Here is a 58,099-nt window from a genome sequence, read left to right as displayed (position 1 = left end):
ATAATCAATATAAATTGTTGTTGTTAGATCAAATATAGAAACTAAACAATTGTTCTGCTTCAACTACTAATTTTGGTATCAAATCAACATGTATACCCTTATTGTTTCCAGTGCATGTCAACGGTTTCGGACTAGCCGCAGGTTTTTTGGGCCTTAACTTCAGCCTGAGCTCTCTTTCTTGGCCCGCTCTCTCCTGGCGGCTTTCGTGCAATGCATTTCTATTGTTCTTGGCCAAAGAGAGCAAAACTGCCAACGGGATAAAGAAATTACAAAGGCAAAAACAATGGGAGGAGATGAAGGGGATCTGGGGGGTTCTCTCTTCGAGGCTTTTGGCCAAAACAATAGCCGCACTCCTGTTGGCCACTCCTCGAAAACGTAACGAAGTCGCCGCTGTCGTCGTCGCTGCACATTTGCTGTTGTTGCCACAAAATGAGCGCTTTATACCTACTTAGATCGCTATAAATTTGGCTTAAGGCAAGAAAAGTGTTGCCGCTGCATTGTGGCACAGTGGGCCAAGCGGGCGAGATGAGATGTCAACGCGGATTAGCGCTGCCCCACTGCGCATCTAGTTTTCATATTTTCCAAAATCACTGAGCTGACTGCATAAATTAGGGTCTTAATGTTGTGGCTTATAGCCATGTAAAGCGTTATGCATCAATGGGACTACATCGGCAGATAGCTTTTCAAAATAATGCAAAACAAGCTTATCAACAAAATTCTGAGAGTATATGTGGGCAATATAAATATAAATACAAATCTAATCAAATTACATCTAAATTGTACAAAGAAATAATTAAAAATACTCATAAATTCTAAGTCATCACTAGTTTATATGCATTTCCAGCTCTAAAATGCCATAAATTCAGCATGTTAGCTTTAGGCAATAAAAAGATTATGTACTGCAATAATAGTTTTATCTACAATCCAATCGCTTTTTGGCCACTGTGCCGTTCAAACTCCTTCCAGAGGTACGGAGTTTTAGCCTCGTTGCCGTTAGTGGAGTTTAGACGCCGCCGCGAGTCCGCATGATTTATGCGATTATTCTTTGCGCAGCGCCCAACTTTATTGTTTTATGCTTTTGTGGCCAGCAAACCCGTCCGTCGGCTTGTCCGTCCGTCCGTCCGTCCGTCCGTCCGTCGCTCTGACGTTCTGGCAATCCGCTGGATCGCCGCAGCTCCAACTTGCAACTGCAACTGCACTCGTATCTGGCCAAATCGCCACAGGCTCTGACTCCAGCTTCCCTTGCCGCTCGCCAAAGATTGTGTGCAACTGCACTCGGCAAATATGACCGGAATTTGTTGTAAGATATTGATAACTAACCGCATTGGGTTTTCCAGAAAAAGATCTAGCATAATTTGTAGTCACAAACATTCCTAGCATAATTCTGTACAAAGTTAATAATGCTTATTTCTATTTCTGATAAAATTAAAGCTTAAATTAAATATTAAGTTGTTATTCCTTATATTTTTTAATCTTTACTTTTCTAAAGATTTTGGTTAGGTAGCCCTAAATTTGGTTGAGTGCAAGGAGGGAAGCAGATTTCAGGCTGGCAATTATTGGGCGATGGAGCATATGCGGCCAGAACGCATTGCAGCTGGGGCACCAACATTGGGGCAGCTGAGGCATTGCTGCATCGGGGTATCAGAGGTATCGCAGGCATCGGAGGCAAAGAGCCATCGGAGGTATCGAGGCATGCGCCGCGACTGGCTGCTTCGGGTTAATGTCTTGTTGGTTATTGCCACGTCTGTTTTGCACTTGGCTGCCACAGGCCCATTTGTAATTTGGCACTAACGGGTCTGTTGATCCCATAAATTGCACTGCCACATGCGGCCGCGATTCGCGATTTCCTACCCACCTACCCAACTACCAACCCAGTCCATCCAAACGGCTTATCAGTATCCGGCTGACCATGTGGCACAGCCCTAGTGCTTCGTCCTAGAACGGGTTCATTATGGGGCGTGGCACGTTGCAATAACTGTCAGGTCCGCTTAACGAACCGGCATTCGGAAACGCATAAACCCGCAATTTGATGCACCGCCCAGCGGATTTCTTTGCCTGCAATTAGAGGCGTCAACCTTGGGCATGCAAATTATCGCCAAACGCATTCGAACTACATTTTCAATTATCGGTGCCTTTCGGTCCGGTTTTTTCCATCACCGTAAACGTCCAAAGCGAATTGCACTCCAGCTATTTTCTATATATGTGTAGGAATTACTCTCGACCGTAAAACCACAGCAATTATCGGCAGTTTCCGACTAACCACTAACTTGTTCATAACATTTTCTTCATCTTGGCTGCAAAACCATTTCAGTTGGCTTTGCCTTTTGGCTCGACTCCACCGGCTTTGGTCTATTTTTGGTAACTTGTCCAAGCGGGCGGCTATTGTTTTTGTTTTAGCCAATGCTTTTGGGGCGTGTACCGCGACAAAAACTATAAAGATCCATAACTGAACGCGGACAGAGATCGGATTCAATCGACCAACTTGGTTCCGTGGATGTAGATAAAACAAGGCTTAATTGTGCTACAAAAGGTGATACAATTACAATAAAGTTAGGGACGATATAATCAAACGTGAAATTATGAAACAATATAAGAAATGATTGCTGAATTGGAGCTAGTTTGAAATCCTTCCTTTCTTTAATGATTGTTATAATAGCCGAGATTTGCCTTCAAGGAAATAGCTGCTTACTAAATAGTTAAAAAATGCTGTTAACTTTATGAACGCACTCGATATCATAGTTATCTTGACCTCCCAACGATATCACTTGGTCTATTATACCCGATTTGATACCCGCCAAGTTATTAGCGTGCCTCATACAAAGTTGTGACTTGCCTTCATTGCTGCAGCTGCGCTAAAATTGCTGCATTTGCCGCAGTTGGTGTTGCAGTCTTGCTGTTGCAGTTGCAGGCTGTGTTGTTGTTAATGTGAATTTGATTAAAACGAACAGCCTGCAAATGCAGCCCAAATGGGGGCGACGACTGTCGGGAGGCTCGCGCCCGTGTCTTTTATATTTTTCCTTCATTTTTTTTGGGATCAGAGAGCAGATATCGTTGCGCTCGTACCACTCACTCACTTACAGCTTGCAACGCCACTCCAGCGCCAATTCAATTGCTTATTTACAATGTGCTAAAACTGTGTGCCCCGACAATTGTTCATTAAAAACTCGGCACGAAGTGATATTGATTTTGGTTGCCGTTCGCTTTTTGCTGTCCGGTTTGTGGCATAATTAAATGTGGGCACAGCCGCAAAAACACGCCAACTTATCAAAATAATAACATTTATTTCAAACCAATCCGGCCACGTCACTGCGATCTCCATTCCCCGCTGGACTCCACGCCCAAGTCCAGTTTTCCGTTCGACATCAAGCTCGATTTTCGAATCGAGTTGCAACTGCAGTTCCAGCTGCATGGGGCACTTAAAATTTGCATTTCATTTGGTTTTCGTTTGGTGGGGTTGGAATGCAGCTGCGGCAATGTCTTGCCGCTACAATGATGACCCGACATTACTCATACGCCCCGCTAACCGAGAAAGTATCTGTTCTGGGAGTTTGCCAAGTACACGGGGCAGAAACACTTAAAAAAAAGTTTCTTAGTTTTGCCAATATGGATGTTCTTTACTTTTTAAGATTATTGCTATTGGAGGATCAAAACCATTTGTACCATAACATATAATTCTATAAATATTTGTCATATGTCCTATTAAAATTCCAATTGCTTGGATACTTTTCGATAACTTTGCTTGCAATGGCGCGTATACCAATCCAAGTTTCTTCAACGAGTTCCCCAATAAGATTCGTTGGGGGATGGAACTCGAAATTTAGTGTGCCTCTTGTGTCCGTAAGCTCCATAACGAGTGATAAAGGAAATCCAACTTCATAAGCATAATCACTTGAGGTGCCACCAGTAGGGTAGAGGCCATATAAGGGACCTTGCTTGTATATGGAGGGGAACTGAAAGTTTGCCTTGGCCATGGCATCTATGCCTGCTTGCACCACTTCCTCGTGCTCTTTGTAGTTTTCAGCCTTGATTCTGAAACAGATTCGATTTAGATCTCTTCTGGAAAACATATTTTCAAGTGCTTACGCTTCCGCTCCCCATGGATAAAAAATTTCGCCAACAGGGGAATGAATCGAAAGGTATAATACGCCTCGTCCGGAGCTTGCCAGATCGAGAAGAACTCTTCTCACTGCTTGAGATTCCGATGCCGAAAATTTGGAGTGACCCTTATATGTAATTTCGCATGGATTACTCGAGGCGTCTCCTTTGCCCCATCCATGTCCGAAGTTCCGGTTGAGATCGGTTCCAGTGCATCCCTGTTTGTTGGGTTCGCGATTCTTTCGCCAACATTTAATTTCAAGATCCCCGGCACAAGGGCATGAGCATGTGATAGTTTCATTGGTGAACTTCTTTCCCGACCGGGAATATGTGTAGCCATCTGCGTTCACCAATGGTAAAATAACCCAGTCATAGTCCTGCAGGAGTTGCTTGTTCTCTTCGTAGCTCACAACCAACTTATCGATGATATTTAGGGCTGCCGTATGAGTTAGCCATTCCCTGGCATGAAATCCGGCATCTATAAAGATGACGTTCTTGTGTTTCCGCCCATCTCCGTTTGATATTGTAATGGTGGTGAGGTTCCGGTTCTCGTAGGTTTTCCCAACGTTCGTCAATTTCACGTGCCTGGTATAGCTTTTGGCCAGTCCTTTTAGGTAGTCCTGTATCTCTTCGTGAGTGTAATAATCATCCGTCTGATATTGAGGTCGAGAACGAACTGGAGTTCCTAGCCCTCCACTTATGAGAATAGTTACTAGGAAGAGTGGCAAAAGCATTTTGGTGGGATTACCAACGAAGGTAGCTCCTTATAAGGGCTTCGGAATCTACTTGCCAGCAATTAATATTATCGTAAAATTAATTATAATTTTTCACAAAAGTAGATAGAATATCAACACAATATCGAGGAAAAATATTTGTTTATTTTTCGGAATGTACCTACAGTACTAAAATAACAACATACTCAGAAATGCCACGACATTGACTGATTTATTTAGCCCATAAAGATAGCTCCTATACAACATAGTAACACAAACTAATCGATTTTAGCTCTACTTGGTTTGGCCCTAAAATATTAATGGGCTATACAATAAGTAGATACTTAAGGTTCTATTTAAGATTAAGATTTAAGTTACTGTGATATTCGTAAGGGAATGGATTGAAATAAATTGGCTTAAGTTTAATTCCACGTCTTGTATTTGCAGATTACGTAAAGATACTACCTCTACTTCGCTCAGTGCATGACATTGGTAACTCAAAACTCGCAACTGCCAACCGTCCGCTGGCGATTGTCGCATTCGTAATGAGTGTTCTTTGATCCGAGTTCAGATCGCCCTGGTCGCCATGCAAATTGTCGCCTGTCAGCGTCGCCTGTCGAGTGATAAGACCAGTCGAGTGCTGAGTCTTCGCCACCGGCGTTGGCCATCCGCCTGTGCCTGTACAGCATATAAACCAGATACCGATACCATTGGCCAGCTATCCGGATGCCGGAATGGGGATTGCGAACTGCGGATAGCCGGCTGTCAGGCGATATCTGCGCTGCCTGGGTGTGGCATGCAACAGTCGACACGAGAAGTCAATTTGGCGGCCGCACTGTTTCACTCCAATTCGAGTTTCAATTGGAGTTGAAGCCCAGTTTAGTTCCCACCAAAATGAGCCCTTCGCTGACACAGAGACCTAAAAAAGCATCATAAATGGATGTGTGTATGTGTATGTGTATATTTCCACTTTCCACGCTCACTTTCCTTTGGCGGTAGCTGCTGATACGCCCAAACAAAGATCACATTTTATGGAAATGCAACAATTAAGCAGAGCTTATGGAGGCAGCCAATCAACTGGGAGCCAGAAAAGCCGAGAATTTGGTTGATTTGCATATCTAAGGCATTAGATAAATGGCCGTTTCGTCTTTTGATGTCGCTTTGCATAGATTTTCGAGAACTCAACTATTTATTTCCAGCTGCTCCGCAGTGGTATTTTTTCATTTTGGCAGTGCATTGTTCAAGCATTCATCTACCGTTAAGACGAACTTAGGGACATGGTCAAAAGAGATGGATTAGAACACGCACTGTAAATACCCTACACTATATACTAGGTAATCTCAAATGATGTGTTTAGTAATTTATGGATTAAAAGTCGTAATTGTTTCGCTATATATGTATATTTTAGAATATTTGAAATTGGTAATATAAACTAGGAAAATATTTATTAATAATGAGTTTTGTTCTTAAGAATTCTTCCTGTGTATATAAATTAATTTTAATTTATTTTTAAATAACTAATTTTAGAAAATATAGAATTATAATGTTAATTGCAGTTGTTGCAGAACAATTCACACCAAATTTTTAATATGTTTAAACTTAAAAAATAGTATGTACAGTATTAAGTTTATGTTGCTTTTGTTTAGAGAAGCTTCTTTAAAAAACCGCTCTATTGAAAATGCTAATTAGCCCCAAGTTTTCTTCGGGTATGAAGGAAGACAATGTATTCAGTCTTTGCAGTTTGCTGAAAATTAATTAGACTCAATTTGTTGCTCAACCATCAAGACGGACAACAATGGCAAGAGCAACAACAGCCAGCTGCATCTCGTTTTTGCCGGACAAATTCTACACTCATACTGTGTTGTTTTTTGGGGTAAAAGAGGAAAAGATACAAAAAAATCCAAAATGTTTGCGCTTACAATTCTCATGTAAATGCCAAAAGTTTCCACATTGTTAAAACGCGATTCGGGTGAGAGGGGCGGGGTGTTTTACCAAGTTAAACAGAGGCAAACGGTAAACATGTTGCTGTCAACATTTACATGCCAACATCTTGCTGGCCACCATTTGACATCGATTAGAAAGCGCCGCCTAATTCAAAAGGGGCAGGTCCAGCGGTGCAGCATTGGGGCAAGTCACACAGTGACACTTTCTCGGAGAGTCTCTACCAGAAGAATCTTCTTAAAAGGAGGAATTCAGGCAGATCATGTGTATATCTATAAATTATATTTATTTTTCTAAAAAAATTGTACGTTTAGTAGCAAATTACTATTTTGGCGACTGTTCTCCAACAGTTTATCTTGACTAATTTATTAACCGGAACACCCAACTTCTATCTAATTTTTTTCCTTTCTTAGAATAATATAGAAGACTTAAAAATATATCTTTTAAATGAGTTGATTTCGCGTACATGGATTTTTCAAAGCTGCAAGGTTCCATATAAACTAACATTCTTTGGTAATATAGATGCACATATATGGTTTTTTCTCACTATGTGAGTCTGCATCAGTTTAGGTATAATTTATCAGAGTTGAAATTCAATCGGAGTGCAGGTGAAAAATGGACAGACAGACCTGCTGGCAGACAACGACAAACTCGCGGACAGCACAACTTGGCCACTTGTTATCCAGTGCTCCTCCGACTCCTCCGATTCCTCCTGCTCAAATGGCAGTCTTATACAGATGTCAATTATTTTTGCCCGGAGCGGGAAGCTGACTAGCTCTTCTATTTCGATTTCGATTTAGTTGCGCGCTAGCAATTTTGGATCGCCGCGGATTGGATTCGATTCGATTGGGGGACGAAATTGCTGGTCGAACTCGTTAGCTAGCCAAGTTGCAAGTTGCTAGTTGCCAGTTGCAACAATCCGTGGAGCTACGTGGCAAGTCATCCAATTGTTGGCTACGAAATCGCTATTATTTGCGGAGTGACTTCGCAGTAGACCTCGCGCCTCGTTCACTGGTTGCAAATTATAATTGAATGATTGCATGGCAGCCAAGTGATTTGCTCGTCATTTTCCCCAAGTAGAAAGAAGGGGATCAATTGATATTGAGTAGTAAGTGGGGGCCCATTTAAAGGTAAAGGTGTCAAAACTATTGGCCACTAAAGGCGAATGAAATGTAAAGCAATTTGGCCGGGCCAAGTTCATTAAATTGGTAACCAACTGCGATGGCTGTATGTTGGGATCAACATTTATTTATAAAAGACAACTTGCAACAAATAAACAAAGCCAGATGCCAGATGCCCGATATCCACATATCCACATATCCCGGCTTTGGCGGATGTGGAATGCTGCTGACTGTGGAGGAGACTCTGTCCACGTCGTTGTCCTGCTCCTTTGACGTCCAGTAATGCTGGAATGGCTTGTTGAAATTCATTCATCAATGTAATCGATCAGACATGTCGATGGTCGTCGGGCTTTGACATGCCACGTAACATGCTCCGCGTATGTAAATGGAGCCTGGGAGAGATACGCTTGCCCACAATGCAACATAAAATTTAATCAATTTATTGGAAACGAGCTATTGTCTTTGTGCCTTTTGACTTTTCAGCTTTGAGTCGACTCGACTTTGGGGCTTATCCCCAGCTTTGCATCTACACTTTCTCCACTCTCAGGTTGATATGCTATTTTCTTGGCACGAATGCAGCAAAGGCCAAGATAAATCTTACAGATTCGTGTGGGGAGTTGCGTTTTTCTCTCTATTGGGGCGGGACCATCGCACCCACATCCACCTAGTTGGCCAAGTTGCGGCCAAAGTTTGGCATTAGATTATGGGATTTTTCAGTTTCTGGATCTCAGCCAGAGGAGAAAATCTTTAAATTTGTTTGCATGAGCGTTTTTTACTTTACACAGGAACATAGAATATGTATTTAAAACGAATTAAGTCACTTAAAGTTAAAGTTTTATATTTTTAAATACATTATTGTCTATTTAATTCGTATATTTATATTTTATATTTTCGCTAAAAATGATCCTATTATGAATGGAACAAGTAGGCAAGGAGTAGCTACTATGAGTAAATAACTTTTGCCAAAATCAGTAGGTCCCAACTTTTCTCACACGACCAATTTAACAGAACAATATTACAATGGTACAAAGAAAAAGTACTGGCACGGCCAAGTCCGTTGCAGAACCGATTCTCAGATATCCTCTGATATCTGAAAATGAGGTAATGGACCGAGAAGCGAAGTACATGAGCCGCCTTAATGATTTCACTGTTAGTGCGGAATTAGTCAAGGGTGAGTAGCGATTACTGGGCTAACAACTAAATGTATGCAGTATAAAACCTACAGGTGCCCAACGCGACTTCTATAATCAGGAGGTGGACAGAATGTTCCGGGAACACTGGGAGCATCATTTGCGATGTGATGGCCTGCCACGTCCCTATCTTCCCGTCGAAGTACGAACCTTTATGTCCAAAATGCGGTTTTACGACCAGGTTGAAACGAATAATTCGATGGACTGGACCTTGTCGGTGGACGAACGCTCTATATTGACTCAGAATATCTTTAGGGTGGACAAAACGCGACGTATGATGATGGTCAACAAAGACAATCCGGGCGAACACTATGACCAGAACGTTCAGATGTGTTTGAATGCATTGAAGCAAATGGATGCAATGCTGGACAACGAGGCCGAAATGGTTCGGATGTCAGAAAAAAGGCAGCAGGATGTTATTGAAGTAGGTCAATGAAGTTAAGATCAGTCAGATAAATTAAACGCCCATTCACTATAGGTTTACACCGAAGTCGAGACGGAAATTGGTGATCTCTTTGATCGCCTAACTTATCGAGTATTGAGCATGCAAGATGCTTATATGGAGTCTGTATAAATCCATCTAATGACTATCCGATTATCTGACCACCTCTGTATGCCCTAGATCCAAGGATGGTCGAGTAGCTGTGTGGAGCTACACGTGTAACCCTTGGAGAATGGATTTGTGGGGACTGCGAAATGTGCCAATTATTTTTGATCAATTGGAGTAAGTAACATCCAGACGAATGCACTTTCTGAATTACTAAGAACACCGAACAAATCTTAGATTGCCGGTAATGTTGGCGGAATTTAATGCGACGAGTGTTGAGGTCCAGATACCAAAGAGTGTTCTTAAAGACTGCGTAACTATTCGCAGCTTACACATGGATTTTGATAACATTTCCCAAAACGCCAAGAGCTTCGAAACTGCCGTTAAGGCATCGGTCAATTATCCCAACGCTGGTATAGTGGACATAGAGAATTCGGTGGTCAACGAATGGCACATGCAACTCGAAATACAGGAGGAGACATTGAATCTGATGTTAAGCAGGAGGCGAGAGTACGAGGACATGATGGAGCTCATCGCCGAGAAAACGGAGCAGGCAGCTAAGGCCGCTAAACAAACTGACCCCGATAAGGCGGTCAAAATCATAATTCCCAAGGCCCCGAAGGAACCACCATTTGTTGCGACTGGCATGTTTCCCGACACCTATGACGATTTTCTCAGAATAGAGGAGAGCCAGTACTCTGGCTACCTCGATGAGGTATGCCATCCGAGGCACTTAGATATGCAGCCGTTCGAAGTGAGTGAAATAAGTTGATAATTCATGGCATTATCTTAAAACCGAAATAGTGTATTTAAAATAATTATAAAATATTCTGCACCGCCTCAAATCTATAAAATCGAACGAATCTACCAAATGTGAATTTCTTAAAATATTCAATTATCAATAATCGACCATCATGCCAACTCCTTTAGATAAATCTTAGGGACTACATCATGCTTGGTGGTATCTACAGCATTATGTTCATCCGACGTCCTGACCAAACCCAGTTCGAGAAGTTCAACATCGTATTGCACGAGGATGGACGGGTGGTTCACATACTGACAGAAATGAAGGCCGATATACCGGTAGAGGCTGTACGGAAGTCGAATATAGGCAGGAAAACCAGGGAGACCTACCGGGGCACTAAAATCAAGCTGGAAGACGACGAGCTTCCATATTTCATTGTAACCCTACAAGTGGCCGCGGATCTCTGCAAATGGAGTGAGCCCCTGGTTTGCCATTTTCTAACGGAACAGGATTTTATTCCGACGGATTACAAGCGCGAATCCTACTGGGCGCCGACCATGCAAAGTGTTATAAGGCATTCGGAATTTGCCGGTAGGAAGGGGAGTACGCTCAATTTAGGCAGTCAGATTTCAGGTGATTCTGCAAATATATTTCGGCCCAGTCTTCGGTCATTACTGAGACAGAGTAAGATCGGAACGGCTCCGAAGCCCGGAGTTCCCATAGAGGACTTCAAGCTGGAAAAAAAACTGAGCCAACTGGAAATTAGAACATTGGAAAGGTATTGTCTACCCCGGATCATATCATCGTTTAAGTTTCCCGCAGACTTTCGAGATGAAAAACGAGAATTTGTCAAACAGGGCCCAAGGGCTTTGGTCAAGCGTCCAGAGGCCGAGGAAGTCGTTAGTCAAGTTAAGATTTTAGACTTTAACTATAATTCCCAGGTGCTGAGTCCGGAGCGAATGTACCCCTACTTTCCACAGATGGATCCCATAAAGTATACCATTCCCTTCGATGATTCGGAACCAGGTCCAGTAAACCCAACGAGTGCGCTGGAACTTCTAAAAACATTTGACAACATTAAATCTAAGTATCAGGAAAAGCATATCGAGTTATTAAGTCAGCCCGACGAGCAGGACAAGAAATCGAAGCAAAAAAAACTGGGCTTAAAGGATGAGGATGATGCACCTGAAGGACAGATAGCAAAACGAAAATTGTCCAAGTCTGGTGACAAAGGACGCCAGTCTGTTAAGACGGACAGGGATCGAGTTACTGTCGGCTCAGACAAATCCTCAGTAAGGACTGATCTGATGAACGAAGAACAAGTAACACACTGGACAACTAAGTACGTCAAGGACACCGTAATCGATAGAGAAACCAATAGGATTACGTTCAAGACAGATCGTCTGGGACTTTTGGGATTGGCCTTTAAGCGGTACGAGCATTTTCCATTTCGCAATTGGTCACTGCAGCCAAATGAGGAAAAGTGCGTTAATAAAAATCCAAGGGCGATCCGGAATCCCTCACATCCTTTTTTATTTTCAGTCCTGATGAGATCATACTATCCGTCGACACATTCCATGTCCGTATCTTTTTCTATATCACATGCAAGGGAGTTAGGGGCTATGTGACTGATCTGAGCAAGGGTTACACGGCGAAGCCGATTAAATATCTGGAGATTGTGGAACCAATATCAGACTTTCGGCAAATGCGTCAGGTAAGCCTCCAATCAAGGGGGTTATTGGTTCCCCATCTATTCCCATCTAAACGGCTCCCTTCTGCAGATATTTATTAGCAAAAACATCAATATATTTGCCGAGAACGATGCTAGTTTCTATATCGAAAATGGCTACTTTTCCATGAAACACGTGGCGCTCGAGATGCACACCTACAATATTATGGCGCTCCACTGTAAATTGATGAAGTTCTACCGATCGAGCTGGAATCGTCTCGCCGATCGACGCGATATCATCCTGGGCATGAAAATCGCCAAGGACAACTCTGATTATTCTGAGGTCACAATGCGCATTACACCGGAGAAAACCACCTTTGTTCAGATTTCCGAAAATTGCTCAGATAAGGTGAATGTTATTGTGCTAAGCTACACTAGTACTTGGCGAAACATCGGTGTAAGTAGTTAAATTTCTTATCAAATGTGTATGGATTGCTAACATTGTAAACTGCAGAACTTTACGGATCTACACCAGGCTATAAACTCGATGGTGCCGAATGCTACAGAGGTGCGAAATAAGGATTCTATTCTTTTATATTATGTAACTAGGATGCTCAAAGAAATACGTCTTCTAAGCTTTTCGTAGACTTTCAATATATTTTGTACATCTATACAATATAATCTTGAATAAAATATAAACTTATATGGTATATACTCGTATATTTTTAAGCAATCAAAACATGTTTGCTGACTACACACAACCCTTGTTTCAACTTTCAGATGTATACATGTACTCAACCACAAATCAACACAAATATACACACACAGATAAAAACACAAAAAATATTTAGTAGGATACTAATACCAGAGATTTGGACAAAAAGGTTAAGATGGGAAAAGAAGGTACAACTACGGAAACTCCGGTTCTGATAAGTGAAGCCGAAATGATGGAGCGCCAAAAGAACTACACCATTCGAATGCACGATGTTGCCGCCGCATGTGCCACATTCAGAAGTAAAGTATTGAACAATTCAAATAGAGTTGGTAAATAGAGTTGCGTTCCGTTTTCTAGAGTCGCTCCTTCAGTTTAGACTGCTAGAGGAAGAGCGGACGAATCAGGGTCGTTGGGATCAGTATCTTCGCTGTGATGGCTTGCCCAAGGTCCGATCCCCAATCGAGATTCGAACTTTCCTGGCTAAAATTCGCCACTTCGAAGATATCGAAGCGAAGAACTCCATTGACTGGACAATGGGGGTGGACGAACGCAGTGTTCTATCACAAAATATTTACCAAAAGGACTTGACGCGACAAGTGTTGCAAAGAACCACTGTCGATAATCCTGGTTCTTATTTTGAGAGTAATTTAAAGAAATGCATGGATGTATTGCAGCAGGTGGATATTCTGATGGATAATGAGGTGGAAATGGAGCGTATGAATAAAAGTGTACTGGCTGATCTTTTGGAAGTGGGTGGATATCCAACTTTAGAGCTACTAATCCAATGAGCTACTCACAGGTCTACAGAGATGTCCAACTGGAGATTGAAAGCCTCTTTGATCGACTTACCTATCGCATATTGCGCATGCAAAAGGCCTATATGGAGTAGGTGTTTTATTTGCAGGTGTTTTGCTTGATACATTCAATATCTCATTCAAGATCCGGTAATGGAATAGTGGCTAGGTGGAGTCACTCATGTGATCTATGGCGCATGGATCTCTGGGGTCTTTACAACGTTCCCATAATCTTTCAGCAATTGGAGTGAGATTCCCAAATAACTTATATCCAAATAGTAGTTTGTAATCGTCTCTCTCGTAGAGTACCACTAATGATTGTCGATTTTAAGGAAACTAGCGTCAAGGTCCAGGTACCCCTAAGTGTGCTCTGTGATTGTATAACCATCCGCTGTGTCCACACCAATTTTGACCACCACTCGTCGCATGCCAAAAGCTACGAGCCTTTGACGGTGGAGAGCATTTATATGCCTAATGCTGGACTCACTGACATGGAGGAGTCTGTGGTTGGTGAGTGGCTGATGCAGAACGATATCCAGGAGGAGACTTTGAACAACATGAATCGGAGAAGAGAGGAGTATGAAGAGCTGATGCAGCTCATTGCGGAGCGAACCGAGCAGGCTGCCAAGGAGGCGAAGTTTGGCAAGGGCGGCGATGGTGATAAGCGTCCTAAGATAGTCATCCCGAAGACCCCGAAGTTAGTGCCCCTTGTTCCTCAGGGCATGTATCCCGATGTATTCAAGGAGTTCCTTTTTCGCGAAGAGGATCAATACAAGAAGTTCCTGAGTACCTATTTCCATCCAGACAATCTTAGCTTGACACCCGAGGAGGTGAGTAGAGACAGGATTAATGTTTCGAAAGATTAAAATCTTTTAATGACTTATCTATTTCTAGGTTAATCTTAGGGAGTGTATTATTGTTGGCGGAATCTATAACATCTCCTTCGTGCGACGACCTGATCAAACGCAATTTGAAAAGTTTAATATAGTGCTGCACGAGGATGGACGTGTTTTGAGGGTCACACCCCAAGTAGTGGCCAAACCAGATAATCGAAAGTCCCGACTTACCGAGTATACTAGAATGACGCTCGGCACTTCCCAAATGAAGCTGAGCGAAGAGGAGCTCCCGTTCTTTGTGGTTACCGTACAGTTACCGCCACATCTGTGCAGGTGGGGCAAGCCCGAGGTGTGTCATTATCTAAGGGAGCTCCAGACCCCGACACGGGTTCCAGACAGGTCCACTCTCGTAACGCTAAATATACTTTCTCCCATACGTATATCATCTGAACTATCCAAAAGGGAGGATGGCAGCATACAATCCACATTGGCTAATCAGTTTTCACCACCCTTGAAATCACTCCTAAAGCAGAGTATTACCTATGGACATTTCCCAGTAAGGGGAGAACCGATAGCGAACTTTAATCTGGACAAGTCGCTAAATAAGATAGAAATTATGAAGCTGGAAAAAATGTGTTTGCCCCGCATAATTTCCTCGTTTAAGTTTCCAAGCGAATTCGTCGAAGACCATCTGACATCCGAAGCTCTGAAGGCAAAGCCAAACCGCTTAGTGAAAAGGCCTGATACCGAATCAGCTGTGGAGGCTAAAATAGCAGCGGAAATCTACTTCGAATATGAAACGCAGGAACGCCCAGAAAGAGCGTTTCCCACTTTCGAAAAGACGGTTGCCATAGAATTCTCTTCTGCTGATTTTATGCCATCCATCGAGTGTGCGGATAAAACCACCGCGTGTGGATTAGTGTCCACTTTGGAGGACATCAAAGAAAAATACTTGCAGAGGCCCCAAGAATTGTTGGATCAAATTCAGGTCCAAGTGTCCAAAAAGTCAGAGAAAAAGGCGGAGAAGTGGGAAAACAAAAATGCGGATGGAAGATCAAGTGCTTTTAGTTCTAGGGATCGGACGTCTTTTGCCAATGTAAATGCCAAAAAGACTCCTTTAGAACCTAAAACCAAAATAAATGAAACAGATATAATGATTACCATTAGTTCATCAGAAACTAAGATGGACATGGCAAGGCCTTCGAAACCTAAGTCCAGGAGGAGTGGTTCGGTGATGAAACGGCGATCAACCCGAAAGTCAGCCAGGTTGGAAGATATGGACAGGTTTCGTGCTATGGATAGTGAACCGCCAGTGTTGTTAGATCACTGGACAAAAGAGTACATCATGGAATCCCAGATCGATCTAGAAACAAACACACTTACGTTTAGGACGGATCGTTTGGGCATTTTCGGATTGGCCTTCAAGCGATACGAGCACTTTCCATTCCGCGATTGGTGTCTGCAGCCCAGTGACGATAAGTACGTGGTTTAACGCAACTTAAGGGTATTTTATGTATAAAATCCCATCCTATGCAGTCCGGATGAAGTCATACTCAGTCTCGACACATATCATGTGCGAATGTTCTTCTTCATCTCAGCCCGAGGAGTGCGGGGCTATGTGACGGATCTGGTTAAAGGATATACTGCCAAGCCGGTCAAGTACTTGGACATTGTCGAGCCAATCTCGGACTTTCGCGAACTGAGAAAGGTAGGCTTGTGGAGAGTTCCTTGCCTCTTTGACCCCGATTTTTATTTTTCAGCTACTCATCGAAAAGAATCTAAATATTTTTGCGGAAAACGATGCCAATTATTACATTACAAATGGTTACTTCTCCATCAAGCATATTGCCTTAGAATTGCACACCTACAATACCATGGCTCTGCAATGCAAGCTGATGAAGTTCTACCGATCTAGCTGGAATCGCCTAGCCCAACGCCGTGACATCATCGTGGAAATGAAGATAGCTAAGGACAACTCGGACTACTCGGAGGTCACAATGCGCATAACACCCGAGAAGTCAACCTTTGTCAAGATTTCCGAGATGTGTTCGGATGATGTGAATGTGGTCAAGCTTCGTTACGAGGAAACTTGGCGGAATGTTAACGTGAATATCCATTACTATTATTACTATTACTATTCGTAGGAGTGTTATCAACAATTCCCCTAACTGCAGAATTATAATGACTTTGGGCAGGCCATTTACTCGCTAAATCCCCATACCCTAGAGGGTTCCAATAAAGACGCGATGCTCTTCGTCTACATTAAGAGGCTTCTAAATGAGATTCGTCCTTTGAGTTACTCCTAGGGGATTTTCAAGATTTCTGTATAAATTTTACAATAATTCATATTGTCAGATTAGTCATTTTTGAGAATGTCATTGCAGTCAGTTAAATTTATAAACACTAATACAAAATACACAAAAACACATTTTTAAAAAATGGTAAAAAGGAAGAACCAGGACGCGGTTTCCAATAAACCAGCCGTGGAACTTCTTTCGGAGGAGGAGTGGATGGCCCGAAGAAATATATATATGCAGCGTTTGGCGGATCTTAAGACAAGTGTAGCCTTTATTGACGGTACAGTATTGTAATAAGACTCATATGTAAAATATATAGAGCAAAGTATTTTTCCAGATGCCGTCGAGGAGTACAAGGAGCTTCAGAAACAAAAGTTGCGTAACGACAAATGGAATAGTTACTTGGCTTGTGATGGATTACCTAATCCCAGTCGACCCGCCGAAATTCGAAAATTCATATTCCAGCTAAACTTTATGGAGCAAGAGACCCTCGCTAACGAAATCAGCTGGGTTCTTTCAGTGGACGAGGGAAGTGTTCTCTCTCAAGCACCGGATAGATGCGATAAGACCCGTAAAATCATGGAAAAATCAAGGCCAAACGTAGGACAGCTCTACGAAAAAACAGTGCAACGTATCTTGGCAACCATAGAAAGGGTACAGAGAGTTCTGCGTAACGACGAGGAGCTCATACATCTGCCAACATTTCAAGTCCGTGAGCTGGATAAGGTAAAAACATGCCGTTCATTAGAACTACTGTTCTAGGAATCAAGGTGTTTTAGTTTTCCGTCTAGATTCCTAATGAACTTTACGAGGAAATAGAGAGTTTCTTTGACAAACTGACCTATCGCGTGGTCACTTCTCCTGATGCCTTAATGACGTAGGGTCATGCGAATTCCTATGCTATTTCATCGTTTTGATCGATACCTTGCATCTTTCTCGTAGGAACAAGGATAGTATCTTGTCATGCTACTGCTATAAATGCAGCAACTTTGAGCTGGAGATATGGGGACTGCAGGATGTACCCATTCGTTTCAATTACTTGAAGTTGGTCATTGACTTTAGGGTACTGTCTGAAGAATCACTAATTCATATTTTCAGGCTACCGGTAATGTGCTCCGATCTGAACTGCGTGGGTGTGACCATTCAACTGCCACTCAGTGTGCTTTGCGACAATCTTACGCTGCGGTGTGTGCGCTCCTTCTTCGATCCGCTCTCCCATCTGGCCAAAAGCTTTGAGCTGGTCATCGACAGTTCTGTAATCCCAAACTGTGGTCTAGTGGATATCGCAGATAGTGTAATGAGCGAATGGATGGCCCAGATGGATATACAGGAGGATCTCATGGTTAAAATGGAAACGGAAATGAGGGCTTACAATGAGGCCATATCGTAAATATATATAGGGTTGGTCACATAGTCATATAGTCGTAATACGTAGCGTTTTCTTCCAGTTTTATCGCAGAAGCCGAAGCAAAAGAAAAGAGAAAACCTCAGAAGAAAAAAATAGCGATCCCAAAGCCGCCAAAAATGCCACAAGAGCTACCAGCTGGCATGTTTCCTGATCCACGCAAGATATTTCTGGAGCACGAAAAACGAGATTGCACTGACTTCTTTAATAGATACTTCCATCCAGGCAATATGAACTTACTGCCGTCAGAGGTATGTTATGTATCTATTAAATTGGTAACTATGTGATTATTTGTAATTCAATTTATAGGTGAACCTGCGTCGTTTCATCATCATAGGTGGCATAGTCTCGTTGGTCTTTGTGCGAAAAGCCAAACATTCCTCTTATGAGAAATTTAATATAACGCTGCATGAGGATGGCCGTGTACTACCGAAGTCTCTGAATATTTTGGACGAATCGAGTACGGAGGAATCTAGTATGCAGCCTACCAAATTGGATATCGGCACAGATATAATGAGGGATGCCGAAGGGGAAGCCTCTAAAATTCCACTGCACTTGGAACCAGATGAGCTGCCTTATTACTTTCTCACCTTCAAGGTGCCCAACCATTTGTGCTTGTGGGGAGAGCCCATGGTTTGCCAATTCTTCGATAGCGAAATCGAAGAACCGCCTTCGAAAGCAGAAGAATTGGTCAAAAAGCTAGACAAAAAGAAAAAGCCAGTGCGAAAGTCTCCCCGAAAGGAAAACGAATCAGTACTCAGAGTGCCTTCCGCGGCAGGGTCCGTAATCATGGCAGAGGAGAAGCCACCACAAAGCAACAGGCCAACATACCACCTGCCGGCTCGAGAAAATTCGGTCAATATCTACCGTCCCTCTGCTCTAGCAATTGTGCGACAGAGCGGTATGGAAACGGAGCAGATACAATATAAAAGTACGTTTAAAAACTGTAATCTGGTGAAGGAGCCAATATCAAGGAGAAATCTTCGCCTTCTCCAGGACCAATGCTTACCCAGAATAATATCCTCGCTTAGGTTCCCGCGAGACTTCCAGGATGAAAAGATGGAAGCACAGGCTATGAAAAAGATTCCGGTTACGCAACTTTACAAAAGGCATTTGACCGAATCAGTGGGATCTACGCAAATCGAGCAGTTCAGTTTCAATTACGAAGATCAGTCCAATCCAGAACGACTGTTCCCAAAGTTTCCTGTGACGGAAGACTTGCGTGTGGAGACTAACCGCACCGATAGTTCGAAGGAGGAGGCTACTATGCTTGGCCTTTTAAGGACGCTGGAAGACATTAAGGACAAATACTTGGATGCTCCGAGAAGGATTGTGGAACAAACCACACACGCCGTTAGAATGAGCAGGAAAGCTAATTCAGATCCCATTCCTATGACTCGATCTCGACGACAGAGTTATTTCGGCAGACGGTCTGTCAGACAATTGGGGCTGGACGGTAGCACCATGAGTATTCCTCGACCGGTGGAAATAGAGTATGAATTCAGTGAAACCAGTGACACTGGGGAACAATTGATTAAGTGCAGAAAAGATAGTCGACCGCCTTCGAGAACTTTATCTCAAAGCGCAGAACCCAGAACCGCCGCCCACTGGACTACCGAGTTCATTCTGGAGTCGAGTTTTAATAGGGAAAGTAAGGTGGTTATGGTGAAGACGGATCGATTGGGACATTTTGGATTTGCCTATCGACGGTACGCGCATTTCCCCTTCAGGCACTGGGAATTGGAGAAGAACGAGCAGAAGTAGGCGATTATGATGGCCCTTAAGCTAATTTTACCATAATTATTCATATTTTGAAATTGTCCTTGCAGTCCCGATGAGATCATCCTAACATTGGACACCTACCATGTGCGTGTAGTCTTCTTCATTACCAAGGATGGCATCCGGTGCCATGCGATTGATATACCCAAGGAGTACGTTCCTAGACCCTTCAAATATATAGATATCGATAAACCCATCTCGGACTTCGTCGAGCTTCGCAAGGTTAAATATGTCTAATCTTCAGAGAGAAGATTCCTTCCGTTTCTACGTCTCATTACAGCGCCTTCAGGACATGAACCTGAACGTGTTTGCGGAGCTCGACGCATGTTTCTACATCGATCAGGGCTATTTCTCGCAGAAGCACCTGGCAGCTGAGTTGCACATCTACGATGCCATCGCCGTGCACAGTAAGCTGATGAAGTTTAGCCGCAGCCAGTGGAACCGCCTGGCAAAGGATCGGGATCTCGTGCTTTGTCTACGCAATACCCGGGATATACACGATGGGTCGGAGGTCACGGTCCGGGTAACGCCCGAGGTTTCGACCTTCGTGGATGTTTCGGAGCTCTGTTCGGACGATACCAAAGTGATAAAGCTGAATTATAAGAATACCTGGCGCAATATGGGGGTAAACTCTGAATGTAAACAGTGTTGTGATAAAATGTACTTAATGTCCTTACCCAACAGACCTACTCGGATCTGCATCAGCTTATCAACTCCATGTATCCACATGCCACGGATATGCGTAATCGCGATGCCAACCAGATGTACTATATTCGCCAGCTCCTTCAGGAGATCAGACCCCTGAGCTTCTCCTAGATCCGCGAACGCTGCCCAATCAACAACTACCAAACAAACACAGACCACAGCGTACACTTTCCAATTACCAGCAATTAAACTCAATTGCCGTACAACGAAGTCTTGAATTATTTCCATTGGTTAGGCTTAATTCGTTTCTCCACACTTCAATTAGTGGAGTGGGTTAGGAACAGTCTGTTGTTTTTGCTCTCCACCCCTCGTCTGCAATGCAAGGTCTTTTGCTTTACTGCTTGCTGGCCGCCACTCTAGCCAGCATAGAAGTCCTTGCCCAGGACCTCAACCAGACCATCGATGTGAACAAGTTGGCAAAGATTGTGCAACGGCCTGGATTCCAGACCCGCGTCGTCGGTGGTGAGGTCACTACGAATGCACAGCTCGGTGGCTACCTGATCGCACTGCGCTACGAAATGAACTTCGTGTGCGGAGGCACCCTGCTCCACGACCTTATCGTCCTGACGGCAGCGCATTGCTTTCTGGGCCGGGTGAAGATCAGCGATTGGTTGGCCGTCGGCGGCGCCTCCAAGCTCAATGACAGAGGTATCCAGCGTCATGTCAAGGAAGTCATCAAGTCGGCAGAATTTCGCGAGGATGACATGAACATGGATGTGGCCATATTACGGCTAAAGAAGCCCATGAAGGGCAAGTCTCTCGGACAGCTGGTACTGTGCAAAGAACAGCTAAAGCCAGGCACGGAACTCCGCGTTTCCGGCTGGGGTCTCACCGATAACAGTGAGTTTGGCCCTCAGAAACTATTGCGTACGGTGACAGTGCCAGTCGTGGATAAGAAAATGTGTCGTGCTTCCTATCTGCCGACGGGTGAGTGGAATATTGCACGGCAATATGGGGTTAATAACTTTGGTAACTTTAGATTGGGAAAGTCATAAGCACTTTGATTTATTTGTAAAAGGTATTTAGCATGCACTACTTTTGTCTTGAGAACCTCTCCAAAAAGCATTATTTGTTTTCAGTTCACTTAACAGACAGTATGTTTTGCGCCGGAGTGCTGGGAAAAAAGGATGCATGCACCTTCGACTCCGGCGGTCCGTTGGTGTACAAGAATCAGGTGTGTGGCATCGTGTCCTTCGGCATAGGGTGTGCCAGTAAAAGATACTACGGTGTCTACACGGACATAATGTATGTGAAGCCCTTTATCGAGCAGAGCATTAAGGTGTTGCTGGCAAAACGATGATTAAATTTCAAAATTAAAGAAAGAGATTATCTGATACTTACTGTACTGTGTCGCAGATGTGTAAGTGGTATTCGTCCCGGATTAGCTGCATTCGCCACGCTTATAAACTGCCTTGGGTGGAAGGTGTATTGGGCAAGTGCCATTCCACTCCACTCTCTGTGAACAATGGAATGGCATCTTGTTTGCTGCGTGCTCACTTGCACTCTAGTTTCGACCCAAGTATATGGCCAAGAACAGGAGAAAATTGTGCTTTCCCTACCGGATGCAAGTGGTCAGCCGGGCAAAAATCTCACTCTCGATGTGGCACAGCTGGCCAAGATAGTACTTCCATCACCACACGAGACTCGCGTAATTGGCGGACATGTGACCACAAATACCAAGTTGGGAGGATACCTAACAGCATTGCTTTATGAAGACGATTTTGTTTGTGGCGGCACACTGCTCAACGAAAACATCGTCCTGACGGCGGCCCACTGTTTTCTGGGTCGGATGAAGGCGAGCGAATGGATTGTGGCTGCCGGCATTTCCAATCTCAATCAAAAGGGTATTCGACGCCATGTTAAGGACTTCATCCTCTCCGAGCAATTTCGAGAGGACGACATGAATATGGATGTAGCAGTGGTACTGCTGAAAACTCCCCTGAAGGCTAAAAACATCGGAACACTTAGCTTATGTTCGGTGACCCTCAAGCCAGGCGCAGAACTGGTGGTTTCCGGATGGGGCATGACCGCTCCCCGAGGACGTGGACCCCACAACTTACTGCGTACAGTGACAGTGCCAATTATTCACAAAAAGAACTGTCGCGCTGCCTATCAGCCCACGGGTAAGCTAGAATGGAACTTAAATAGGGCTTACTCCACACGACGGTCTTGCACTATTTATTTTATATACTTTTACAGCTAAAATAACAGACAGTATGATATGTGCTGCAGTGCTGGGACGTAAGGATGCGTGCACCTTTGACTCCGGTGGGCCGTTGGTGTTCAAAAAGCAGGTGTGTGGCATAGTGTCCTTTGGCATTGGGTGTGCTAGCAGCCGTTATCCTGGCGTCTACACGGATGTTATGTACGTGAAGCCTTTTATCGAGAAAAGCATTAAAGCTTTGCTAGCAAAGCGATAAATAAAAGCTTTCTACACTTAGAAATCATTTATAAAATATGTTCTGGTCTCATTTGGTTTCGCTCTTTCGGATTTGGCTCGCTTAATTATATGCATACCGAGATAGAAATACTTCGTATTTTGAGCGGTAAAACTCCACTGGTAACATTGGAACCTTCATAGCAATACTCAGGAGACATGATGAGCAAAAATAATAATGGTAATCAAAGTAGATTTATTGCACGGCATATCTTTACAATTTCTTTGCAATATTGGGATTGGTGTTGAACACCGGAAATACATACAGATCCTTTTTGAAAGCATAAATGTCCTTAATGCTTGAAGGGTCATCGCTCTCTCCCAAAATCTCAAGCTTGATCTTTTCGGTCATTGGCTTAGCTGAATCTGTTTCATATGCCATATCGTCCTGTGCGTCGTCTAATAAGTCACTCAAAGATCCGGATCGACTGGCTTGGGCTGTTGAATTTGATGTTTGATTATGGTTTCCCACCACTTGGACAGAAAGTTTTCTTAAATTGCTTTTATCATTATCATTGAGGAAGGTCAATACGTCCTCCTTCGTTAAATTGCTCAGCACTTGTATTTGCGCTTCTATCCGATTAAAAAAGTATTCCTTTGTGACAATTTCACTCCAATTCCTCAAAACTTCCTCATCCAAACTTGTGTCGCCCAGCTTTTTTCCACTAATCATAGTTTCTCGGATGCTCTTAAACTCTGTATCACTCATCTGGGAGACAAGTTCATCCATTCGAGACCTAAAGGCCTCAATACGTTGCTCCACGTAATCTGCTCGATGCTTTGTCTCCTGAGTATTTATGGTGATAAGAAAGGCCAACACACCATAGCCAATTCGTTGATGAATTCCCAAGCTGTAGCCCAATTGCTCCTGAGTCCTTAATTGGTTGAAGAACGGCTCCTCGACAATTAATTCCACCAGATCCATGATGCATTCCATTTTCAGATCACTCGGTCCTATTTGGTAGTAATTGGTTATAATTGTATTTGAATCGTCCTCATTTAGCGTTTTAGCTCTTAAATAGTATGATCCCAATGGGATTTGCAGTAAGTGATTATCCAAGGCCGATAGATTGTCCATTTTTTCGCTTTTATATGTGTCAAGAATTTTCTGCATTAAATCTATGGCTTGGTCTTCCGTAAAATTTCCCTGTACTAAACCTTTAACATACATCTTTTTATGAAAATTTTCCTTAAAGGATTTTATATCATCTATGGTTATGTCATCAACAGTTTCGTATTTGGAAATCATGCTGAAATGCTTATTTTCCAAAATGCTAAGGCGCAAGTCAAGATTAAGAGTTTTCCCGTTTATTAGGGCATTATAAATTTGTCGTTTCTTAAGATCCTTGAAAGCATTTACTTGGCCTATATCCAGCTCTACAGTTTGCATCATGTTTAATATGATTTCTACCAACAGGGGCAGCTTTTCATTGTACCCACTGACTCGCATAACCAATCCCTTATCACCGATGTAGAGGCCATAAGTTAGACCTGCCTCCAAGGCTGGGTATAATTGTTCGGCCATTCTGAATTCCACTAAGTAGGTAAAAAGGACTCCCAGCATATATTGCTTGACACTTTCACGAACTAGTGGAGTGATAAAGTACAGGTTTATATACCCATCTGGAAGTTTGAATATGTTATCCTGGCGAAACCAGAGTTCGCATAAATCATTTCTGATCAACGCCTTCGGACTTCTGGAAACATGTGGTTTTCCTGCTTCTACCCAATGTATTTTAAAATCCGTGGTTACAAAGGGATTTGGTTGGGGATAGTGCAACTCCTTTAAAGTCGCTGACTGTTCCCACATAGTTTGCCACTTTGAGGGCATGGAGATGGTTTTGAATTGAGTTCCAAACCACGGTTCTCTCTGATCGTACTCATTTTTCTCATATGGTATATAGGATGAGATCATTATATTAAAATTAAATTTATTCATATGCTGTCTCAGAAGCTCAATAGCCGATTCTTCGTACTGAAAATATAGCTGAGGTCCAGTGAGTACATCTTTTGATGGCAGGTAGTTGAAGCTCTCAACAATGCTTTGAACATGGTCAATGGGAGGCAGCTCGACTTGAAATCGAAAATTATTGTTTTCGATTTGTTGAGATTCCTTAAAGGAATCCTGAAGTTGATCGCTATTGATTATAAGCTTAACCCACGCAAATGTGGCTTCTAACACCTCGTCCAGGTGATAGAAGCCATCGTCAGACAGATATATGCATATATTGAACAAGGAGTAAATTGAGTTGGAGTCGAAACTACTTCCAGCAACTCCTGCCACAACGCTAATGCACCAGAGGCGATGACGTAGGTATGCACATAGACTGCCATCTCCCTCATAACCAATGAGTTGGGAAATAAACATATCCGGCTTGCTGCGGTAAAAGTCCTTCATTGGGGGTAACACCCAAGTCATCTCCAGCTTGCACACATCTTCAACGGGCTGAACTAGGAATACATCCCTGTAGAATTGCTCTCGAAAGGCTTTTTGGTAATTTAACTGGGATACGTCAATGGAGTTTTGCTGGCTAGTTGGAATATCTGCACAGTGGCGCACCAGCAATTCCTCCAACTCATCCAACGAAAGCTGGGCTTGGAGTGCAACAACCATTCGGTTGGAGCCGTAGTGATCTCGCCAAAACTTGTGAATCTCCTTGTGCAGGCTGCTATCATCAACGCCCTCCTTAAGGGTCTTATAATTTCCCCAACTGAAAGTGCCATGTGGATACCCCTCACTAGCTAGGCTCGCCAGGATCTGATCTCTCCGCACCTCATCTCTCATATGGGTCTGTTCGAACTCCGACTGGACGGCAGAGCGTTCGCGACTCATGGCATCGGGAAGCATTAGTGGAGCCTTCATTAGATTCATAAACAGATCCATGCCCCTATCCAGGTGAGATTGATCCAACTCAAAGTAGAAGCAAGTCTCCTCGTTTTCAGTATGCGCATTACTGAAACCGCCGCTTTTGGTCACAAACGAATCGAATTCATTCTCTACGGGGAACTTCTCCGATCCCATAAATATCATATGTTCCACAAAGTGAGCCAATCCCTGATATTGTTGCGGTTCACTAAATGATCCAACGCCAACAAGTACCGCACATGCCGCCAATTTTCCATTAAAATTTTCGGTGGAGGAATTCAAACTTTCTCTGGAAGTCCGATGAATTGACGGCTCGTCAATATAAGAATCCGATATTAGCATAGCACGTAATCCATTCGATAAGGTCAGGGCACGGTAAAGTTTGCTGTCACCATCTGATTTGTCTGGTTCTTCGTGATACTCGACCACAACTGAGGCCGTACTCATGGGATATTGTTGTCGACTAAGCCATTTTTGAACTTGTTTTGTAATTCTTCTTAGACCGAGGTGTGGCCTAAAACACATGCTTAGAACAAAACGACTAATTTTTAAACAATATATACATTTGGTGTACAACATTACGAAGTTTTTTTTGTGACAGCTAAGCAGAAGCTATAAGTTGGCATTCGAACGGATATATTTAAAAGGAATCCGCTAACTAGTAAGAAGAGCATCGAGGTGTTGCCATCAATTTATGTACTCATAATTCTAATCGAATTATTTTACACCTCAATTAGTTTTCCTAAGGCCACTTTATACGGTCAGAAACGAAGCTGCTGTTAAAATCCATTCAGTGCTCGGCATGAAACGTCTCCTATTTCTCTTTCTGCTGGCTGGTACTTTAATAAACAATCATGCCCAGCAGCACAACGAGACCATTGACTTGAACAAGTTGGCCAAAATAGTGCTGCCTCCGGCTTATCAAACCCGCGTTATTGGTGGCCGGGTGACCACCAACGCGAAATTGGGCGGATACCTAATGGCAATGCGGTACTACAATAATTTCATCTGCGGCGGTTCTTTGATCCATGAGCTCATTGTCCTGACGGCGGCGCACTGTTTCGAGGACCGAGCAGAAACGGAAGCCTGGAGCGTGGATGGTGGCATCTCCAGACTCAGCGAAAAAGGCATTCGTCGTCAAGTTAAGCGCATCCTGAAGTCGGCCCAGTTTAAAATGGTCACCATGAACATGGACGTGGCTGTGGTGCTACTGAATCGACCGATGGTTGGAAAAAACATCGGAACTCTATCCTTGTGCAGTACGCCCTTGACTCCGGGACAGACCATGGTCGTATCCGGCTGGGGAATGACAAATCCGGATGACGAGGGTCCGGGGCATATGCTGCGCACGGTATCAGTGCCTGTGATTGATAAAAGAATATGTCGCGACGCCTATCGGGAATCAGGTGAGAACGCTTGCAATGTAAATCCATGAAATGAAAGTACATTCGTGCATTATTTATATATTTAAGTTAAAAGTGCATTAATATCTTCTAAAATTCCCATTCCTTCTACGCAGTCTCCATATCGGATAGCATGTTTTGCGCCTCAGTTTTGGGAAAAAAGGATGCTTGCACCTACGACTCAGGAGGTCCCATGGTTTACGAAAATCAAGTCTGCGGCATTGTGTCCTTTGGGATCGGATGTGCGAGCAGGCGTTATCCCGGTGTCTATACGGATGTTCATTACGTAAAGCCATTTATTGTGAAAAGCATTAAAGCATTGCTATCCCGTTCCAAGACAATGAAGTAAACTTTTTGCATAAAGATACTGCAATATTATTTTGGCTTTTACTTAATATTATACATTTACATCGTGATATAAATTATGCCTACCTATCGAATGAAAGATTTGGTTTAAAATGATTTTCACTCAACTCTTCTTTGTAAAAATACAAATTTTAATATGAATATTTTATAGACTTCTGATTCGCTACTCATTAAAAGGGTTAAGTTGATGTCATTATGAATAAGTTGTTGGAACTTTCGCGTCCATGATCCAATGGCCAGCGAGTGACCATCCCATCCACTCGACTCCTTTGGGCCATTGCGTGCAGGCGGGAGTCGGCAGCTCCTTGCTGATCATTGACCGATTCCATAATTGATTGGTCCCGGGATGATGGGACCCCAAAACTGAGGCTGTGTCTTCTGGCCGTGGGGCACAATTTTTTAGAAACGACGTTCGACGGCTTGAGTACTTTTACTTTTGCCCCGGACACAACAGCGAAATGTAAATTAGCCGACCGAGTTCGCTAAAAAGTGGGGCTACCAAAAATTTATGTGGCAGGTTTTGAGATCGCATGACTGACTGCCTTTCGTCCGCTTGTAGCTGCATTTTCGAATTAGTTTAATAATACAATTAATTGTTATTTATAGCTTCCTTTGCGCTTCGCAAACGCAGCATTTAAGGGCGGAGGAGATCTGATGGCGATGGCCCAGACGCTGTTTTGTGGCACGCAAGGCCCAATTTGGTGGGTCCACAGGTAGACTTTGGCTTAACGGTTCTCAGCTGGGCCTAATAATAGAGTTGGCCAAGTTAGTTGTGATGTGGAGGCGGACTCTCCTTCCATCTGCGCCACAGGATATTCCTCACTGGACTTTAAGGAAAGCCCCCATAACCGACATAAATATCCACACAAGTGACACTTCTCATCCTTTCCTGCGGCGCTGGTTCGCATTAAGTTTATTTATCTGCTTTTAAATGGCATTTTCACTTGCATATAATTCTCGTCCTTCTCCCATGTAATGCGCACTGGAAACAAAGGCAACATAATGTAAGAGTCGCCACAACAGCACGAAGATGCCCAGATACTCCGAACTGCGCACTCCATGACTACCATTTACCACTACTATTTTTAGTAGTGTCATAAATTTATGGCACGTTGTGGCAGTGGCAGTGGCTACGCCGCGACTTGGCCCACGTGGAGCAGCAAGGAGCAGCATGGAGCAGCATGGAGCAGTGTGGAGCAGCCTGTAGGATAGGAGCTGATTTCGACATGCAAGACAACATGCTAGCTGGCACCTACTTTGCCCATCGAGAGATTTACAGATGGAGCCGTGCTGGGAATGGAAAGCAAGGAAAACCGACCCCAAACAAGTGATATCCATGCCATTTGCCAATCAAACAAATCAAATAGGTAGAGCGGATTCGGTTACAACAGTTTTATAGATCCCATTCCGGGATCTGTTAATTAAAAGATACACACGTACTTTTAGTAGAATAGAAAAGCAAACAAATCTTCGGGCCTGTACAAACATACTGGATCAATAGCGTCATTCTGTGAGATACATATTCTCGGTTTTACGATGCGCTCACTGTTTCGAGTGTTTGAATGGCTTAAAAGCCAATAAAATTTGCTGTTAATTGTTTTGGTAAATTGAAAATTAGGTTTTGGGAAAAATCATCGCCCAAGTATGCATGGAACGAGTTCAGGCTTGAGTTTCGTATCGGCGTTTCCAGTTTTATGTCCGTTGTTTGCCCAGCGCATTAACTTGGCCACTTTTAATGAACTTTGTGAGTGGAACCATCTGCCGCCATGCGATCGAGCGGTCATCAGCGGCCTTAGCCCTTCCAAACGAGACAAATCGAATCGTTTTGCCGAAAGCGAGCTGAACTTTAATCGGATTAAATGTAATTTAACTTACTTCTATGACTTTTACCACCATTCCAGCGCTGTGTCGGCAGAAATCGGTTAATTAAAGTTGTACAAAGTTCCAAGCCGATTTCATGCCGCGTTGAATCAACAAATTGTAAACTTTTCCGTACTATCCAACTAACTGGGGGCTGAAGGGCAAGGGAGCAGCACAAAAAGGGGAATCATTTGTACTTACTTAAGTGCTTGATCATGCTGATATCATCACCTGGCAACTTTCCTTTGTGCCCTGCGTACCCACAATGCAATTAGCGGGGTCTGCAGACGCCAGGTGGTCTCCAGTTTCTCGCATCTCCACTCTCATCGCCCGCAATCTTAAATCGAAAACCACCAGGAATCGGTAAAGAAATAAATACAAGGAATGTAATTTGTATTACATTATGGGTGCAGCGAAATTGGAGGCGGGCTCGAGTCGAAATCGCTGTGCTCTTCATTGCGATTCTTACTGTACTGAACATTATAAAAATGCGCCCTTCTATGCGATTCTCAAAAGTTTTAGCTAAGCTGTTTAGCAAAATGCAGATCCAAAAAAGAAAGGATCTCAATTCGTTTTACGTTTTCAAGTTTCTAGTTATACACTTTCTTATCCAACTCCCTATCAAAACCATATACCCTTCACATAGGGCAACACTGGCTCAAAAAATCGAGCCGCTGTGTTGACAGTTATTGATCGATGATATTGTAAACACAATGTCGAAATTAATTTTTATTTTGCTCTCTGTTTTCGGGCTTTTCTCCGGTCTGATCTGTTACCTTCAATTGTACGAACTCATTGTGATGAATTGTAATTGACTTTTATTTTGACTTCAGCGGTTGGTCTTAATGAATCCGCTTAAGCTGCCTCTAGTGCCGTGGACTTCCCCTTTTTCCTGTTCATTTTCCACGTTCAGAATGTCGGAGGGAGAGAGCAAAACGGTCCAATAAGTGACACTGACTAATTTGGAACCATTAATCTCGGAGCTGCTTAGCGTCAGTCACGCTGGTCGGGCAGCCATCAATACGCATCAAAATCGAATGCGAATAGTGCATGTTTACATGGATAGATGTGCAACACACCAGGGGACACACTTCTAGGTCAGCACGTACATATTTATGTGAGCTTGTATGTATTTCAAATTGAAATATTTTTCCATTATTATTTATGCACATATTCTTAAAATACCACCAGCAGATAAGTGCTATTATTTTGACCGCAACTGTGGCCCAACAGTCTCCATGACGAATGTGTGACCGCTGCGTCTCGCTTGGGTGTCGGTCGTTTGGTGTTCCTGATTTGCCTCCATTTCTAAGCCCAGTGTGCAGTACTCAGAGCCCATTCCGATTTTCATAGACGGGTCCAAGCGTAAGCCCACCCATTCCCGTTCCCCATTTCCGCGGACATTGAGGCGATTGCGGTCGTGGACTTGGACGTGGATCTGAATGTGAATCTGGACGCCGACGTGGACAAGGCGTCCAATCAAGCCGCGTGTCTGGCAGTCAACTAGTCACTCACTTTGGCCACAGAGACTGCGTCGGTCCGTCAGTCAAATACTCGCTTTAATTTCGACCTCCTCGCGATTAGCGAAGCACCAGGAGAAATATGTTTGGCGATTAAAACGTATGTTCCAAGAAACTAATTTTTATAGTTATAAATTTTTATTAAAAAATTTGTGTCTGGCACAATTTTTACGATATGACTTTTACAATCATTCATCTATTAAATCTTAGAGCAAATTTCCGCTAAAACGAAAATAATTGCTTTTAAAACAAAGAAGTTATTTAAATGCTGAGCTAATAAAATATTCAGGTTTATTTCCCGGTGTATTGCTGCATGAGTTGCTGGAGCTGCATGACTACCGGGCATAATTTCTGCACCACCGAACGAAATATGGTACCGAAATGAACACATTGCCAGGTTGGCGGTTCTGCGCACGCGCACAGTTGTTGGCCAGGCTTAAAGGCCCCTTCGTGGATGCCCTGGAAGCACTCCCGTTCCTACCCTGCTCCATCCCCATCCCCATTCGCATCCTCCGCTCCATCTGCGGCTCGCTTTGGCCTGGCGACACTCGTAACCGCAGGGCGACGGCGCAGCCCGTTTTCGATTAACGATGACCGTGGTTGAGGACCAAGACGAGGACGCGGATGGAGGCAACTTGAGCGTGTGCCAGCCGAGCGAAATTTAGCTGGATGCCCAGCCGATCAGTTGAGAAGCTAGAGCTAGGCTACACTGAAAAAAAAGTGAATTCAAGTTATTTTTGTGGGTGAAACCATTTAAAAAACATTTTTGTTATGTTGCAAGCTGCATGCAAGGTTGTATAGTATTTTCAAAAGTGTTATTGGACAATTATTTTTTAATTTTTATGGAGATCTTAAAATGGTTTGGGATGTGTAAGTCCGAGTTGAGCACTGAGTCCGCGGCAACGCCTTCGGTTTACATTTTACAATCCTAACAAGGTTAGGCCGGCCGATAAACGGAGCTGCACTCGTTTGGTTATAAGGCTAGGTTGTGATCTGGGGTTTTCAGCTGAAGTTGCAGTTGAAGTTGCAGCCGAAGTTGGGGGCTGGGGATCGGAACTTGGAACTGGCAGCTTGGAGCTGGAGGTGGCACATGCCTAACCGGCAACCAAGCTGCTATGCAAACACACACACACACACACACTTATAGGGAGCGGAATGGTGGCCATGGCTACGAGCTGTACATACGGAATTGCACATTAAAAATGAGCAATGGGAGTGGGCGGAATACGGAGGAATGGGGAGTGGGTTCCGAGGGCTTCGTGGCAAGCGGGCGGCTGATTCCAGCCGAGCGATGTCTTTTTCTGTGGCAGAACAAGGTTGGAATGGCCTGCGTCGCCGCTACCACCGTCACTGCACTGCTAGAAAAATCCTAGTGACACAATAGACTGACAACTAATAAACAGCATTAGGATCATAAATGTATTTCAATAAAACACGGCTTAGTAATATTCTGTGAAGGCCAATTGATTTTGCTTGCTCATTTGGGTACCTACAATGGCCACTTAAGTTAAACAGTTTTACTAAAGGTTTTTAAAAGGAAAGCACTTGGATCTCTACATCGTTGTCAATGGTTCTAAATTTATGTCAAGATTTTTTATTTAAAGTGTTTAGTCTTGAACAATCCAAAACATTAAACTGTTAAGTGTTGGAAAGATTTTTAAGCTGATACAAGGTTGCATTTTCATGCTATCTTTTACCGAATTAAATATAAATTCAGTATTTTCTTGCGGTGCACAGCCGACTCTGCTTAATGCAGTTCAGGCGAAAGGCGCACAAAGGGACAGCGAACAAGATGCCGAGTTGCTGATTGTGCGGGCAGCGCAGTCGACGCAGGCAGAGGCGGCCGCAAAAGCTTTTGTCGCCGCCACAAACATGGAATATGACAAGCTGGTGAGGAGCAGGATGAGATTCGGATTGGGATGGGATGGGATCGAGCTGAATGGGCTGAGAGCAGCAGGAGGAGCAGTGGAACGGGAAGATACTGGATGGTGCCCGGCATGCAAAGCATTGTTAAGTGGGGAGCAGGCCAAGTGCTACACAAAAACCGAGCGACAAAGAAACGTCGCAGAACGCTGCCGACGCACGTGAGTGGATGCATTTGATGCACGGAGCGAGTAAGGGATATAGAAGTTAGTAGATTAAAATAATTTTATAAGGAATGCATTAATTTGTATAATAATAAAATAATTACTTCTCCTTGAATATAATTTCTAACTATATTTAAACCACTTATCCAAATAGTTTTGAAAGGTTATAGCACATTCAATGGTAACTAGAATGTTTAAATGAAGTTTAAAGCTTGCCCTTATTGTTCCAAGTGTATGATTTTGGAGTGTGTAGGCTTCCCTGTGTGGGCAGGGTAAGGAAGCCGGGCGAAAGAGCGATGGAGAGAGCGAGAGACAATGGCGACAATAAAAATGCGATCGCACAACATGCTCCACAGATAAGTTAACGCAAAGTGACAACGTACAACTTTTAATGGAATTGTCGTCGCCGAGGGGCGGTGGGGCGTGGCAGGGTAGTTAGGAGGTGAGTGGGGGTATATATGACATAGCCAAGAAGTCACCGCATTTGGAGCGCTGCCAAGTCAGTTGAGCTATGTTTACTTTAAGGATACGCCCGCCAACTGGAAAAGGGACCTTCAAAGGCTGCCTTACACGATTCCGAATCCCCGATTCCGATCAGAAGTGGGCGGAGTGGGGGTCGACACACGAGCACATGAAAATTGCCTTCGGCAGCTACTGTGGCACAAGCTAAAGAGAGAGAATGAGAGCGAGTGCGATCGGAGAGAGCGCCAGCTGCTCCCATTGGAGCTAACGTTTCCAATTGGAGCAGCTCAAAGGGATTTCTCTCTCTCTCTCTTTCTCTCTCGCTACTCTCACCGCTTACTGGTCTTTCTGGTTTTTGTTTTGTTTACGATTTTCGCTGGAAGAACAGAAGAGCGAATCGCGCAACCACAATCAGTTGCTTTTCAAGCTTGCCACAAGCAAGACGTCAGTGCGCGCGTGCTGCGAGATCGAAATCGAAAATAACTCAAGAAATCGTAATTTCAGAAATCGAGCAGAATTCATACGATCCAGGAAAAGAACCAGCTAATATTGGAATATAAAACCTACCCAGTGATCGAATCGGCGGTGCTTCGATGTGCGCGTAGTGGTCCGTAACCGTATGATGAGCCTGACTGTGCTCTCGCCACCGCAACGTTTCAAGCGAATCCTGCAAGCCATGATGTTAGCCGTCGCCGTCGTCTACATGACCCTACTGCTCTACCAGAGCGCCTACGGATATCCGGGCATCCAAGTGAGTTGCGAGTTCGAGTGGGCGACATAATCCAGCTTGCGTGGGTGTTGTTAGCGCTGCGAAACTGTCATACGTGTGTGCTCCGCACTGATCTGCATAAGTTGCAAAGCTGCAAAGGCCAGGCAATTTGCATTATCCCCCTTTGATTCCGATCCCGATCGACGTCGATTCGTGCACTTTCATAAATCAACGCCGGCGGTTTGAGTTTTGCAGCTGCGCATGCGTCGAACGTCCGGCTTTGGCCGTTAAAAAACCTTTTACGCCCTTGCCTTGCATATAAAACAGTTTCGGTGCTTGGCTTTTTGCGCTTTTATACCCTAATAGGGGGTATCATAATTAAGGACAAATGTTGGCGGAGAAGCAGTTTAAAAGGATATACCCTACGATTGGTGATTGAATTGGGATCGGTATCACAGGGAATATATTTGGAACTAAAGTCTTGGTTGCTTTAGAATTTGTGCAGAAGTTGGTATAGGTAGTGTCTAGCTTAGAGGTATGTTTCTAAAATGGAAATATAATCCTGAATTTATTTGGTTTTTTCCGATTAAGCTTATATTCGATTCAAGGATAAGAGAATGTAATTCTGTTGAAGTTGATGTTCAAAGATGTGATAGCAGTATCGATTATCCTAAAATCAAACCATTAGGCGGTCTTGGAATATATTTTTGAAAATCCCCAATACTGTTCGATCCCCACAAGAGTATTCCCAGTTTCGATTACCGAGATCCAGTCAGCCGTTCCTGAATTTCTTGGTTTGCCGTCGGCGGAGCGTCGCCAAAGCTTTCAGATGGCTGATTCCAGGGCCTGTCAGGGTTCTGAGCCCTGTCTGCTCTGCCCATTTGTTATTGTTCTCTTCTTACTCTTGGTTTTTGCATAAATTTTTGTGTAATAAAATATTGTGTGCTAATATTACCAACGTGTGGGCTGCGAGGGGGATCGCAAGGAGGTGAATCTCAATGGACTCGTCCAGTGGGAGAACCTTGTCAGTTGCATCACAGATAACAAATAGTTGAGGTCCGTGGGAATTTTCTTACTTAGCCTCCTATTGCATTGCAAACACTTTTTGGCAGGGTTTTATGTGAAGAGGCTATTTTTAGAACCCTTGAAATTCGAACTATGTGTCAACCTTCTAGGATTATCATATTTCATAAACTTCAAATGAAACGACGCAATATGAAAATAGTACAAATATTTCTAATCAGATACAGATACAGTGTTCTCAACGTTTTCTTGCAACATTTCTTTATATAGTTCGATTTTTGTAAAATGAATGCTGTAGTTATACCTTCAACTGACAAAGCTCCCTAACTAAGGCTTACAATTTTCACAATATCAGTGATTCGAGCCGCTGGCAACAGAGTTAAGAGCTCATAATTGAATCAGCTGCAGCATCCTCAAAAATATCCATGTAATCCCCTTTGCCCCCCCACCACCTTCCGGCTCCCCAATTTGCAACTCAATTGCCCAACTTCGAGGCGAGTTTGTGGAGGCTCCCCTGTAATGTTTTCGCATGCTGCTGCTGGTGTAATTAAAAACTTTATGTTGTTTTAATTCGGACAATGCTGTTGACGTTGTGGCTCTTCCAGTTGCTCTACTCTTTTTTTTTGTGTTCTGGGGCTAACCGGAAACTTGGCAGGAATTAGTGCTACACACACATCGCACTACTAAATGCTGAGCCGGATAAAAAACTGTCGACAACTGCTGTGTTGTTGTTTGTTCTTGTTGCTCTTGTTGGTCTTTTCAATTGAAGTTCTGTTCCATCGGAGGTCTGTGACTTGTCCCAGTTTAAAAACTGCATGCCACGTACAATTTGCTTAATTCTTTTCGTACCTCGTATATGAGTGTTCTCTTTTTGTTCCTAAATGTTGCGCAAAAATTGCTGCTTGTTGACTTGACGTGGCTTGGCTCGATTCTTCGAACTGTTGAGCAGCTAAACAGTTGACTGGACACATACTCGCGCTAAACTGGGCTTGGCATTCGCCTGATAAAGCAATAATTTCGAAATTGGGTGGGGATTGTCATCAGGGGGGTCTCCAACAGCCCCACAACCCTGCCTATCCAAGGTTCCCAGTATCTGATGTCTCATGTCCAGTTGCAGCTCACGTCGCCAGGTCGCCAGGTTGGCATGTCGCGTGTTGCTGACGCATAAATCATAAATGAAACGAAATGAATAATAATCGTCAAACGATTTGCTTGTTTATGAATTTCTTTAAAGTGGCGCGCCAAATGGCCATCAGTCGCTGATTGATTTGAGTAGTTTGCTGTGGCTACACTGGGATCAGCTTACCGATGACACATCGATATGGATAGTAGATTACTTACGTGCATTTATGAAATATGAACTTGCACAATAAAGATTTCTTCTGTAATGACATCTAATTCTTCTTCTAAAGTATCCGAATTTATTGGCCAGTATGGATTTTCAAATATTTTTTCGGAGTGCATGGTAAATACATAATAACATTAACAAACTCCTGAGCTGAGGAGCATGCAAATCAGCTTGAGGAAAGCAACAGCCACAAGAAGCCTTCGAGTCAGCCCGAGAGACAAAGACCACGAAGATGATGATGATGATGTGATTCCTGTTTTTGGCCAGGCCAAAAGCAGGTGCTTGCTCCTCACTTCCCATGGCCAACTTGATGCAGCTGGTTGCAGCTACCTTTCCGTGGCCCCTCGATCCACAAAGCCCTCCTTCTGCCCGCCGCTCACGTAATCAGCCCGAAAAAGTTGACGACATTAAGCCGCGGAAGGCGCCTGATAAAAGGAGTAGTATCTGCAGCTGGGCAACCGAGTAAAAGATACCCATATCTGGGTATCTGGGTATCTTTTGGTGGTCGCTTAATTGAGCCTGGATGCTCGGATGCCTGACTGCTGGGCTGCTGAGCTGCTGCTGCTGTTGTTATGTGTATCTTATCTTAGATTCGTATCTTACGGATAATATTGTTAAACAGCATTTAATGAAGATTTTCCCGCTCGCCCAGCTGGAGGCGAACGAACGAACGGTTCTGATTGCATTTTTTGGGGAATGCCTTTGATTTGTTCGATTTCGCTGATTTATGCTTTCCGTTATGGCGACCTGAGTTTAACTCAATTAATCTTCACAAAGGTCGCCAGAGAGGGGTAGATTCCATTTGGCGCCCTTTCATATTATTCACTCGCACCTCTTCGCTCGATTCTTATGGTTTGCTCGTTATTAATTGACATGGAAATGTTTATAAACATATTAATCACGCGGCTAATGAAGCATTAGTCATTCGAGTGGGCGTGGTGGGGGGCAGCTGTTGCTATTGTGCGGACCGTGTTAAATTTGTTTTGGGATTTGGGTTTGGCTTTATATCTATTGAATCACCTTTCACCCGGTACTTGAATGTTGTAGGCTGTACATTCGAAGAAAAAATTTGAGTTCTAATAGAAAAGAATAATGAAGCAAGGGAAGTTTGCCGAAATTATATTCCTTATAAAGTTCTTGCTTACATATTGGACAAGTAGCTTTTTTGGTATTCTTTTCTAAAAGTTTTTAATGTTTTTGCTTCGATTTGTTTTATTGTATTTTGTATCTTATAGTTGTCAAAATGCGCAGGCGGCCTGCATATATGGCCACACGTGTTTATGTATCTCCAGCTGAATCTGAATCAGAATCCGCAACTGTAGCTGTGTGTGCATTTGTATCTCTATCGGTGCTTGTTCAGTTTCATCACGTTCGAGTAATTCGCAAATCCCACAAAAGTGTCACAAGGCATTGCTGTTTTCATAGTCCGTAGTCCGTGTACTTGATTTGCATACTTGTACGGTTAAGCCACTTGCATCATGTCGGGGATTGGAAAACTGGCGCACATTCTAATCCGATCCAAACCTTGAATTTACGGAACCCGCTTAATTGAAAGAGGCGTTCTCTGCGTTATATAACCAAGTGGCTTTCACTGTTTTCGCTTTAAGCCGAATCCCTCACTCAAGTCACGACTTCTTTGCTATCTTTCTTGAGCAAATCTCCAGTGCGATTTCCCATACTCGCGATTTCTGCGCAGCCAAATTAATATTTCAGCAATTTAATTGCTTCGGGTTTTGAGTTTCGGCTTCCCATCGGCGTCGACGGCAGTTTACACCTGCCACTGTCATCGTCTCACTCCCGATTTCCTCATTAGGGAGCTGCCATTATATTGAACACCGTTTGGCTGTCGATCGTGCGGCAATAAAATTCTATGAGCCCAACTTGTGGACGGGCTATCAACGAGACAATATCGTGTGAAGCAATATAAGCCAGCGGGTTCCAAAAAGAAATCTCTTCTTTTTTATGCCGGTACAAAGCGGGGAAGCTGGAGCTAGAGCTTAGATTTATAGCGGAAGTTGCCCTACGATTTGCATATAGTGTTAGAACTGGGCTGTCTTTCGCCCAAGGTATTTCCCATTCGAGCAGACGAACACTCGACCTTTATCTCCGGCTCAATCGAGGCGAAACTCCACGCCCCACCTGTCCCCATTTTCGTGGAGGGCCATTAAAACGAGCAATGGGGGAAAATCTCAAAGAAGAGCAATTGAAGAATCGCCGACAACAAAAGCAAATGAACCTGTTATCAGTGGAAATTAATCAAGCTGTTCACTCCGACTCAAAGCAATCTCAGTGGGTTTCTGGTCTTCCTCTAACCATCCCTATTCCGATCCCAATCCCAATCCCGATCCCCGGTTACAATCCCAATCCCAATCCCAATACCAATCCCGATCCCAGTTTGTTTGCTCTTACTCAGCGTTTATGGTGGTGTTGCCGTTGTTTATTCTGCCTGCTGCCGCTCATTTGTTTGCCATTGTTGTTTGCCATTGAAGTTCGCCTTTGTTTGCCAGGTGAAAATGCCCGAAGTTGGATCTGGCGAGGAGTGGGAGTCCCCAGTCCCAGTCCCAGTCCCCGTCCCAGTTCGAGTTCGAGTTGAGTGTCTCCGATAGAGCGGGGGCGTCTTCATCTTTTTATTGCCCTACGTGCGATTTACACAACAAATTTACATTAACCCCACGCCACTTGCTATATTTCTTCCGGCTGGCACTGGGAAAAAAGACGATATTTTTCTTATAACACAAGCGTTTTAGATTTTGGTCAAAAGGAATAGGGTGCCTTCTCTTAATATTTACAACATTTTAACTAAATATCTATTTTATAGTTTACTTATATGTACTTATCACAAATAAGTCTAACGAGTTTTCTCTCTCTGCAGGTGCCGCACAGCCAGGTGGATGCCCTTGCTAGCGAAGCCGTGACCACACACCGCGACCAGCTGCTCCAGGACTACGTGCAGTCCTCCACGCCCACTCAGCCGGGGGCTGGAGCTCTGGCCGCCTCCCCCACCACCGTCATAATCCGCAAGGATATACGCAGCTTCAACTTCAGCGACATCGAGGTCAGTGAGCGGCCCACGGCCACGCTGCTAACAGAATTGGCCAGAAGGAGCCGCAATGGGGAACTGCTCCGCGATCTGTCCCAAAGAGCGGTGACTGCGACACCCCAGCCGCCGGTCACCGAGTTGGATGACATTTTCATCAGCGTGAAGACGACGAAGAACTATCACGACACCCGGCTGGCGTTGATCATCAAGACCTGGTTCCAATTGGCCCGCGATCAGGTGAGTGTGCCACATCGATCTATCGATCTCCGATTAGCTGGAGCTAATTTGCTGCCAGGTCGGCGGGTGGGCGACAATTGGCTAAGTGGGGTGAGCTCCAAAGGTTGGACGCGATCTGCTGGCAACGATTTGGCAACTCAGGCTTGGGCTTGGCCAATTTGCATAATGAGTTTTTAAGCTGGCGGGAATTGATTTGATTCCTTTGGCTAATTTAATGTCTGGCGATTTATGATTCTTTTTTTGGCGGTCGCTTAATTGGCCATAAAAATGTCTTCATTCATTCGGAGCTTACCGACTACGAATACGGCTAATAGCATTTGTTTTTTCTTTGCCAAAACGATCGCTTTTGTTTATGATTTCATTGAGTGCTAAACTGCTAAGCTGCTAAACCGAAATATAATCGAATTTCGTGCGGTCAAAGGGGCTTCATGTGGTGAAAGGATATTTATTGTAGTCATTGTTCGGCTTGGTTGCTGTTGTGGCAGCAATAACGTCGGAGGAACCAAGTGCCAACTTATGCAAAATCACGCGTCACAAATGTGTTTTGTTATTGTTTACACACTCGTCCCCTCCATTTGACGTTCCTGACTGGCATTGCAGCCAAGCAGCAACATCACCACGTCACAAAAATAAAGGGGAAAAAAAACATGAACCGAAAACACAAATAAATAACCCCCGAGGGAATATGCACGTGTGTGTGTGTGTTCAGTACCTTTTGGAAAATTGTAAAAATGCTTGACGAGCACGTTTCCACCAGCAACAGCAATAAAAGGGGTTTTTTTCTTCATATTTGCAAACCCCTCGGGAGCGGAAAGGAGCTTAAAAATAAAAGTGCGTTTTAAACTTTAAAGTTTCTTCCTATTTTTTTCTTTTTTTTTGGGGGAAACTGTTATCGCCATCGATTGGCTGCCACAATTTCCACACCAAACTAACCGCTTGAGAAACATTCACCGTGCAACATGCAACATAAGTCGGTTCTGTGCGCTTGCAACATTTCACAGCAGCAACAGCGGGAGCAACATATCGCCGGCAACAATTGGCCAGCTACTCTCATCTTTTTCCTCGATTTTCTTTCGGTTTTGGCCAATTATTTTGATGGAAAATCTGTGCCCCATGTTGTTGCACGTCATTTGCTCTGTGGTTAACAGCAATGTGGAGCAGCGACAGGCAACAACTCAAAGTTGCGTTCGATTTGATTGGCTGCGCAGGCAGCAGCGTTTGAAAACAATTTGTTGTAATTGCTAGTTGCAGCAGCTGCTGTTGTTATTATTGTTGCTGCTTTTGTTGCTCTTGTCATTGTTTTTGTTGTTGCCGTTGATTAATGTTTTGTGTGTTGTTGTCAAGCCAGCGCCCATAAAAGGGCAAAGCCTGACTTGGCGAACCCGATGTCGAATCAATGCTGAGCTTGTTTTTCCAGATGGCTCGGAATGGGGATCACAAGTGGTGGGTACTCTTCCTTTTCTGGGGAATGCGTACACCAACAATCCAAGATATCCGTGGGGAGCAACGTTTACCGACGATTAAGGCAGTATTTGGTATTATCCACCTAAAGTTTATTTAAGAAATAGGTGAGAACTAAAGGTAAAGATATTCGTATTAGTAAAGAAATACAGAAAAATTAGTAAGTAAATCGGTTTTACTATAGTTTACTTTTGACCACCAATAGAAATCCTAAAAGAAAGTACTACTTTAGAAGTAAGCCATGTTACCAAGCTTTTAGAGGTCAATATATCACTCGAATAGCGGCAGCCGAATTTACCATTAAAGATCGAGAGATCTGGTACTTGACAATACCCCCCTTTTCCGCCATCGTTTGTCGGACGTTTGATGAATGATTCAAATTTTTCATGCTTACAAATGAGCATAAATTACTGTAAACAGTTTTGGCCAAAAATGGAGAGCCGCAACAGCAGCTCGACTTTGATTGAATGCCCAATGCGGCTAAGACAAGGAGGGAAATCGTTTTGCATTTTCGTTTTTATTCCCGCTTGTATGTTTTCCACTGACTTTTGCCTCGACCTGCACTGGCTTCGGCTACCAGTTTTCCAGTTTTTCCGAGGCAGCTCCGATTTGCATGCAACCCACAGTGGCAGCAATCGCAGAAGTCTGTGCCTCATTTGTTGGGGCAGCGGACGCATGTCAAATGTCAGCACTGGATCACTGAATCTCTGGATCTGGGAATCCGAATCCACGGATAGATCGGCGAACACGGACTGACAGCTTGTCCACGGAGTGTTCCTGTGGGTGGTTGTCTCGATTTGCTTGTCTAGATCGAACATTTCCTTTTAATGAAGCTTCAGTTTTGGCTGCCTGACTTATTGTTTGATTGATCCGCATGGAAACGGAACCAGTTAGCTTCATTTTTTTCTCGTTGATTCTGTGGAAAAACAAGATTTCTTTAAAGCTCGTCGCATTTTATTAGGCTCACATGTAGTTGCTCGCCGGCTCCCTGGAAAAACAATGTCGTAAAACTCAGTTAGACCACTCGGTGCTGATATTCTTTGGGGTTTCTTTTTTTGGTGACGCCGCTCGCCAGTGGTGGCTATTAAATTCAAAACGCGCCATGTCCCAGAGTTGCGGCTTAAATCTCATTAACTCGGCTCCTTTGCTGGCATTTCTGCGCTTTAATGTCGCTACTCTGAGCTTGAACACGGCTCTGAGTTTGCAGCACATGGTTCTCGGTCGGTTCCTAGTTCATGGTTCTTTGACGTTGACAGCCATTCCTGTCCAGGGCCCAATGATGAATCACCAGAAGGCCCACTGTATGAAGCACTGCATATCTGGTTGTGGCAGCTGCTCATAACGAACGGAACGAACGGAACTGCCATCCGCACTTGGTCCGATCTCGTTGTTTAAGTATTTAAGCTTTTATTCGAGCTGTTTCGTTTTGATTTGGATTCAGATGCGTATTCGGAATAATGTGTATGAGCATGCAATGCCAATCAAAGGCCAATTAATGACAATAGTCGTACAGAAAGTGTGCCGCCAACGCACGAGATAGAATACAAAACCAAACGAATGTTTATGGAGCAGTTGTTCCACACAGTGGGACATGACGCTCAAAAGCTTATACAAGTTAATAAAGCCCTAAAAAGCATGAGATATATATTTTTGGAAACTTAATCGCCATATAAGGTACACCAAATCTGGGTATGGATTGGGTTTATCTCTTTTAATCAATATTGAGAATCCTAAACTTGAAAAGTCATGAATACATGATTTGAAAATGGGTTAAGCATTCGTTTTTGTGCATTGTTGTTTATCTTCTAATCTCTGGCTACTTAAGCCGACTGTATGATGCGCATTCATACCCATTCGTGGGTTATCATATAGTAACAGCCCGTGCCTGAACTTTTGCGAGGCCTTTGCTCTGTTTGAGTTGTGCTCTCAATGCTCTTCAATTGAATTCAATTCGCAATAAATTGGAATTTCAATTGTTGCTGCTTTTTGCCCGCTGGCGGCGACACAATTTCGTCAGATGTCCATCCATCATACCAACCCGCCCACCCAACTCATCTCGCTTTTTAACCCTCAAAGGCCCGCATGCAACTTCCTCTTTAATGGTTCTCGTTGTCACATTTCATATTTGTGCTGCGAACACATTTGCATTCACATATCTCATATACATATATGGCATGTTCTGTTGATCCACAGGACAGCGGAGAATTCGATTCGAATTCGAATTCAAAATGTGCCGGTTGATTGGCTCTTAATCACTTTGCCATCGCATTAATTGAATGCTGAGTGGAATACCTCCTCTGTTCGATTTCAGAGCGTTGCTTTGACTCACAACAAATCAGGTAATTGATTCATTTGCTTGTTTCTGTGTCTCTTCTGAGCATTTAACACTCAGAGTTGCCCAGGGCCAATGGCTCTTGAGGTGTAGAAAGATTCCAGGGCCCAGGGTCAGCAGGTGTTTTCGGGGGAGGGTCAAGCCCAAAAACCGAAAAGAGAGAAAACCCAAAAACCCATAATTAAAATCCCAGGCCTTGTGGTTTTTGTAGCTGGAGAAGATTACGCAAAATGCGAAACGCCCAGAATCTTGTGGTCGCTTCCTGAATTGAGCGATACGTGTGCGTAGCTTTGCTGATGAGCCTATAGTTATGGGAAGCACTTACGTCTACGAAGGGGTATGACTTCTTGAGAATAAATTATGGTTTTTAAAGTGATTTCTTGTAGGTGCCCCCTGATAAATTATCTTCAGTTTGTAATCAAGTGTTTATGTTCAAGATTGAGTGTTAGGCAGCCCCTTAAATTAATCAAACGCATTGCCAAGAGATAGAGTTGTAACTTATGCTATTTTATTGAAAACACATAAAATAGTATGTGGTAAATTGTCATTCTTGTCGAACTTCTCTGGATTTGTCATAAAAATGTAAATTCACCACAAAGTTATTACACAAAAACAAAGATGTATAACCTTTTATCACCACCCAAAGCGGCATTGGTTGAATTAATATGGCCCGAAATTTGGCCATCTAGGTTTGATGGGTTTTTTATTAGTTTGGTAACGGGTAACTTCCTAAAATCGATCAATAAATCCATTTCCCCTCAACTAGCGGCAGCTTTATTGGCAGTCTCGACGAAATTAGTCACATCCTGAGACTATTCATTTTGGCACAACTTTCACTTGGACTTCGAGGTGCATTGGACGATTTTTTGGGAAAGCATATCCATTGTCCACGCCCCCTGCTCATACATTATAATTTTGAGTATTTTCCTTCGGCTTCGGCCAGCCCAATGCAGAAAACTGCAGACAAAGCCGCCGGTTCGTTGGCTGGTTCGGTTTGGGCCTGGTCTAGATGTAAGGCCAGCTGCAACCGCAGACCAAATGCGCGGCTAGCTGACCGCACCCCACGTGCTTTTCCAGGTGAGGACTGGACGGATTGGAAGGTGCTGCGGGGTTTCTGGCTAGGGTGGGCATTAAATTTTAGCGCGACCGAGAAAAAACAAAGCCCATTGGTAAGAGGACGGCAAGAGCCAGCGGCCAAAAATGCTTCAATGGTTTGTCCAAATGGTTGGCCACAGTTGCCTTTGGCCCGCAGCTGCAGTTAGAAACGCAGACGCCATTGAAAATGCATTGCTTGTTGCGGCTTTTGCTCTGTGTTGGCCAAGTGGAGCTGCAGCTACAGCAACAGCAACGTCAACTGAAACAACGGCTAAAACTGAAGTTGGCCAGCTGGCGTGGTGTTTGGCTTGTGCTTTTCCTGGGCCGCCTATTTAACTGTTGGCTTTTTCCCTCTTGGGCGCCGAAAACATAACGAATTGTTGTGGCAATCGCTTCGTTCCAATTGAGTGCATGCCACGCCATGAAAATCCAGCAAAACTCTGCAGATTTCCGCCACCGAGTGTTGGCCAAATTTATGAACTCAATATACTTCGTCTGGATTTTAAGCGATTTACAAGAGTACATTAATCGAACAACAAGTCTGTACGATATCTTTAAATGACATGTTTTGCAAAAATTTTAGATAATACGATGATAGTAGGGTGTTTAGATAGCGCTCGTTGGCTTCCAAGCCCGTCTATTTTCAATTCAATATACTTTTTCATTCAATCTTCAGAGGTTTGCCTTCTCTACTCTCTCAAGAGACACTGTTACTCCCTGATTTGTTCGGATTCGCATTTCCAATCGCTCCTTTCAATTAACTTGGCGTTCTAAAGAACTCTATTTATGGGACACTTCCATCAGAGCGGCCAAGTTTCGCCATAAATTTGCGAAACACGTTGTAATGCTGTTTGTCAACAGTTGGAACAGTCACATAAATTAAAAGCTAGTCAAGTGCGGACTGCAACTGCAGCGCAGCAGCTTTGCAGCAACTGCAGCATCTGCAACACCAACAACACCAGCAACAATAGGAGCAACTTGCAACAACAAGCCGGCAACATGGTGTTAACATTTTTCGCCCCAAAGCGGGGAAGCATCCCGACGACTCTCTCAAAAGAAAAAAGTGGAAAAAGTGAGCTGGAAAAAAAGAAAATCTCGTAAAAATCCATGAAAATTCAGCAGACGACGATGTTGCTGGTGCTGCCGGAGTGCTCGGTGTGCTGGTGTGCTGGATGTGTGTGCCTTCCAATGTTGTGGATAAAGAACTCCAGCTCCGACTCCAAGTGGAGGCGAACTGGCAAACGTTGACTTTCTAACTGTTACAAGTCGTTGCTCAAAATGCTTGTGGAGCGGGCGTATTGTTTGCCCAAGTTGTTGCCGTGCCTCTTACTTCGCAAAACGACGACAGCTACATGGCCAACAGCAACATGGCTAACAACAACAGCTATATAGCCCCGTTCGTGTGCTTGTCAAAGCTTTAAAGCGATTTTCGCCTGATTTGACACAAAGGCACAGGCAAAAAGTTATTAAGGGAAAACTGGAGCCAATTGAGTTGTTCGAGTAACAAATTTATTAGGACCAAAAACACACAATCCCTTGGGGCAATGTCGCGAAATAGATTTTGCGGCTCGATGGGTTGGCTTGGGCTGGAGAAAGCCACTAATGAGCGGCGAATACTGTGAACTACCTCCTGAGAATTCAGAACCCTACCGCAGTCAGCGATGCATAAAAAGACGCTTCTTCTGTGGGCCTTTTTGCTTGAGTTATTTCTTGGACCGCTTTTGAAGACAGCAGGGTGTGTGGGAATTTTCTTATCTGATTGCCGGACGCTTTCTTGTAAAAGCTGCTGACCAAACGCGTTTTTTTGTGTTTGAATAATTATGCCGTCGTCTGAAGAGTCAAATGAGTAGGCTGTTGACTACAAAGTTTCCCATGCTACGGTTTCTTGTAATTTACATGAACCACAATTATGCAAATATCGATTGACTAACTTTTGATTCTCTCTCCTCTATTTTGCAGACCTGGTTCTTCACGGACACCGATGATCACTACTACCAGGAGAAGACAAGTGAGTAGAGGAAGCCATTAGTTATTGAACCGATTCCATCGTGATGATTTTTTTTCCCCAAAAATTATATTTTCAAGCGAGGGAGAAAATCGAATTTATCACAAAAGAAGAACAGCCTTATACCTGGCCAAACACCGACCGACGAACCGACCGACCTCTTACCTTTCGATCCCGATTCGGAGCCCGAAAAAAATCAACCCGATCCCTTGCCTTTTCAATCCGTTGCCTTCGGTTTGTCCGTTCTCAATTAAGTTTCACATCAGCCAAGTGCCACGCCCACCGGCACCGCCTAATATTGGCCACTGTCTGGACCAACCGAAAACCGATTAAAGTTTATAAATTCCATATCCCATAGGGGAGCATAGCGAGTGAGGAAGCTTCATCACTCACCCGCATTTTAATTGAATTGCAGCCTGGGCTGCGCTTCGATTTTCTTGGGGTTTAATTAAAAAAAGTTCAAATTTCAATTTCGCTCAAAAAATTGTATTTCCATTTTGCATACTCCAGCAGACAGTGGAGCGAGGATGTAGAACGCCGCAGACAGAAAACTCAGAACTTAAGAACCCAAGAAGATCTCAAGTTTCGCACACAGCCTCGGATGCAGACATGCAGAGCCATTTTGGTATTTTGATTAGGCCAAAAGGATTCGGCTAAACACGCTCGGGGATTTTGAGTTATGTGCAGAGCTGGCTGGACAAAGGATAAGTTCCAGTCCCCCAGTTGTCTTGTGTTTAAATATTTCAACAATTTTCATCCAATTAAGGCGCAAAAGTTTTTGTGCGTTGCTCTGCTTTTGCGCTTTTTATGCTTTTTTGTTTGCTTTTATTTTTTTTTTGTTCTGGCATCTTTATCTGTGGCGGCGGCGGCGGCTGTCAAACGATACAAAATGTATCCGCTGGATATGAGCGGCATTCTCGACTAACAAGCTACTGTTCGTTCTGGGGCTGCGAAGCCTGGTCTTTTGGTTAATTAACATAGAAGTGGGCCCACGGCCACCAACCACCGACAATCGGCTCCTTCTGTTTCTTGTTTTGGCCCGCTTAATTACCAATCTTTATCAGCCTTTTCACCTTGTTTCCCTTCTCATCCTCTTTTCTCCTTGCAGAGGGCCATCTCATCAACACGAAATGCTCACAGGGCCATTTTCGCAAGGCGCTTTGCTGCAAAATGTCCGCCGAACTGGATGTCTTCCTGGAGAGTGGCAAGAAGTAAGTAGAAACTATAGATTAAACATAGTTATGATAGGTAATATCTATCGTGGAAATAAAAAGTTGGTATTTAGCGACCTAAAAGATGCGATGCTTATGTAGGCACCTTTATTGGAGGAAATGCTCAAGTAGAAGTTTATGTAAGAGAAACGATATTGAGGCTGAAACTCCATGTATGTAAATGTCTTCGGTGTGTAATTTCCCCTTGATTGGATATCCATACGTGTGCTCAGCTTCAATTTCACGCAGAATTATGGCGTTTGCTGTTGAGTTAAGAGGTCATGTTGCAAGTTGCATCTGCGGCAAAAGGAGCAGCAGCAGCATCTCGACTGGATCCCCTAAAATGTTGTCATATTTACAGGGCTTAATGCTCGTTGGGTGCTCGATTCTGCTGTACAACTTGAGCGAGAGCAATGACTCCTTGTGGTTAGCTGTTGCTGTAATAATAGACTTTAATGCTTTTAATAAGCGACCGCAGGAGAAGCCCATCATTCTATCCATGGGCAATACAAACACCCAGTTCTCCGGTTCCCGGTGCACTGCTCGGGCACTGTGCTGCAGCTGCCATGCGTTCTAATTTGCGCAATTAAGACGCAGCAGCAACATCCACTCAAAACTTGTCCAGCGACCGCAGTCCGAGAAGAAAGAGGAGCGGACCAGAAAAGACACTTCAACTAGCGCCCAAAGGAGCAGCCTAGAAATTCTTCCCTCCTTTATATTTCTCTCTTTTTTTGCTTATTTGTAATTACGCTGGGCACAGCAAAAGCAGCAGCAACTCTAGCAGCGGCCAAGAAATCTAGAACAACTTGGACATGCTTGGACTTCAGATGATGAGGATGACGAGACTAGCTGGGCTTGGTGCTGCAATGAGACGAGCCGGCATGGGATGGATTGGGATGGGATGGCTGGGCTGGCTGGGCTGGCTGGTCTGGCTTTCATCTTAAGTTGACTTGCCGTTTTGGCTTAGAACTTGAAACTGTCATTATGCGAGCGCGGAGCATGCAATCAATAGCCACGGCAACAGGCACTACAACAAATTGTTGAAACAAAATAAATGGCCAGCAATGAAAATGTGCAGTTATGAGCAAGATGAGGCCGCTGTGGCTTTGGCTGCTGCCGCTGGTGGGTCCCAGTCTCCAGCGAGTAAGAAGGCAGAAATGAGACTAAAAGAGATATGAAATGGTATCAGGTGGCACAGGAAACTGTCCAGGCATCCTTCTGGCTGATTGGCAACGTTTAAGAGCCGGCAGGCAACAGGCAGCAACAGCGAAATCCCAGCCTGGCCAAAGAAAAACCCGAGCACAACATGAAAAAGAGGTTAATTAACGTGCATTCGAACTGGCAATTATGCCACGCTGCTTTGCTGCTTGCTGTTACTGCCCCCATGCTTTTTACAACCGAATGTTGCTGCTGCCGCTGAACGACTCTTACGCACGGCAGCAACATGTTGCTCGCAATCGGTTTTGGCAACCGTGGGGCGTCCCGTTCAAAAGTAGCACTATTAAATGCGAATCCAGCAAGTTGCTTTTAATTGCGAATGTAAATTTATTTGCCATAAAACATGAATTATTTGCCCCACTGTGCGCTGGCTGGAGGAACGCCTTTCGCTCGCCTTGAATGGCTAATTGCAGTTGCTGTTGCCGCCGTTGCTGCTGTTGCTGCTGCTGCTGCTGCTGCTTGTCGGTGTTGGGTATCCATTATAATACCAAACAATTAGTGCAATTTAATTAAAATTACAGCAGCAACAATAGCAACTGCAAGTCATAGAGAGACAGACAACTAGGCGATGACCTGGCCTGCCAGTCAAGACTCCATTGGAACTCCCACCAAAACCGACAGCAGCAGCAATCATCAATTATACTATATGAGCGTATAGAAATTCCAGGCCACGGAGGCGCCAAAGGTTCCCTGTGCCCCACTGTGCGCGACATTTGCCTTTGGCTTAGGGCCCAATCCCGGGGTATTTTATTAATTAGTTTTGTGTGTTTTCTCGCCGCTGAATTCCGATCTCAAAGCTGCCTGACCTAATCTCTTTCGATTTATTTGTCTCAGGTTCTTATTTATCTCTTGGCTGACTTGGGTGTGCGCCTTGTGCCGGCCACACCTAATGTGGCTGGCGAAACTTGTCAGGCAATTGTATAAACGGGCACTTATCTGATTGCAATCCGAGGTTGCCCCGCATCTCGCCGTTCATTCGCATCTCACGGATACTCTCTCGACCGAGCACGTTTCGTAATCAACATTTTGACATAATAAGAGCGCCTCTTTTCGGGGTATAATTACAACACGTAATATGCGTAATATTCACAGCATAAAAAGTAAATGGGGCACACAAGAAATGGTGCCGAAGGATCGGCTTGGGGTGCATCAATCAAGCCCCGGCCGATGATGATGATGTTAATGTAAATGCTGCTGCATGTTACTCCAAAAGTCTGTGGGTGCGTGGGAATTGGATTCGCTCGGTTTTCGATACGGTTCATCAAGGAAATTTCCCAGGGCAGGCGGCGACGGCGGACCCTTTCACCCAGCCGCACCGACTTGGGGTTAATCCCACATTGAGCCATAAAATAATAGAGCCACTCGCACTCGCATTCGTATATCCATCTATGGCTGCGACAGTTTTAATCGCGGTTTGATGCCACTAATGCACTTTCTTGGCTGGAGGGTTGCCTACACATGTGAGTGGGGAAATACAGATGCTTATGTTGGCTGCAATGTGTGAGAAACTTTTCCCTCTTTTCCACGGTTTTTGCGGCCAGGGGCAGCTATTTATAGAGAGAGTGAGGAGATGCGTGTGAAGCTAAACAGTTTTTCCTTTAAGGGGCGACCGCCAACACTTCCCCTTCTTGCCGCTTAGAAACGCATCAATTTCATTTATCTGCCACTTGTGGCAGAACCACCACAACAATCCCAATTATTCAATTGATTCCATGGTGAAAGGGAGAACGCAAAATGCATTTGTTGACATTGTGTCGCCACATGAGAAATATAAAAAAAATGTGCTCAAATCTTTGTCGGAATTGTGGCAGCGGAAACAGGCAATTTCACTGCAATTGCAACAGTGGCAGCAACATGTATGCATATGCATATTGGAGTTGGACTAGGAAATGCAATTGCTACTCCACATCCGGGAAGTGGACTTGCGTTGCTTTGCTCTACATTTCAATTAGCGCCTCTCGCCAACTCACTTACACTCACACCCACAGAAATTCGCATAATCGCCGGCAATTGCCTTCAATTTGCGGGCTCAAGTGCGCGCATCCACAAGATATATAGATACAAAGATACAGCTCCGCTGTCCCAGAATTAATGATTTGCTTTGTCAACCGCGGAGGAGACGCCAGTTGACAAATGCCTTTCAATTGTTTGTCCAGCCGCCAAAGAGAAATGCCTTGTAGATGCGCAGGCGCACAGCTTCGTAAATATCTGACTCATTCGGGTGCACAGAAGAAAATGTACTAAAATTAAATAAAAAAAACTAATTTAAAATAACATATATAACAAAATATTTAATAAATCCTTTTAACTACCTAATCATTACAAAAAACTATAAAATAATAATAACTAATATTGAAATACAATCATGACACTGCCTCAAGGTAGCTATTAATACGATCATAAATAATATTATTGATTTTATTCTATGAATTTGTAACTGCACATTAAAGCAGACATATATTTTACTTATTGCACCTTAAGTTTACTGCAACTGGCTTGTCGAAATAAAAGCATCATTTTATAGCTCTTGCCATAAATGAAAGTATCCATTTACACACGAAATCCTGTTTTCCCGGTGCATCGAAAGCATCGCTAGCTGCATTAACAGCCAAAGATTAATTTCCCTTTTCGACTCTCGATGCAGTCCGTTAATGAGGCAAACATTTCGGTTGATTTGAGTGGTCGGACTGCCGCTTAATGTAAATATCATGTTGTCTGCCCCCACAGACGTGCATAAATGACACATTGATTTGTATCAATCCGCGAAACTCGAGACCGAAAGATACTTTCTGTATCTGCTGCTCGGGCAGATGGCAGCTGACTTATTGCTAATTGCAGGCGAGCCTGTCCGGGCCTCATTCCTGAAATGGAGTCGAGAAGTCGAAAAACAAAACATGAACAGAAACAGAAACCGAATGAAATCAGTTCGTCATCGTGGTCTGACGAGGTTTTTGGCGATCGATTATCTTTGGCCGGCTGTCAAAATACTTTTAGCGCGGCTTGCACGCTCGTTCGTTACTAAGTTGCCTTGCCGCTCTCTTAATGCGAAATCTATTAAGCCCGCGTCTTTTGGGCAGCCTGCCTGCAACTCCAGATATATCTCCTTTGGCCGACTTGAAGTGCCCCGTCAATCATTTTTTATTGTGGCCCCAGACATAAACTCATTTCGCCTGCAATGTGGAATGACTACGCAGCCGCCAACGCCCCGCCAGCTTTTTTACTTCTTTTTTTCTGAACTTTTTTCCTTATGTTTTAGTGGGTGAAAGGGGGTTAAAGTGTGGGCCGGGCTGGGGGTTTTGAGGAAAGAGCCCAGCTGGCGAACTGATCGAAATCTGCCCACATCAGCATCGGTTAATCCTATAGCTATGTACATATGCTATATGCTATATGGCAGCAGCTGCTGCTGCAGCAGCGCGAATAATTGGAAAAACTGCTATGGAAATAAACTAAAGTGTGCACTCGTTTCGCATTTCAGTTTTACTCGGCCAACGGCCACACACTCCGATGCACTGGCAGAAATGCTCAGGATGTTTGAAGATAGTTAAAAAGGCTTTCCTGAGTATTAATGAAATTATTTAAAATAGTTTGATTTAGTGTGAATTTAAACCACTCTTAAGTCGTAACAATCAGGGACTTTTATTGCTTTTATATAAAAGCCTACAAGCCTCACAAGCAGTGACAGTTTCTGTGAAACATTTTATTTTCTCTCAGTGCATTGTAGTGCAATCCGATGCAGAGAAAAACAAAGAAACAGACAGAGCCGGCAAACCCAAAATAAACAAACAGTGTTCGACACGGAGAATCGGAGAAAAGCCACCATCAGCGATCCCCTAATTGATAACCCGAATCGAAAGAACCACCGAATGAAAACATTTTCATAAATGCCAATGAAATCAAAGAGGGGGACTGGCGTTAATTAAACGACATCGAACATAAACCAGCGTTTAGATTTCAATTTGGAGGCAGGGAAAGCGGCTGCCTATGAAATAAACTATACGGGGAACTAAAAAACAGAGGGGCTGTGCTCTGTGCATAATTAAGCAAATTAAACGCGCATTTTTATGCCTCACGAAGAATCTAAGGGTTGGGGTGAGCAAGACATAGATGTAGGATGGCATAAAGAGGTTGTTAAAACTCGGGGAGTTGCGGCCTTTTCGCACAGGTATCGCATGTGGCAGCCGCAACAGCAGCCAAAGTCGTAGACAACAGCAGCAACATCATCCAGCCAGGCAATTTATGAATGCCAGGCTCTGGGAGTAGCATCTACTATCTGAGTACCACACACGAACTCCACCTCCTTGTCTACTCTAGTCTTATGCAATAAAAATTATATTAAATTACCCAACAGACGCAACGACAAGGAAACCAAGACAAGCCAATCCTCCAAGATTCGATTCGATTTTATTGAATACTTACGAGCTCGACGAAAGTCGCGAATCCTCAGAAATGTACTTGGCTAGTCGAAGAAGATGATACCCTAGACATGAAAAGAAACATACATTTCTTTTGAACCATTTAAAAAAAGATCTTATGTGTATTAGCTTCTAGAAGGTCCGACTTCCCCTTAATAGCCATTCATGTTAATCTCCACTAAACTATCACAACTGAAATATAAGCAGAAAGCGTACTAAATCTGATTACCCGGAATTCCATAGTGTGTAACTTGCAAATTTCTCTTTATCGAGCCTCCCCTGTTCGGAATCCAAGTAAATTCCCGCGTTACCAATATCTTATTCAAGGGGATCCCCTCGACGAACGGGGAACTGCACCCATAGCGAAGCCTACGATAATGATGGTCAGCGCGGACCTTTCAGCTGCCGCTTAATGCCATCATTAGTCCACCGTGGGCTACCGGATATGGCTGATCGTTTGTCACTATAAAATCTGCAGCTGCACTCGTGGACTTGAGATCTTTATCGGAGTTTGCAGACATAGCTCTTACCTTCAACCCGGGTAATTGCAATATAAATTAGTGCACTTTTTATATGCGGCTTAACGGACACAGCCTTGAGTTGTATTCTTTATTGCGGAAACTAATCGATTTGGATGGCGACCAGCAGTAGGTTGTACTGGCTAGTGGTCCTGGCCGGATATACAGGAATTACGAACGCCATAGATGGCGTCATTAGCTTCGGGCAACTTGCAGACTTTGCCCGAGGCAGGACGAGCAAGACGTTGGGAGAGGACACTCAGATCAAGGTTGTTTACCCGCACCATTAGGGTGGGTTCCTTCTCCACGGATCTACAGACCACGATCTTCTGGCAAGTGACCGGTGATCCAGTCAACTTGGGAGGCATGTGCCTGACCGGAGCGTCCGGGAATAGTCCCATGGTTTGAGGACCGACGTCGACACCCACTTTGGGACTATTGCAGGATAGACAAGCTAGCCCCGTATTGATAAATCCAGCGGCCCTGGGACATGCATCCTTTTCCTCAATCATCCTCAGCCGGCGATCTATATCATCGAAACGATCTCGTATATACTTCTTAAGCGCAGGCATGTGCACCTTATCCAGCTTGCTGTCCAGCATATCCTGCAGTTCCTCCATGGTTCCCAGAAAAGTAAGGTTGTATTCTTGAACAAGAGCCCTCAGACCTTCGATCTCCACCACACATTGCTTGACTATTTCCAAACGGTTAAATAGAGCTTCGGTTTGCTTAAGAAATGACTGAAGTGTGAGGTAGAACTTCTCCAGCGTGTGGCTGACCTCCTCCATTTGGTCCAGAATCGGGGTGGCTATGCGTCGCATCAGCTTTTTCATGAAGTCCATGTTGGCCAGCAGACTGCAGGCGATCTTGTTGTCCTCGTCGCAAACGGTGCACAGATCCTCGCAAGGAGAGGCGTACTGTTCGGCCTGGTTGATCTTGTACTTCTTGTCCTTGGCCTTGTTGCAAATGCGAATCTGCTGAAAGTGACACTCCAACTGGCACTCCAGCTTCTTGATGCGTTTGTCCAACTCTTGAACTTTGTCCAAATGCTCGGAAATTGGAACAATTGCCTCCACGTCGAAGGGCAGTGGAGATATTTTGGATTGCTCCAGAATGCGTTCCATACACTTGCCCTCGAAGCCACTAATCCTTACCATATCATTCTGACAGTTCAGTTTCTTGAGAAGGACATTCAAAAGACTTTGGAGTACAGCCACATTTACGTGGGTCAACTCAGGGACACCCAAAGCAATCCTGGTCATTTCCTCTAGGGTTAAATCCACGTGAGCTGGCATTTTTACGCGTCTTTAATTGTTTAAATATTTAAAAGAAATATAGAATTTTAGTTTAAGTGAACTTGAATTCGAATGTGCTTAACTCTGTTACTGTTTTCCAGGTGGTTCTGTCACTTCGACGATGACAACTATGTCAATGTGCCGAGGCTGGTCAAACTGCTGGACGAGTATAGCCCCAGTGTGGATTGGTATCTGGGCAAGCCGAGCATCTCGTCGCCGCTGGAGATCCACTTGGACAGCGTAAGTGCAAATGCCAGTTATTTCTGCATATTTTCCTATATAGTTCGTAATTACAAGCCTGGCTGCGATCGCCTTTCTCCATCTTCTGGCCCGGCCCAAAAGCCGAACCGTGGCCGTTATTTATGTTACCACCAGGGCCATTTGTCTATGCCGCCATTTGGCTTCCAGCTGCCAGCGCAAGCTATCATTAATAACCGATATCATCTGGCGCGGCAAAAGAGTAACAGCAATAGCAATAGCAATAGCAGCAGCAGCGTCTGTATACGAGTCCCAGTTTGAGTCCGAATTTGAACCCGTTTTCCAGTCCGATCCATTTGAAATACCGCGAGCTGATCCCGTAATGAATGTGCAGGCCATAGTTTTATCGGCTTAGCCAGGTTTGCCAGGGATGTGAGCCAAAGCAACCAGGTAAACTGCGTGCTCAGAAGTCCATTCAAAATCTGGCACACCAAACCAATCCAGCCCTGATCGCAGCAGCGTGCATAATTAAAAAACCCCAAACTTTACGCTTCATTTGCGGGAGAAAGATCCTGTCGAGTCTCGGCTTACTTTTGGTCCAGACCCATGTATTAAGTTTCCAGCTCGCACATGTCCATTTACATGGTCAATTAATCAAGCCACGTTTCGGTATTAAGCTTTTTTTTGGTTTTCATTTCGAGTCAATTTTCTCTGGGCCATTGCCAAAAACCAGAAATAAGACGAGGAGAAAAAAGGATATTTATTTGGGTTTAGCCTTTGGTTTAGTCATCCTCATTTTTTTGGGCTACCCATTCATGAACCAGTTCTTCCGTTAATCTTGGCCCTCTTCTCCTCTTTCTTTCGACCTGCAGAAGAACACGACAACAAACAAGAAGATAACCTTCTGGTTCGCCACTGGCGGCGCTGGCTTCTGCCTCAGTCGAGCCCTGACTTTAAAAATGCTACCCATAGCAGGTGGCGGCAAGTTTATCAGCATTGGCGACAAGATACGTTTTCCGGATGATGTCACAATGGGTTTTATTATTGGTGAGTTTGTGCGGAGTAAGCCAAAACGACCCTGAACTTATATGTATTATTTTATATACAGAACACCTTCTGAAAGTCCCTCTAACCGTGGTGGACAACTTCCACTCGCACTTGGAGCCCATGGAGTTCATACGCCAGGATACGTTCCAGGACCAGGTGTCCTTCAGCTATGCCCACATGAAAAACCAGTGGAACGTGATCAAGGTGGACGGCTTCGATATGAAGACCGATCCCAAGCGCTTCTACTCCCTGCACTGCCAGCTCTTCCCCTACTTCAGCTTCTGCCCGCCCAGATGAACTGGATGATCGCGATCCGAGATCCCTGGGGATCCTATTTGGCTGTTGCAGGCGCACGTCTGCACTGGGTCGGTTGTGAACCGATGGGGCAGGCGTCAAAATCAAATCTCGCCACTGTGATTTAACATTAAGCTTATGGTATTCGATCAACGAAAGGTTCTTTGTATATATGTATGTATGTATTGAGCAGCTTCCCGCTGGACAGATGTGCTTCCTAATGGTATAAGTAATACTGTAGCTGTAGGTCTTGCAATTCCAACACTTCCAAGTGCTTCCCTATAGCGTTACACGCGATTCTTCCAATCGGCTTAGTGCGTAGTTAAATTAATGGTCTAGTCTACGTTTAAGTTATCTTAGATTCAGAGAGACCGCTTGACCCTCTGCTGTGTAATACTGTAATGCAGTCTAATGTTTGCCTAATTTAGCAATATGCATGTATATAGTAGATTAATTAACTAAGCAATGTTTAAACCATTTTGTTAATTTTTAGTTTGCTTAAATAAAACAGAATATTTTATTGAAAAATTGTGCTGAAGATTGATTTATTTCACAAATGTGACAAAGAGAACTCTGTAAAGAACTCTGTTGGCAGTTAATTAATAATAACAGATTAGCACCCCTCTCTGCGCTTCTCAATGTTATTAGGAACGAAACAATATCAAGAAATTCTAACATTACTTTTAGTTGATGGTTTTATAAAGTAAAAAAGTTTACAGTAAAATATTTCTAAGAGTGGCGAACTATGATTAAAAATTCCAGTGAATGACTATATTTCCGAACATTTAAAGCGCTTAATCTGGCTCAATCAAACGATAAATAACCTGGCATATTGGCTTATAATGGTTCTTAAGTCCCCTGCACATGAATAATGTTGGCCATTTAAAATTGGAAAAAATCCATTGCATGGCAGACTGAAATTTGGAATGCAAATCTCCCCCAAGGGTCCTTGAACCTCGATGTTTTCGACTTGTTAGCCCATCGATGTTACTGCGGTCGGCCGGCTTATCAGTTTCGTGTCAACGAACATTCTGTCTACTTGTTGTTCGCGCAGCTTCCTGTTGCTGAGCGCAGTTTGCATTTTTGCGAAAATTCGTTGTTAA

At 43.9% G+C, this 58,099-nt stretch overlaps 10 protein-coding genes and 1 long non-coding RNA gene across 21 annotated transcripts; 8 read left to right on the top strand and 3 right to left on the bottom strand.

The window, feature by feature from the left end:
- Window positions 1-1,855: 1,855 nt before the first annotated feature.
- On the bottom strand, window positions 1,856-4,839 carry LOC117139348 (zinc carboxypeptidase A 1-like). Its single transcript, XM_033301597.1, has 3 exons — window positions 4,084-4,839; window positions 3,890-4,029; window positions 1,856-1,935 (listed from the first exon to the last, which is right to left on the bottom strand). Exons 1-3 carry the CDS (start codon window positions 4,827-4,829, stop codon window positions 1,856-1,858), a joined length of 966 nt encoding a protein of 321 aa, XP_033157488.1. The 5' UTR covers window positions 4,830-4,839.
- A 3,986-nt stretch (window positions 4,840-8,825) lies between these two features.
- Window positions 8,826-12,720, top strand: LOC117140786. Of its 2 annotated transcripts, none has more exons than XM_033303880.1 (9): window positions 8,826-9,041; window positions 9,096-9,484; window positions 9,539-9,624; window positions 9,683-9,784; window positions 9,845-10,361; window positions 10,538-11,835; window positions 11,895-12,066; window positions 12,134-12,478; window positions 12,536-12,720. In XM_033303880.1, exons 1-9 carry the CDS (start codon window positions 8,891-8,893, stop codon window positions 12,665-12,667), a joined length of 3,192 nt encoding a protein of 1,063 aa, XP_033159771.1. In that variant the 5' UTR covers window positions 8,826-8,890; the 3' UTR covers window positions 12,668-12,720. The 2 variants fall into 2 exon arrangements, with proteins under 2 accessions (XP_033159771.1, XP_033159772.1); XM_033303881.1 differs by having other exon boundaries at window positions 8,966-9,041; window positions 9,122-9,484.
- Window positions 12,721-12,906: 186 nt separating this feature from the next.
- On the top strand, window positions 12,907-16,695 carry LOC117140785. Of its 2 annotated transcripts, none has more exons than XM_033303878.1 (9): window positions 12,907-13,035; window positions 13,108-13,485; window positions 13,536-13,621; window positions 13,676-13,777; window positions 13,835-14,360; window positions 14,425-15,845; window positions 15,903-16,074; window positions 16,127-16,471; window positions 16,541-16,695. In XM_033303878.1, exons 1-9 carry the CDS (start codon window positions 13,006-13,008, stop codon window positions 16,670-16,672), a joined length of 3,192 nt encoding a protein of 1,063 aa, XP_033159769.1. In that variant the 5' UTR covers window positions 12,907-13,005; the 3' UTR covers window positions 16,673-16,695. The 2 variants fall into 2 exon arrangements, with proteins under 2 accessions (XP_033159769.1, XP_033159768.1); XM_033303877.1 differs by having other exon boundaries at window positions 12,912-13,035; window positions 13,094-13,485.
- Window positions 16,696-16,780: 85 nt separating this feature from the next.
- LOC117140783 lies at window positions 16,781-20,762 on the top strand. 7 transcript variants are annotated; one of them, XM_033303869.1, is made up of 10 exons: window positions 16,781-16,943; window positions 17,001-17,389; window positions 17,455-17,540; window positions 17,606-17,707; window positions 17,762-18,049; window positions 18,112-18,319; window positions 18,378-19,828; window positions 19,898-20,069; window positions 20,128-20,472; window positions 20,532-20,762. In XM_033303869.1, the coding sequence occupies exons 1-10, from the start codon at window positions 16,805-16,807 to the stop codon at window positions 20,661-20,663; spliced, it is 3,312 nt and encodes a 1,103-aa protein (XP_033159760.1). In that variant the 5' UTR covers window positions 16,781-16,804; the 3' UTR covers window positions 20,664-20,762. The 7 variants fall into 7 exon arrangements, with proteins under 7 accessions (XP_033159760.1, XP_033159761.1, XP_033159762.1 ...); XM_033303870.1 differs by lacking the exons at window positions 19,898-20,069; window positions 20,128-20,472; window positions 20,532-20,762 and having other exon boundaries at window positions 18,378-18,999; window positions 19,100-19,248; XM_033303871.1 differs by lacking the exons at window positions 19,898-20,069; window positions 20,128-20,472; window positions 20,532-20,762 and having other exon boundaries at window positions 18,378-18,999; window positions 19,065-19,188.
- Window positions 20,763-20,859: 97 nt separating this feature from the next.
- On the top strand, window positions 20,860-21,872 carry LOC117140724 (seminase). Of its 2 annotated transcripts, XM_033303790.1 has the most exons (3): window positions 20,860-21,479; window positions 21,532-21,570; window positions 21,632-21,872. In XM_033303790.1, the coding sequence occupies exons 1-3, from the start codon at window positions 20,870-20,872 to the stop codon at window positions 21,850-21,852; spliced, it is 870 nt and encodes a 289-aa protein (XP_033159681.1). In that variant the 5' UTR covers window positions 20,860-20,869; the 3' UTR covers window positions 21,853-21,872. The 2 variants fall into 2 exon arrangements, with proteins under 2 accessions (XP_033159681.1, XP_033159682.1); XM_033303791.1 differs by lacking the exon at window positions 21,532-21,570.
- Window positions 21,873-22,017: 145 nt separating this feature from the next.
- On the top strand, window positions 22,018-22,999 carry LOC117140723 (seminase). The gene is made up of 2 exons (XM_033303789.1): window positions 22,018-22,675; window positions 22,752-22,999. The coding sequence occupies exons 1-2, from the start codon at window positions 22,018-22,020 to the stop codon at window positions 22,970-22,972; spliced, it is 879 nt and encodes a 292-aa protein (XP_033159680.1). The 3' UTR covers window positions 22,973-22,999.
- A 36-nt stretch (window positions 23,000-23,035) lies between these two features.
- Window positions 23,036-26,585, bottom strand: LOC117140722 (nardilysin). The gene has a single exon (XM_033303788.1). It carries the CDS (start codon window positions 26,432-26,434, stop codon window positions 23,204-23,206), a length of 3,231 nt encoding a protein of 1,076 aa, XP_033159679.1. The 5' UTR covers window positions 26,435-26,585; the 3' UTR covers window positions 23,036-23,203.
- On the top strand, window positions 26,439-27,718 carry LOC117140725 (seminase). Its single transcript, XM_033303792.1, has 3 exons — window positions 26,439-26,516; window positions 26,593-27,261; window positions 27,375-27,718. Exons 2-3 carry the CDS (start codon window positions 26,658-26,660, stop codon window positions 27,605-27,607), a joined length of 837 nt encoding a protein of 278 aa, XP_033159683.1. The 5' UTR covers window positions 26,439-26,516; window positions 26,593-26,657; the 3' UTR covers window positions 27,608-27,718.
- A 2,318-nt stretch (window positions 27,719-30,036) lies between these two features.
- LOC117140726 lies at window positions 30,037-31,381 on the top strand. 2 transcript variants are annotated; one of them, XR_004459432.1, is made up of 3 exons: window positions 30,037-30,609; window positions 30,679-31,104; window positions 31,294-31,381. It is a non-coding gene; the product is annotated as an uncharacterized LOC117140726 (long non-coding RNA). The 2 variants fall into 2 exon arrangements; XR_004459433.1 differs by having other exon boundaries at window positions 30,676-31,104.
- A 2,586-nt stretch (window positions 31,382-33,967) lies between these two features.
- LOC117139592 (fringe glycosyltransferase) lies at window positions 33,968-57,524 on the top strand. Its single transcript, XM_033302007.1, has 7 exons — window positions 33,968-34,304; window positions 39,506-39,910; window positions 46,758-46,806; window positions 47,912-48,014; window positions 55,559-55,697; window positions 56,528-56,702; window positions 56,764-57,524. Exons 1-7 carry the CDS (start codon window positions 34,173-34,175, stop codon window positions 56,997-56,999), a joined length of 1,239 nt encoding a protein of 412 aa, XP_033157898.1. The 5' UTR covers window positions 33,968-34,172; the 3' UTR covers window positions 57,000-57,524.
- LOC117139593 lies at window positions 54,066-55,522 on the bottom strand. The gene has a single exon (XM_033302008.1). The coding sequence runs from the start codon at window positions 55,455-55,457 to the stop codon at window positions 54,306-54,308; it is 1,152 nt and encodes a 383-aa protein (XP_033157899.1). The 5' UTR covers window positions 55,458-55,522; the 3' UTR covers window positions 54,066-54,305.
- Window positions 57,525-58,099: the final 575 nt, after the last annotated feature.

This window comes from Drosophila mauritiana, chromosome 3L, assembly GCF_004382145.1.
Source record: "Drosophila mauritiana strain mau12 chromosome 3L, ASM438214v1, whole genome shotgun sequence".
NCBI lineage: Eukaryota > Metazoa > Arthropoda > Insecta > Diptera > Drosophilidae > Drosophila > Drosophila mauritiana.
Note: the sequence above shows the minus strand (reverse complement) of the source record. Positions and strands in the feature narration are given on the sequence as shown.

Coding starts and splice junctions, on each gene's coding strand:
- LOC117140722 (XM_033303788.1), bottom strand. CDS start 26,434: ATGTTGTACACCAAATGTATATATTGTTTAAAAATTAGTCGTTTTGTT.
- LOC117140725 (XM_033303792.1), top strand. CDS start 26,658: ATGAAACGTCTCCTATTTCTCTTTCTGCTGGCTGGTACTTTAATAAAC. Junction 27,262..27,374: donor CGACGCCTATCGGGAATCAG/GTGAGAACGCTT, acceptor CCTTCTACGCAG/TCTCCATATCGGATAGCATG.
- LOC117140786 (XM_033303880.1), top strand. CDS start 8,891: ATGGTACAAAGAAAAAGTACTGGCACGGCCAAGTCCGTTGCAGAACCG. Junction 9,042..9,095: donor TAGTGCGGAATTAGTCAAGG/GTGAGTAGCGAT, acceptor TAAAACCTACAG/GTGCCCAACGCGACTTCTAT. Junction 9,625..9,682: donor ATGCAAGATGCTTATATGGA/GTCTGTATAAAT, acceptor TGTATGCCCTAG/ATCCAAGGATGGTCGAGTAG.
- LOC117139348 (XM_033301597.1), bottom strand. CDS start 4,829: ATGCTTTTGCCACTCTTCCTAGTAACTATTCTCATAAGTGGAGGGCTA. Junction 4,030..4,083: donor TATCCATGGGGAGCGGAAGC/GTAAGCACTTGA, acceptor AATCTGTTTCAG/AATCAAGGCTGAAAACTACA. Junction 1,936..3,889: donor CCCTACTGGTGGCACCTCAA/GTGATTATGCTT, acceptor AACCCGTTCTAG/GACGAAGCACTAGGGCTGTG.
- LOC117139592 (XM_033302007.1), top strand. CDS start 34,173: ATGATGAGCCTGACTGTGCTCTCGCCACCGCAACGTTTCAAGCGAATC. Junction 55,698..56,527: donor TGGAGATCCACTTGGACAGC/GTAAGTGCAAAT, acceptor TTCGACCTGCAG/AAGAACACGACAACAAACAA. Junction 56,703..56,763: donor CACAATGGGTTTTATTATTG/GTGAGTTTGTGC, acceptor TTTTATATACAG/AACACCTTCTGAAAGTCCCT.
- LOC117140783 (XM_033303869.1), top strand. CDS start 16,805: ATGGTAAAAAGGAAGAACCAGGACGCGGTTTCCAATAAACCAGCCGTG. Junction 19,829..19,897: donor TTGGAGAAGAACGAGCAGAA/GTAGGCGATTAT, acceptor TTGTCCTTGCAG/TCCCGATGAGATCATCCTAA. Junction 20,473..20,531: donor ATACCTGGCGCAATATGGGG/GTAAACTCTGAA, acceptor CTTACCCAACAG/ACCTACTCGGATCTGCATCA.
- LOC117139593 (XM_033302008.1), bottom strand. CDS start 55,457: ATGCCAGCTCACGTGGATTTAACCCTAGAGGAAATGACCAGGATTGCT.
- LOC117140724 (XM_033303790.1), top strand. CDS start 20,870: ATGCAAGGTCTTTTGCTTTACTGCTTGCTGGCCGCCACTCTAGCCAGC. Junction 21,480..21,531: donor TGCTTCCTATCTGCCGACGG/GTGAGTGGAATA, acceptor TGGTAACTTTAG/ATTGGGAAAGTCATAAGCAC. Junction 21,571..21,631: donor CTTTGATTTATTTGTAAAAG/GTATTTAGCATG, acceptor ATTTGTTTTCAG/TTCACTTAACAGACAGTATG.
- LOC117140723 (XM_033303789.1), top strand. CDS start 22,018: ATGGAATGGCATCTTGTTTGCTGCGTGCTCACTTGCACTCTAGTTTCG. Junction 22,676..22,751: donor CGCTGCCTATCAGCCCACGG/GTAAGCTAGAAT, acceptor ATACTTTTACAG/CTAAAATAACAGACAGTATG.
- LOC117140785 (XM_033303877.1), top strand. CDS start 12,912: ATGGGAAAAGAAGGTACAACTACGGAAACTCCGGTTCTGATAAGTGAA. Junction 13,778..13,834: donor ATAATCTTTCAGCAATTGGA/GTGAGATTCCCA, acceptor TCTCTCTCGTAG/AGTACCACTAATGATTGTCG. Junction 14,361..14,424: donor TTAGCTTGACACCCGAGGAG/GTGAGTAGAGAC, acceptor ATCTATTTCTAG/GTTAATCTTAGGGAGTGTAT.